The sequence below is a fragment of the Ylistrum balloti genome, unplaced genomic scaffold (assembly GCF_031769215.1).
Source record: "Ylistrum balloti isolate Yb309-2 unplaced genomic scaffold, AGI_CSIRO_Ybal_v1 Utg369604, whole genome shotgun sequence".
NCBI lineage: Eukaryota > Metazoa > Mollusca > Bivalvia > Pectinida > Pectinidae > Ylistrum > Ylistrum balloti.
The window spans coordinates 1-56894 of NW_026781883.1; the positions used below are offsets into that span (position 1 = coordinate 1).

The 56894-nt window shown below is 35.0% G+C and overlaps 2 protein-coding genes across 6 annotated transcripts; both read right to left on the reverse strand.

The window, feature by feature from the left end:
• Nucleotides 1–3884: 3884 nt before the first annotated feature.
• On the reverse strand, nucleotides 3885–5000 carry LOC132546360 (uncharacterized). The gene has a single exon (XM_060210077.1). The coding sequence runs from the start codon at nucleotides 4998–5000 to the stop codon at nucleotides 3885–3887; it is 1116 nt and encodes a 371-aa protein (XP_060066060.1).
• Nucleotides 5001–9938: 4938 nt separating this feature from the next.
• LOC132546277 (uncharacterized) lies at nucleotides 9939–39250 on the reverse strand. 5 transcript variants are annotated; one of them, XM_060210006.1, is made up of 4 exons: nucleotides 39182–39250; nucleotides 32453–33198; nucleotides 15539–15682; nucleotides 9939–13119 (listed from the first exon to the last, which is right to left on the reverse strand). In XM_060210006.1, exons 2-4 carry the CDS (start codon nucleotides 32664–32666, stop codon nucleotides 12920–12922), a joined length of 558 nt encoding a protein of 185 aa, XP_060065989.1. In that variant the 5' UTR covers nucleotides 32667–33198; nucleotides 39182–39250; the 3' UTR covers nucleotides 9939–12919. The 5 variants fall into 5 exon arrangements, with proteins under 5 accessions (XP_060065989.1, XP_060065980.1, XP_060065998.1 ...); XM_060209997.1 differs by lacking the exon at nucleotides 39182–39250 and adding an exon at nucleotides 34971–35061; XM_060210015.1 differs by lacking the exon at nucleotides 39182–39250 and adding an exon at nucleotides 34975–35031.
• Nucleotides 39251–56894: the final 17644 nt, after the last annotated feature.

Genomic DNA, 56894 nt, shown 5'->3' on the forward strand with positions numbered 1-56894 from the left:
AAAGGGATTTTGAGGGGTGGGGGTGTGGTAATAGGGAGGTAAATATTTAAGAACAGGATGGATGGAAGGTTGTATTGGCTGGTAGCTGTGATACTGGAAACTTATGCACGACGATCATGTAAGAGACTGGAAACTGATGTAATGATAAATACCAATTCATGAATTCTGTTGTATTTTATCATTGTGTACTGCAGGCGATACAATTTACATAAATTAGAGACATTATTCTGTTATTTTTATTGACCTTTTTCAATAATTTCCATTCGATCACATATTTAACAGAAAGCATTTTCCCTTTATTACAAGTTTGGGCTTTATGCTGAACAAGGATTGAACATTTAGTTTAAGTAAGTTGTGTACAAATATGTTTTTATATACGGAATGACCTGATTGTCAACTTAATCTCGTGTGCTGAAAGGCCATTGACGAATAAATAAAGTCAACTTTATATATTGAAACGTTGTTATTACTGATCTTATCAAAAATGCAAGTTTGTTTATTTAAAGGAAAATGTATCAATCAGAGCGGAGAATACTTGTCCTTTGAAAGGTATAGATAGTTATCGTCCTTGCCAAGTAACGTGATTTTCATGGAAGATAGGCCAAATTTCGTGACGTTTTCTTATGTTGTTCATGATCTCCTATAAATAAACTTCATTACTGCCAGCTAATGATTACTTAGTTTAATAAATCATATATACAATGACACAAATATAATTAAACCTGCAGCAATATTACGCCGTCAAATCCACTTTCCGACTCGTTAAGTCGTGGTTATTCACCATCAACTTGATAAAAAAGAATATGAATACTTCGACACGGTTTCTTGACTTTGAATAAGATTTTGGAATTGATCACATTAAAAACAACATACAATTGTTTCCTTTCCAGTGTTACAGAGCTTGCAGAGAGGACAATCTTTTCGTTTCGCTTTAATAAAAAAAATTGTACTTAAAGTAATGTGTATCATTCTAAGGGATTTGCAAAGGTTTAACCAGTTCTCATCTTTAAAATCAGAAAGTTCTCCATTCTTTTTTTTTTTTTTTTTTTGCTCTTAAATTTTGGCGGTTCTCTCTCTTCTTAAAAAAATCATAACATGCTATTGAACCTTTAGTATTTTTAATAGCTATTCAGTGACCTCCTGTTGTTATCGATAATAATAGTAAGCCTTAGCGCTGCCCAGGAGCCCAACATAAATATAATTACATATACTATTAGGAAAGGACTTCAAAATTTCTCCTTATCTGAAAGTTAGAAATCATAGAAGGACAGTCTGGGCTGGACATAGAAGACAAGGACCCCCCTCCGGAAGTGCAGACACAGTGCAACACTAGATCAGTCGAGAACTCCCCTCACGTTGCCAGAGAATCGACTTTAGTCGATTGGACAATGCCCGGCAAAAGGCAGAGTCACTGAGACTAAAAGGCATCATCGCCTTACCATTCTTTCGAACTGAGTGGCGCTTGAATGCCTCCTTTTGAGGGAAAGACACCCCCACCATCCTCCCTTTGGTGTACTTCTAATATAGGACTCATAGAGTCGTCTGTATGGGTGTACGCTCATTTGCATACATAGTACACAGTTTCACTTAAAATGCAATGCAACGAATAAAACCAACCTATCGAGAGGTATTCATGCTTAAAACAACAAATTACGTAGCAATAGTTTCGCGAAAAAAGTTAAATATGGTGATATTTTGAAGATATTGGGTACTGGTGTTGCAGATCTGTTTTACATACGTTCAATATACGTTATCTATCCCGTGATACACAATGATATCATGTAAAAACAATTAATCACAATTAGTTAAACGGAGGTAAAGAGCGATATTTAATTTCACAATTTACGTAATGTAATATCCAACATTAGGCCGCTGTCTGATTTCGTTATATATTCTGAAATTGGTGTATTTTGAAATGAACAAATTTGAAACACCGCGAATAAGATTTTTCCTGTTATATATATAGAAAACAAAAGCGAGATCAATACACGTCTTCTAATAGAAGACAAGTGTGATTTTCCTGACACGCATGGGCTGTCACACGAACAAAGCTACCTGAAGTAGTGTTCTGTTAATCCCTTTTTCTTAATCTCTTTTATGTATGTGACTGTGCTGTGTGCGTTACGGAGTTTTTATACACAATTGGAGATCCTTGTGCACGCGGGATGGCCGTGTCCTTATATTTTGGTTTTTGTTAAGGAATTTCCGTAATATTCTACGCTTCAGGTTAAACTATATGAGATGAGCGATTCCAACAGTGCCCGTCTTCAAATACGTTTGTCTAGTTTTTATTAACTGCTGTAAATTGCATTTGTATTGAGAGAGAGAGAGAGAGAGAGAGAGAGAGAGAGAGAGAGAGAGAGAGAGAGAGAGAGAGAGAGAGAGAACGAACATGGTAGAATTATATTTTGTAGATCTTTCCGTACCGTAAATAAAAAATAAAACAACATATCAGAAAAAAATACAAAATGTAGAGATAAAAAGACATAGCCTCAAATCATGATTTTTTTTATCATATCGATGGTTTTAACTCGTATAACAAAGCCAGAGGTTATAGTACAAAAATTAAGGGAGATAAGCGAGAATGGACAGAAAGAGGCGTCCTCTCAAATATTTCATATTAATAACATATTTAAGTTTCATTATTAGCGTCAGCCGAAACACTGATTTCTCTCAAACATACTTTTGGATATTCTCATTCCAAATAAACTTATATTTCCTGAATTAGAGAGTATGTTGATTTATTTAAATTTAGGTCATTATTTTTTTCGGCCTTAGTCTACTTAACTGTTCAAACAACAGTTTTCTCTGCCTTTTGATATTGATACGGTTGAGGAAATTAGAATCAATGGAAAAGGTTAACGATAGGTTTACGACAATACGTAGGCATATGGTGAAAGGCATTACACTTTGTTCATTTATCATCTAACGTGTTCCTAGATACGGTATTAACATAGAAGTATTACTTAGTATTTACTATAGAGACACATTATTGAACCGAGTTTCAGACAGAAATCAAAACATGGAAATGATTAGTTATAGGACAGGAAACTGGTTACTGAGGTACGGTTTCCAGCTGTCGCCCCTCATTTACGGTCGATTTATTCAGAATCGCTCAAATATCTGTGAAACATAGATTAGAAAAATCAACAACACGTAAAGCTATTTTTATGATAATGTATTGTGCATCTGAAACAAATCCATAGGTGCTTAGGTCGTAATAATGTGTGTTTAGGTCGTAATGATGTGTGTTTAGGTCATACTGATGTGTGTTTAGGTCATACTGATGTGTGTTTAGGTCATACTGATGTGTGTTTAGGTTATACTGATGTGTGTTTAGGTCGTACTGATGTGTGTTTAGGTCATACTTATCTGTGTTTAGGTCATACTGATGTGTATTTAAGTGATACTGATGTGTGTTTCATTCATTCGAAACCATGTATAAAGTAGTTTGAGAAGTTATGTGACTGCCATTTCATATTCAATATTGGAAAGCCTTGTCAAAACTCCAACAAGTTAAAGATTATCAGTAAATATTTTGTTAGGAGTGGAAACACAATGGAAATAAAAGACGATTATTAACGAGGGTACCTTCTGAGATATATCTGATGTAGAGCTCTCATTCGGTTTATTATCTTATGGTTAAATGAGCGGTGATATCTTTGATGATGTTGTTGCTGACGATCAGATGACTCGTCGATGATATGTAAAATCTGTCTGTCTGTCTAGCTGTCATTTTTATGATATATGTCTGTCCACTTGTCTGTAGACTTTTAGTCACTTTTAACATATGTTTTCGACTGACAACAGCTCACCTAATTCAAAAGTACAATATCTTGAAAACGTACCAGTAAAAGTATAGGCTGATGCACACAGGCAAACATTTATTTTGGTTTAGACGGGTTGTATTTACCTCCCGGAAAGATTTCAGTTATTGTATATCTGGAACATGGTATCAGATCTAGTCCTCTCCAACAAAACAACCCGGAATCTATGTTCCGGACAAGCGCGGCTAATATACTAAATCCGCTAGATGGTACGATGAGTATGTCACAGTTCACCAACGTATAGAAGTCCGATAACTGTTTCTGAAATCCTTCATCTGGATCGTTCAATACATGGGGCTGATCAATATGTGTTATGTTTCCTGGAGTATCTATCATATTTTCAGGGTAACGTTCCCTTGCCAAAACTTTCACACTGTCCGTGTCAGAAGCTACATACAAGTCGTATTCATCTTTATCTAATAAATCAAAATATTTCCATAAAACATCCAGTGGTTGTTTTGGCCCTACAGCATCCTGGGGCATATTTGGATTACGTCCTCGACGAACATGAGCACACGCTATCTTGTTTCGCTTTCGATTTGTTTTACGTTGGTTGTTTAACGCACGGGTAGACGATGGGGACCATTTGAACAGAAAATGATACAAGTATTTATAGATATCTGCTTGGTGATACTTAGTAATCCATGGAATGTCTGTATTGATATTTGGTCTTTTTCTTATGTTGTATGTAAAGTCCCAGTTCATACGCAAAAAGCTAATATCAGCCTTGAAATATGAATTAATGTCCTTTTCTCCAAGTAATTCTTTTTTCATCTTTTTATAATTATTATTTAGATAGTTGTGATACGAATGGTTTTTATTTGAAAGTAAAGATGAATTGTATCGCCAGTCGAAATTTGCTGGTATTACGTAATCATGCAGGAGACACGGTTTGTCAAAGTTAATGAGAAAATGTTTCTTTGTGAGAATAGAAATGACAAACGTGGTCATAATACCCACAAGTCTATCCGACCAGCCACCACAGTTCCCTGTCCTTTCCATTGAACAGTCGTACACGATATATGTTATTTTAGATTTGTTTTCATTAATGAATGAAATGTATTCTGACATAAAAGTTTCGAATGAGGAATTTTCCAAATTTGGAGGTCGCTGCTTTTGTTGGAACTCTCCCAATGATAAGGTTCTCTTACTGATATCGCGATGATACGTCATGCCCAGTACCACCACAACCACGGCCACCGATACAGGATACCACAGCCAACGACACTATAAAGAATAAATGTTATAATAACTTAGATCATTAACTTATATCATTACACAACTCTCAGCACAGCGAGAAAAAAAGCTGAGTGAATACCGCCATCATCAAGTTCAACATTTGGACCTGATCGAATACCGCCATCATCAAGTTCAACATTTGGACCTGATCGAATACCGCCATCATCAAGTTCAACATTTGGACCTGATCGAATACCGCCATCATCAAGTTCAACATTTGGACCTGATCGAATACCGCCATCATCAAGTTCAACATTTGGACCTGATCGAATACCGCCATCATCAAGTTCAACATTTGGACCTGATCGAATACCGCCATCATCAAGTTCAACATTTGAACCTGATCGAATACCGCCATCATCAAGTTCAACATTTGGACCTGATCGAATACCGCCATCATCAAGTTCAACATTTGGACCTAATCGAATACCGCCATCATCAAGTTCAACATTTGGACCTGATCGAATACCGCCATCATCAAGTTCAACATTTGGACCTGATCGAATACCGCCATCATCAAGTTCAACATTTGGACCTGATCGAATACCGCCATCATCAAGTTCAACATTTGGACCTGATCGAATACCGCCATAATCAAGTTCAACATTTGGACCTGATCGAATACCGCCATCATCAAGTTCAACATTTGAACCTGATCGAATACCGCCATCATCAAGTTCAACATTTGAACCTGATCGAATACCGCCATCATCAAGTTCAACATTTGGACCTGATCGAATACCGCCATCATCAAGTTTAACATTTGAACCTGATTTCCAACGAAGTAAAATACAGTCAACCTTATGGATTAAAGATTTGCTTAATGATTTTGTCAATGACATTCTGGCTTGTTCTGAGAATACACAGTCCAACATATTTTCTTTCATAATCTGGGAAATCACAGAAGCTCCTTCGATAGTTTTGTCCGCCATTTTCTGAATACCTAGTTTCCTCGATGGTTATATTAGAATTCCTAAAGAACCATATTATTCTATATGTGATTAACCATTTTATTAAATACTGAAATCTTTCTCACTCTTAGAGGGAAATGTAATAAATTTGGAGAACACGAGGCATGCCCAGTGTTTGCAAATTAATAATCTTTCTCGAAGGTTGAGATACCCTATCTCACCAGCTAAGGGGTGAATAAATATTTTATCTTACTCCGTGCCCCTCGTCTTATCTCTGTGATGACACATGGAATTTGCACACAAGTAAAGGTAGGGTTCACCTATCATGTGTAAGATTACACAAATCCCGTCTACCTTATTTCTGTATTTCATCTTGAAAATTCTTACTACTCTAGAAATACATATTTCCTGCTAGGATTTTTAACAATAACCTCAAACTTACGTTTTCCTTAGGTTTTGTTTACACCTATATTTATTGATATCTTATATAGACAAGTACTTGACGTTCTTTTAAAATCAAAACATTTAACAACATTATGAAATTTATTGAAAGATGAGGTCCGGGCATCTCCCCATCTAGATACTTGACGTTCTTTTAAAATCAAAACATTTAACAACATTATGAAATTTATGGAAAGATGAGGTCAGGGCATCTCACCATCTAGATTGTGACAATTCTTTCGACCATTTTTTTTCCTCTGAGGAGGACGAGACAGCTACATGGTACAATTCTTTTCACTGTCTGTCTCTAATGTATGTAACCCTGAATTTGTATTTTAAACTTTATTTGTTTTACAACAATTGCGAAACAAGTTATTTCAACTTATATTAATCACTCTTGTTGGTTATGATGTGAGCGCGCGAGGGGTCTTATTATGGGAGGAAAGCAGAGTACCCGGGGAAAACCCACGTGGTCGGGAAGGTGACCCTTACCTTTACACGTCCGTTCAAGAGTTCCCGGATGGCTAGGTGAAACGCCAGTGCGTTACCACTGCGCCATCCGACCAGTGAAAAAGGTAACACCCTTATCTGTATCATTTCCAGGACAAATCGATAGTATTCCTATTTTCATGTTAAGTTTTCATTGTATTTCTTAAAACTGACCATTGTCATAATAATTTAAATCAATCAACATTGAACATTATTCGGATTCATAATTTTAGGCCAGTATCCTCACTAATGAGACATATAAAGGGGGGGTGGTGGGGCTGTGCATGATGCATTTTAATTCAATAATAGGCTCGATCGAATCTAATTTTAAATTTGTATCGGAAGGTATTAATCGTTTTTGTGTTATTTGTAGAATCTACTTATAGGAACCTCCATGATATTCATTGTACAATCATCATATATTATCCCATTTCACTCAAAAAATAACTGTTTCAAAAATGTAACGTTGTCCACAAAATATCAACTAACAACTAAAGGCAAATATACCATTGTGTTTACTTTGAATTAAAAGTGATATCTAAAATAACAGAAAGAAAAGATACTTACAGAACCTACAGACCAAGTCATCTTTGCTGTTCACCTCAAGGTAGTATTGTCGTTCAATCGTGTGACGTTTGTCCGATATAATGTGTTTGTAATTCGATTTTAAGCTATTGCATTTTGTACATATCAGAAATTCAATATGTAGGCGGAGCTACGTGTAAAAGTGAGTTATGTTGCCTATGTCTGGTTCAATGTATGTTCATTGGTTGTATGGGTGTATAATGTAGACTTACAAAACATATATACATCTACCTTTAACAGGTAGTAAGTACCTGTATAGTACCGCACATACAGCTGTTATTGGTTATACGTACCATTGTCGTGCTACATAAAACGACCAGTGATAAAGGTTGGAGATATGTTTAAAACATTATTGTATATTTACGTTTTAAATGTATGACAGGTTATCTTCGCCGAATCCATGATCTACAAGGAACATTTAAAGAGTAACTAAAAACTAGAATCACGGTTTGATGTTTACAATATTTGATATGACAGAGTTATACTGTATTGTATAATCTTTGTTATCTTCACGATGGTATGAAACTTCTTATGTCATATGGCATTTGTTTAAGTAAGATAGACAAGTAAAACATAAATCTTAGTGATGATCCGAGTGTTCTTTCAAACCTTAGTCCTCTGCAGGTACCATAAATTGTTTCATGTAGACTGCAGGTACAATACATCATGAATGTAGCCAGACAATGTTTTTCTGGTAAGTGATAATACAAGTTTATTACGTGCCCCAATCTACGTTCAACAGTTTTGTTTAAGGTTTTGATGCTCGTTAATATGTAGTTTCGATGTTGTGACATTGTTCTCATCTGAGAACGTGACATTACTCGCTGTGTCTGACCGTGCTATACCTGGCGGGTTTCGTCGTGAAGCAGATGCTTTACCCTTCTTATTCTTCTTCTATTTTCAAAACATCGAACAGCATTTTACGACATCCTATGCAGCCATGACAAACAACAAAGAAACCATCCCCCATTTTACATTGGTCTCCATACATATTCGTTTTTTCTTACATGCTTTTCTATTGTGCTTTATTTAATATAAATTGTACATCAGGCGCACATGGGAAACATGACATTTATAAATTAGTATTAGATACAGTGAAGCCAAGACATGAACGAACTACATCATACGACTGTTTTTGTCATTCTAGGATTCGTCTATTATTGTAAAATACCTAATAGCTTAAGATATAATCAAAATGGATTTGCGACATATATATATATATCGATTTTCGATTTTCTGCGTTTAGGTTCATTGCTCAAACACTGCATTGATTGAGTTGAAATAACAAACTTTGCCGATGTTAAAGAAATAATTTCTCAACATTCACCTATTTATGACATCCTCCATAACAATAAAACTAAGCTGTTTCCTTCATAAGAGTTCCGAATACACCAGGCTACACATACATATAAACATTTAACGTACTCCTGAATTCATCAATGAATTAATCGAACTGTGGGGCTAGTGCACATCCCAATCTACATTTTGGCATTATATTATTTGTACTATTATAAACATTATAACATTTGTTTTTCTTCAGTCGCCTCCTAGGTTTCAAACTCTAGGCCATTAGCATCACTGATGAGACCTAGAAGGACGAAACAGCATGATTAATTTTAATTCATTATTTGTAGCTAAATTTTTAAAGAAATCACTGATGAGACAATCTCGAGAAGTTCATCACTGATAGGTCATTTGTAAACAGCTGTATGATGTAGCATCACTGATGAGACAATCTTTAAGATTGTAGGTGTTTATATCACTGATTTCGTACCAACAACTGTATGATTAATTTTAATTCATTATTTGACTCTACTGTATCTTACTCTAAATTTTTAAAGAAAGTTGTTCATCTCTGATAGGTCATTTGTACAATCTTCGAGATTGCAGGTGTTTATCACTGATGTGTCATTTATACAATCTTCGAGATTGCAAGTGTTCATCACTGATGTCATTTGTACAATCTTTAAGATTGCAGGTGTTCATCACTGATGTGTCATCGAGATTGCAGGTGATAGGTCATTTGTACAACGAGATTGCAGGTGTTTATCACTGATGTGATTCGAGATTGCAGTGGATGTTCATCTTTAAGATTGCAGGTGTTTATCACTGATTTCATTTGTACAATCTTCGAGATTGCAGGTGTTCATCACTGATGTGTCATTTGTACAATCTTCGAGATTGCAGGTGTTCATCACTGATGTCATTTGTACAATCTTCGAGATTGCAGGTGTTCATCACTGAAGTGTCATTTGTACAATCATCGAGATTGCAGATGTTCATCACTGATGTGTCATTTGTACAATCTTCGAGATTGCAGGTGCTCATCACTGATGTGTCATTTGTACAATTTTGATGTAACGTTTGCCACAAGATTAAATGACGTGAAGCATTGCCAACCATACCTGATATCAAGTATTGAAAAAGAGAAAGAAAACTACACATATACATATATATCGTTTTAATTATACTGTAATATATACAACTGCATATAAAATGGTAATATTTATAATGAAACAATTTAATACTCATTAACCTAACACCTATCTACATGTTTTACCGTTTATCAGGAATTTTATGCGTCAGATTATTTTTGCTGATATTAGGTTGGTCCTTTTGCAATTTTCGTTTTTTAACGAAGTTTTTTTTTTTTTTTTTTCTTGATAAAGCAAAAAATGAGTTTTACATTTGTTGATTCTTGTTAAACTTTCAAAAATTACAACGACGCTAAAATCCCAATTTACGGTACATCAACAAATAATACTGTCATGGTATAAAGCACATTATTGAATAATAATATTTGATGACCTAGTTTAAGAAAATGTTATATCTAGGTCACTTAAAAATAAATAGAAAAGAAAAAGGAGTATGTATTCAACGACCAATTGCTTTTGGAGGCTCAGCAATGATGAAAATGATGGGATTTGTTTTACGTTTGTATTTTGAAAAAAAAAAACATCAATGATATGGTCATTCTATTTTTATGCTGACCTATGATATCTAATAAACATACATGTTATGCTGGTTAACATGATATATCTGTTATTTCTTATGGCTTTTGTTAAACTGAAATAGTTTCTCATCATTTAAGGTCATCTATACATAAAATATGCATTTCCACACAATTATTCAACTACATCATGAGTTTTGTATTTTGTAGGGTATCATTAATAACAATTAAAATGATATTAATCTAAGTACTAGTGGATTTCGTGAGAATTATCTATACATGAAATAATGTGTTAACGAAACACCATTTCTTATTTCTTACACCAAAAAATGTTACTTAATAAAATGTCATTTTTTAATTCAAAATTAAAATAATTAATTGAAATATAGGATTTTACAGTACATCCCATAATTTAACGATTAGGTTGTCAAAGGATCTCGTTAGCACAGTATATTAATGCATATCTATTTAGGGATTTGTTTTAAAATTTTCTCACATTCATTAGTGTGAAACAGTAAATGGTTTACAGAACCATCCATTGATGTGTAACAGTTAACGGTTTATAGAAATATTTGATGGTGTGTAACAGTTAATGGTTTACAGAAAGATTAATGGTTTGTAACAGTTAATGGTTTACAGGAATATTCGTTGATGTGTAACAGTTAACGGTTTATAGAAATATTTGATGATGTGTAACAGTTAATGGTTTACAGAAAGATTAATGGTGTGTAAAAGTTAATTGTTTACAGAAAGATTTAATGGTGTGTAACAGTTCATAGTTTTCATAAATATCCATTGGTGTGTAACAGTTAATGGTTTAAAAAAGATTTAATGGTGTGTAACAGTTAATGGTTTACAGAAAGATTTAATGGTGTGTAACAGTTAATGGTTTACAGAAAGATTTAATGGTGTGTAACAGTTAACGGTTTACAGACAGATTTAATGGTGTGTAACAGTTAACGGTTTACAGAAAGATTTAATGGTGTGTAACAGTTAATGGTTTACAGAAAGATTTAATGGTGTGTAACAGTTAATGGTTTACAGAAAGATTTAATGGTGTGTAACAGTTAACGGTTTACAGAAAGATTTAATGGTGTGTAACAGTTAATGGTTTACAGAAAGATTTAATGGTGTGTAACAATTAATGGTTTACAGAAAGATTTAATGGTGTATTTATATGCGATATTCTATAGATATTAACCGATTATAACGAATACATTCTTCGGTGTGGGGCAGCCCAAAGATTTATAGACTTCATTCATTCCACAATCACAACGTAATATCATATACAAAATAAAGAAAACGAATCACAAAATAATTTGTATACAGAGGAAACTCGATGAGTTAATAATTTTTTTTAACAGCGAAACAGTTTAAGTTTTTATATGTAATGAAAAAAATTAATAGTTACTTGAAGTAGAAATATACAAATCAATTAATACAAAAAATGCAGTTGAATAACTTTATAAAACATGGACACCGGCCACTACATAGCTCTTCTACACTGCTTAAATGGTCCTTTATCTAGATCGTAAATCGACATTCACAAGCAGAGTTATCGCCCTTCTCACATACTGACGATGAAAAACACAAACTTGTATACTAATTCATGTATATCAAATATTGAGTATTTAGACTTAATGGTTCGTGTACCTACATCTATATTTTACAGTGAGTATTTTAACGTTCTCTACAAAGTTACATAAACAGAAATACAAAGAGCAGATTACGAAAAGATAATATTAACAAAAAAGTGCAACCGTGAGTTTATGTAAAACAGTATTTGTTTAAAGAAATGCAAGAACATTTCTACAAGAGACAGATGATTATGAAATAAATTAATATAAAAATGAAAGAAAGACAAAACTTCGTTTGCTTTCTTTGAAATATTAAATAAACTATACAGCAAGGCCAAGATTCAATGTACAAGGCACATTTCTGAAACTAAAGACCATAAATGCATAATTTTCTCGTGAAATCTTTAAATCAATTTTCCAACAGTGTGCAGTTATAACAGCATCCTAAATATAAACAGCAATAGTTTCGTGATCAGGTTAAAGTTTCATAAAACACATATATAACAATGAAGGTTTGGTCGCTATGGAGATTTTTTGTGTTTTGATATCCGCTTTTATCTCGGCTCAGTGTCTAGTTCATATTTAAGGAATACAAAGCGTGAATGTTTCTGTTTTAATTTTCAGAAAATTACAAATCCTTGTCATAGGCACTGAATAATAACAATAGTTATGTTATGTTTTCGTTCAATTTTAACAAACAAAAAAATTGACACAAATTTTAAAAAGATAGATTTCTAAATTTTTGTTTTGTTTTAACGACAGACCACAGAGCATATTGTTATTTGTATGACCCAATATTAAAGAAAACTGTCAGACATTTCTGTAAGTGGAAACATTCTGCTTGTGACGAATTGGCCGAAGTTTTCCGGGTAAGTACGGCTTTCTCGCAGATTCTGATATTCAGTACTTTGTGTTTAGACCAGCACATCCATACACTATGGAGGTGATGAGTGCCATCCCAGCTGCTCCCACTGCTAACCAGAAAGACCAGGCATACTTGTATTCTTGCCCTAAAGCGAAATTCTCCGAGGTCACTACTGCATTGAAATCTTGGCTCGCTTTGATTCCAAACAACGCCACCGCCACTCCGATACACAGGACTGTCAATAATAAAAAATATATATAATGTAGACATAGAAACCATCCACAAAGTCTCAACACATTAACATGTTTCTCATATCATGTATATAGAGGTTCTACGAAAATCGTAAACTCTTCCCCACGTAGGAGAAAATACGGACGGACACACGGGGGACGGCGGGCACACTACTTATGGACGGACGGACTACGCGTCAAGGCTCTAGGTCGCAGGTGCTTCAGGCCATGCAAGCAAATGAGATATAATATGTATATATTTCACAATAGTATTACATGATCTGTCAAGTAGAACGATACATCTAACAACATTGTATAAGGGTTTAAAGTTACATCTGTCTCTAAAAGTAAACCAAATAGATTTTTAAGAATGATAAGATAAGACATCGATTTGATGTAATTAGAACAAATGTTGTGTGTTTATGAGATGTATAGTAATACAAAAAAAAAATACTGCTGTATTCGAGACCGAGCTGTAAGACCGGGTTTGTCCTCGAAACAACTTAAATATTTACGGTATTCTAACAATACAACCGAAAAAGTAAATTTTCAATATTTTGTTTATTAATCAGAGCAGTATTAAGATTTTAAGATATCAATTTATCTGTGTTTATTGCAGACCATTTCATTTATGAATGACGAAAATCAAGGAGAATTGATTGAAATGGCTCGATTCATTCTTGTGGAAATCCCAGCAATTTTTAAACGTCATTTCTGATGTATCTGAATACAAATTACAAGCTAATCCTAAACATTTCTGTGAAGCACAAGATAAAGTTATCAGGACAACTCGGCTAAATATTGGACAACTTATGATCGTTGTGTTATGTTCGGATTGTAAAGATTTTAAAACCGAACACATTACCACTGTCATTGACCAGATTTAATCTGAGGGGTTCACTATGAGTGAAAGCTGTCACTTATAAGGAAATACATTCTCCAATGGTGAGTAAATGGTGACTAATCAAACTAGATATTACACTTGAGCAATGGCTGGTGTCATGAGTGCATCGTAAGTGATTTAAACAATGGATAACTTCCTGTCATATGTGTTTACATGGAAATATTGACTACGACATCACGTTTTTCGTTTTAATTATTAGAAAAACTAAACTAGCTTTCTACCAAACTATCTTCATCTAGGCTTCTGTCCTTATACAAGTAAATCCTTTATAGAATCAAAAACATTTTCATCGGTCATTTTATATTTTTACTTTTTTTTTAATTGTTTATATCAATTTATTTATTTTTTGTTTGTTTGTTTGCTTTTTGGGGTTTTTTTTATATGTGTTTTCACCTCATATCATAAAAAATTGACGTAATTTTGAATCACCACGCCTGATTGACAAAGATAGTGATGTACGAAATTATCGAAGGCAAGAATTCATTATAAAAGTATAAAATATTGCAATCCATATTTATATCATAAGGACGACCTTCAAGCACACTCCATGTTTGGTCTTATGGTACAATTACATAAAAATGATTTTCTCCTCAAATAACATTTCTGTAGGACAAACATTGAGACCAGGCTGGTCTGTACACTCTGAAAGTTTATTTTAATGTTAATTTTAATCTTGTAACAGGCATGTTTATCTCTTTTATGTGAAACTTATTTTGTTTATTTGTATTGTTTAATAGATGGTGGCATTCCTTGTTTAAAAATAAGTATAAATTATCAGATTTTAGAATATTAGAAATAATGCATCTCGTAGATGTCAAGCATCATAAGCAAGAAACTAATAGCCTTAATTCTAGTTTATGTTGTAATCGTAAACAGTCTTGGTTTGGCATTTAAGCAGGTCTTGACGTTTTTTCCAATTGGCGCAATGATAAATTTACGGATCCCAAATCATAGCTATATAACATAGAACATTGTAATTAAGACAATTATATTTTAAAGCAATACTTTTAACGAGGAAATTTCTAAAATAATATAAACACTGAAATTTGTACTTTTGCATAACGTTTTTGATATGGTTTTCCTTCCGCTCTCATTTCTCTGAGAACCTCAGGAGTCACGGGTCCGTTGTTATCTTTTCCAATGAGAGAAGAAAACACATCGCTCTCAGTTAATCTCACGTGATTTTCACGTGATTGGATGCGTTCACAACATGGAGATATGACTAAACGGCTGGGCCCTTAAGTGTTCGATTCATTTTATCACTAATAACTATATTTAGCGTGGTCTCTACAGAACGATTACTGTATCAGAAAGAACGAAATGACGACGATTAAAAGTTGTTTATGCGGACGACAACGCTACATCTGTTGAATGAAATGGAAATTATACAACCGTCCACATCAGCTAAATTGAAAGAGATGTTAAATTCTCTCATTTGATAAATTTATCTAACTTATTACATTATACAACTTTACATGATAAAACAAGCTTTATAATTCATTCTGTTTGGTTGTACTTACAGCACATAAGTAGCAGTCCTGCCACAGCGCTGGCATAGTTACATCCATGACATTGACAGCACAGCGCAAGTGTGGCCACAATGAGGGCCAAGAGAGCCAGTCCGAGTCCCACAGACATCAGACCCTGAGTGGCCTTGAACCATTCTGTAAAGGAAAAACAGTAACGGCATTTAAAGACAAGATATTTAACCAATTCTGTCCAAAAGTACAACGGTTTCCTCTATATCACATAGGCGATAGCCATACATCTTTGTACAACGAAACATGCTTAGACTCTTGTGGTGGTTATAGAATGGTACCGGAAGTGACGTCACGTCAATCAGCTAGGGACATGACTTTTAGACTATGAATATGTTACTATGCATATGCCTTAGATTTATATAATCAAACACTGTGTTCGTCATTTGCCTATACAGCATCTAATATTTTCCCATTCGTATTGAAAGTTCCTAAAAGTGTATCTGTACAATAAAAAACAAAAAATAAAAAACAAAACAAAACAAAAACCAAAACTGAGATGTAAATAGAATCTTACATCAATTCAATTATTCGATTAAACAAAGGGCAAAATATGAACAAAAGAAAAATTACAAGGAGATTAAGTTTCCTCATAATCTTCATCAAATTCTTACTATCGTATCCCCGTGTATTAATTTGTCTGTCAGTGGCCGACAACTTGCACGAAAATCGTGTGATTGATGTTTGCCATATTGCCGGATGCCAAGTTTTACTTCATTTAAATAGTGACTCGGTCCAAAAAATATATACAAATATATACAATGCACCTGAATGACGAAACAGCTGTATGATGTAGTATCACTGACGAGTTCTAGAAGGACGAAACAGTTGCATGATTTAGCATCACTGATAAGTCCTAGAAGGACGAAATAGTTGAGTTATTTAGCATAACTGATGAGCCCTAGAATGACGAAACAGTTGTATGATTAACATCACTGATAAGTCCTAGAAGGACGAAACAGCTGTATGATGTAGCATCACTGACGAGTTCTAGAAGGACGAAACAGTTGAGTTATTTAGCATCACTGACGAGCCCTAGAAGGACGAAACAGTTGTATGATTAACATCACTGATAAGTCCTAGAAGGACGAAACAGCTGTATGATTTAGCATAACTGATGAGTCCTAGAAGGACGAAACATTTGAGTTATTTAGCATCACTGATAAGTCCTTGAAGGACGAAACAACTGTATGATGTAGCATAACTGACGAGTCCTTGAAGGACGAAACAGTTGAGTTATTTAGCATCACTAATAAGTCCTTGAAGGACGAAACAACTGTATGATGTAGCATCACTGACGAGTTCTATATCCTTAAAGTTATATTCAAAATCGCTATTCACCCGTGTGTCATTTGTATAATCTTTCCAGTGACATGGACGTATTCAGAATCGTCAGAATGTCTAGCCCAGCAGGACACTTCGGTAAGACATGATTCTAAAAATATCCTAAAATTCACATCAGTCCACAAGGGAAACTATTACATCAAAATATCAATAGAGAATAAATTGAATTAAAAATTTTTAAAAAAATAAATAGGAGACAATTTAAAACCAACAAACATACTTGACGAAATGTAACGTGTCTTCATTTCCGGTGCCGCATTTGGCACCTATTTTTGCGACCGAAACTAAAAGACATTAATCATAAATTTAAATCACATTCGATACGAATCTTGAATCTTTCCATAAGTTTTGTTATCTAAATGATTTGATAACGAATCGGATATTGGACATTTAGAAATAGGAACTTGTTTCTATAACTCCTTCACTGTGGATCATAATGTGACAGATATGGTAATAAAATCCGGTCTATAATCCATTCACAGAGTCCTTTATAAATAGAGAGTTTCATTTGATTCGTATCATTTCGTTTTGGCAAAGAGTCAGACATTTTCACTTTGTCCGTAATCCTGTTTTATAAGTCTGTGTATTAGTATGTAGCAGATTCTATCGGGCTAGCCTCATATTACAGTATACAGTATAAAAGACAGGTTGGAGTAGTGCCAAACAGTTTTAAGAGGAAACGATGAAGTAGGGCAAATCTTAACGAATGTATAAAACAACACAGCAGTTAAATTCCGAAATACAGAGAAGTGATTTGAGTCGTTTTCAGTGGGCAGACGTTACAGGAGCCACTGATGGATATAAAAAACGTGCAATCCGTGAAATCAACAAAGAACATTCCTAACTTATTAACGGAACAGTCATTCGAACTCGGATGCCGTGGAACTAGAGCATAATATGAGAAAAGTCAGGTTTAGACTAACTCTTTAAAAAGTTGAGATGATATGACCAGGTATCCCGAAGGGTTAGCGTCTTCTGCTTCATCGACAACACCCGACATGTATATCGGGTTCCCAAATAAAAACACGGTGAAATTACTCAGCCTATAGTCTAGTTTCTCCTACTCGTATAAACCTGTAACATGACAAATTCGGTCAGAAAAGTTCATATATTTAAATAACATTTGTTATACCTTTTTTTTTCTTTTTTTTTTTAACATAGGCCGAATTGATATCATTCTTTACTTTCTCTTTGAAAAATAAGTCAATATTTACATATATTTAGGACAATCTTGTGCAGAGAACATCTCTACCTAGTATAGTAACATTCTATCACATGATCGGCGTTTATCTGGACAGTGAACTCGCCCAGGTAAAATGTTTTTACCTCTATTGAGCGTTTTCATTGACTGTGTCAAAAATCGATCGTGATGTTATATCATCAAGGGTCGAAATTGGTGAAACAAAATGGCTGCCTTGGTTTGATTTTATCCTACATGTTTTGACTTTGAAAAACATCGAAATGTAAATTTCCTGATCTATGTGATAAATGTTGCACAGGTAACAGAGTTGTCCGGGATTTTAATGAGTTTTCCGAAAAATACTTGTGTCAGAATATTTATTTATATTGCACCTGCATTGTAATCAATTCTACGTGTCTGATAATTATTTCATCGTTGTCTTCATTCCTAATTGTTTAGAATATGACTGGATTTACACAAGAATACTGTGTACTTTTTTACTAGCTATACTCGTTAATGTATTGTACAGTAACCTGCCGCTTGTGTATCGGATAATTTGTATTTTTAAAAAAAGTCAAATTACGTACACGAATATGAGTATTTCAACAACGTCATTGTTTTATAGACTTGAATACGGTAATAAATTATGTTTTGTATGCAAGAGTGAGAGTCTCAACCTTTAAGATAAAATCTCAAAAAGGAACAATCGTGTTAGAGGAAAATCGTATCGCGCGTTGATATACCCTAGGTCGTCTGGAGATCACTGTTCTGTGATGATCTTCAGCATACGAATGGTGTTAAGTAGGGCCGCTGAAGTAAATTTGAAAAACGTGATTAGTATCAATTTGTGTGGGGAAATGGCGAAGTCTAACTGAATACCAATGACAAATGGGAAAGCGAAGTTAATCGTGTACCAATAGCTTCTTATATATTGTAACTTCAATTTGTATGTACGTCCGCCTTGGATCATGATGCAGACAGCTGATGAAATGTAAATATTACCAGAGTTATTTCCCTTGCGAAAGAAATCTTTTTTTTTTCCGCTAGCTGCTCGTCCTGATGATACTGATATACTGATGTGTAACATTTCATATGAAAAATCGATATATTATTTTCGCCCGAGAATTGGCTGCGATAAATCACTTGTTGTTAGCCAGTAATACGACACAGTGTTTACTCTATGACGGACTGGATGACGCACGGGATACAGAAGATATACTGGACAAATCAGCTGTTCCTGAAAATTACCCCAAATGTATTCAGAATTTAATCAAGGGAACATTGTATTAAATTGTGTATCAAACCATTTTAACATAAGTATATGGTAAATTCATTCGTCTTTACAATTTGATTAAGTAAAAGACTAGTTTGTGAGCTTAAAGCAGTCACGTACCTCCCCACTCAACACCCTCACCCTCCATCTCTGTGGCCCCCTAGGCACCATGTAATATTTCGATAGCAGCCGTTACATCATCAATCAAGATCGTCGATTTACCGCATAGAGTCCCGGAATACAAGCCCATTGTAAAGGGATAATTATGTAAAAGAGAGCTAAGGTTCATGCACACTGCATTTCTCCGTATGAGATCTATCTACCTAGGAAGTTTCCTGTTAATACCTCTTATAGTTCTTATGATATGCTCCGGACAAAATTGGGACGGACGAACGGACAAAGCGGCGACTATATGTTTTCCATTCGGAGAGCATAACAACCTTCTTTCAAACCTGAATAAGATATTAACCTTTTCGCAGACGTGAAACATTCCATCCAATGTAAACTATCCTTATGTTGTCAATATCCCAAAGTGTCAACATATTTCAAAGTGTCAACAATCCCTTTGTGTCAACATCACTTTTAGTGTCACTTTTCACCTAAATCGAACATAAATGCTATTGTCAATAATCTCCTTGTGTCAATATAATTTCTAATGTCAATAATTTTTCTTGTGTCAAAATAGTTAGTAGTGTCAATATCTCTCTTTGTGTCAACATCATTTGTAGTGTCAATATCTCTCTTTGTGTCAACATTATTTGTTGTGTCAATATCTCCCTTTGTGTCAACATCATTTGTAGTGTCAATATCTCTCTTTGTGTCAACATCATTTGTAGTGTCAATATATCTCTTAGTGTCAACATCATCTGTAGTGTCAATATCTCTCTTTGTGTCAACATCATTTGTAGTGTCAATATCTCTCTTTGTGTCAACATCATTTGTAGTGTCAATATCTCTCTTTGTGTCAACATTATTTGTAGTGTCACTACCTCTCTTTGTGTCAACATCATTTGTAGTGTCAATATCTCTCTTAGTGTCAACATCATCTGTAGTGTCAATATCTCTCTTTGTGTCAACATCATTTTTAGAGTCACTGTCTCTCTTTGTGTCAACATCATTTGTAGTGTCAATATCTCTCTTTGTGTCAACATCATCTGTAGTGTCAATATCTCTCCTTGTGTCAACATAATGTCTAGAATCAAACATATCCAGGAGACACAATCTATAAAACTAAATTCAATTTATGTTTTATTTTCTAGAAACAGGTTCTAGGCTAATCTTCTATTCGCAATATCAACGACTGCTTGTTTGAGGAAGTAAGAGCTTGTCATGGCGATCATTTTTCATCACTATAATTTTCTATTCGTGTTCTCGAATTATCTTGTAATGCTACATCTCACAATGACTTGAAATATTTAGAACTAAGTGTAGTTTGCCGGGCGGAACATTTCGCAGTCCTCGCCCACTGGCATAAACACTTAAAACACGACATGTGTAAACATGTGCAGCGTTGTAATATATTTACAAGTTTCAACAGGATATCAAGACAATGATACGGTGCATTGTAATGTACAAAACAGGATTTTCCTCTAGCCCCAACACCAACCGTTTGACATTTTGATGGACTGAAGTCTTGCATCCCCATCACTATAGGCTGCAAACATTGTAAAGGACAGTTCAAACACCAGACACTAGACATTTTGACGTCCTGAAGTCTGGCATGAAATCTTAATTTTTTCAGGATTCCATCACCACCGACGCCAAACATTGTGACGGACAGTTTATCACTTGTGTGGCCCGAGTTTCCTCTAGCTCTAACACCAGACGATAGACATTTTGACAGACAATTGTCTGGCGTGTTACCCAAGATTCCCCTGGCACCAAAACCAGAGTTTATGCTTTCGTCTGGTGAGGGTCAGTTATCTGTCAGTTTTTATATAATTCAATACCGATTTCACGATCATATGTTGAAAATAACTTGTTAAAGATTTTTGAAATATCTAAAATATTCTGTATCTCAATATTTGATGTTAAACACAATGTAAAATTTTCAGTGTTATTTCATGGAAACTATTTTTAGTATTGAAAGTTGACTACGATTTCACATCAAATTCCTTTTTAATGTTAGGCTTTGTCCTCGTTATTGATGATTTGGTAGAGTTAACAGGAATTAGACTAATAAGCACATGTCATTACGATGTAATGATGCATAATCAGATAGATAAAAATTCTAAAAGGATAATAATGCCCCTAATCCCGGTCTTTACTGTTTTGCCGAAATATCTGTAATAATCTTTGTCTTTGTTTACGATGAAACTGAAATAAACAAACAAAACAAAATGGTGAGTGTGTGCGTGTAGAGGTGTGTGAGGGTGTGTATGTATGTGTGTATGTATGTGTGTGTGTATGTATGTGTGTGTGTGTGTGTGTGTATGTCTGTCTGTCTGTCTGTCTGTCTGTCTGTCTGTCTGTGTGTCTGTCTGTCTGTCTGTATGTATGTATGTATGTATGTATGTATGTATGTATGTGTGTATGTATGTGTGTATGTGTGTGTGTGTGTCTGTCTGTATGTATGTATGTATGTATGTATGTATGTATGTATGTATGTATGTATGTATGTATGTATGTATGTATGTATGTATGTGATGTGAGGGTGTGTATGTATGTGTGTATGTGTGTGTGTGTCTGTTTGTATGTATGTATGTATGTATGTATGTATGTATGTATGTATGTATGTATGTATGTATGTATGTATGTATGTATGTATGTATGTATGGGTGTGGATGTAGTGGTGTGTGTGTATATGTTGTGGTATGTATGTGCACATATGTGCATGTGTGCGTGTATGGAAGAAGGGGTGACCACACACGGTTACACTCTGATAAATGAGCTACATTATCGAAGAAGTTTGTTGATAATGATTATAGTGAGATAGGCAATGTCTAGTTTCAGCTTCTGTTGGGTCGTTGTTGATGTTCAATGATAAACCTCCACATAAAATTCTAACTTGTCAGGGGTGGAGCTCATCAGTTGGACATTCAAACGGACTTTACATCTCACCACTATAGCAGAGCATGAACTGAACCTGATAAGAGACATTTCCCAGAGATAATTACCCCATCCCCCCTCCCCACCACCAACACACACACACATTCTTCTAGTGAGCGCCAAACTTCATCAAAGTTACAACAACTCGGACAATCTTAATAATAGTACATGTTATGCCACTTTAACTACGTCTTAAGAATCAGCGATCCAGATCGTTCTCTGGTACCGAGAATCCAACCTGAATGACCATTATCACAAGTCCTCCAGTCTGTAATTCATATAGTGTACATTTATTAACAACTAGAAGGTTTCATCCCCGTGGTGCTGAGATTAATATAATCTTCACCCCCTTAGAGGTGAGATAGGGAGATCTCAACCCGAGGCTTGCTGAGTATTTGCAACTTAATGGTCTTTTCTGGAGGTTGAGATCCCTATCTCACCATCTCACTAACGAAGGTGGGAATTATTATTTTTCCTTTTACCCTGGACAGGTATATCCACTCTGTTTAGAGTGAGATTTGCTTGTTTCACCCTAAGGTCGAAACGGGAAGATTCCCACCAACAACCCTTTGGTATAACGTCACGTCAACAGTCCAATAACCCTTTCGTCATGTCAACGATGCGAAACACCGGGACAAAACACAATCATTCAAGAGGGGGTTGAGGGATCTTAACCCCCGGGGAAAGATTTTTAGAAGCAAATTAGCAAAGCTCTTTTTCGTTACGTAATCATCCTTACCCTCCGGTTGAAATTTCCATATCTTTCTCCAAGGGGACGAAACATTCTGTTCAATCTCAACCAAAGAGGAAATATTATAAAGTCAACAAACCCAAGCCTTGTCAAATGATTGCCAACTTAACTATCTTTTCCCTCGGGCTGTAGTCACCTTATTTTACCTAAAGTGGGTGAATGATTATTTTTCTCTTTTCTTTTCCAGTTTCTATTTTTATATCGATTGCCTTTCTGTGAATGCTTGGCACTGTTCAGGTAACATTATCAAAGTATTGACGTGACGTCATTGATATGTTGCTGTGACGTCATACCATTATCAGGACAGGGAATACCCGGTCTCCAGTCTTACCAAGACGCATGACCACATTGCTTGTTCAGTACAATGTGACTTACATGTCGTGTCTTTCTGAATAATGTTGTCAAACGGTACATTTCAGGTCGTTGTGTACATCGTTATTGGTGAAGGCGATAAACAGAAGGAAAACTATCATGTAATGTTCATTTTACACTGTCCGGCCCTTGAACTGTTTATCTACCATAGAATGCCCCGTCGGTATTTTTATACCCTGGACTTTCCCCTTACCTCCTCCCCAACCACCTGTATCCTAGAGAGGTGTCCCCAATATAAACACGACCTGTACCCCCAGAGACGAGTTCTCAATATAAACACGACCTGTACCCCCAGAGACGAGTTCTCATTATAAACACTACCTGTATCCCAGAGAGGCGTCCCCAATATAGACACTACCTGTACCCCCAGAGAGGTGTTCCCAAAATAAACACTACCTGTACCCCCAGAGAGGTGTTCCCAATATAAACACTACCTGTATCCCAGAGAGGTGTTCCCAATATAAACACTACCTTTATCTCAGAGAGCTGTTCCCAATATAAACACTACCTGTACCCTGGAGGAGAGGTGTTCCCAATATAAACACTACCTGTACCCCCAGAGAGGTGTTCCCAAAGTTACACTACCTGTACATCAAGAGAGGTGTCCCCCAAACAAAGACTGCCTGTACCCCAGAGAGGTGTCCCCCAAAATAAAGACTCCCTGTACCCTAGAAGAGAGGTGTTCCGAATATAAACACTACCTGCGCTGGACAGAACTCGAGCTCCATCTTCAAACACCCATGAGCACTGATCTCGATCGCAGGTGGCCCAAAGTCCGTGGAATTTCAATTGTCCGGACAGACCAAATACTCCGATGTTAAGTTCCAGCCAGTACGGTGTAGCGAAGCTTATTATGGATGCTAAATCCGTTATAACAAGGAAAGTTAATCCTAGAACTGCCGCACAACTCCTCATAATGACAGGCGTACTATCGAGTAACTCCGGGAAGACTCCAAACGTTTAAGTATTAGACTGTTGTTATTGATCGTGTGTTTAGCTTCAACATTCAACTGGCTGTCTCTCTGTATGTGGGTACACGTGATGGAGCGTGTAAATATAGAATACACTATCCCTCCTGTTAGAAAGTATGTGGGTGGGTGTAGAAAATCCACAATGTAACGTCATAAGTTTGTATGGATGACAAAGTTGCCCTCGCGCTTGAAAACTGTGGTTATATATATGGGTTAATATGATGTACACACATACACTGCTTAAGTGCGTTATAAGCACTGAGATCCAGCCTCACACACAGATTCTGAAGGCCCGCATCAAAACAAGTTAACAGTATAAAACTCTGACCTATACCGTGTAGCGGTATTTCATACTTGGGACCAACCAGTGTGCATAATTCATTTTAGTTTCCAAGGCAACGCGCGATTTTCAGAACGTGATTTGAGCGATTCTCCCGTTTCTTCCTCATTCATCGCCCAGAAGTAGTAACGCAGAGAAACTGTATTCATACTTTCATCATGGTATGATATGTGATGTATGTATTAAAATAACTGGTATTTCTGAACCATATTCATGTTAATCTCTGTATACCGGTTATCTATAGTAACCTGTGTATACCAATCATCTAGTATAACCTGTGTATTCCGGCCATCTTGTAATAACCTGTGTATACTGTGCATCTATCATACCCTGTGTATACCGGTCTTCAATAATAAACTGTGTATACCAGTCATCTAATGATAACCTGTGTATACCGGTCGCCTTTCATAACCTGTGTATACCGGTCATCTAACATAATCTATGTATACCGGTCATCTAATGATAACCTGTGTATACCGGTCGCGCCTATCATAACCTGTGTAAGTCGGTCATCTATCTTCCCGTTTGTATATCGATCAACTACCATAACCTGTGTATATCGGCCATCTTTCATAAATATTTATATATATATGCAATGAAATGTGCATATAATGCACGTGTATGCGAGGTTCATGACGACATCATAATTTTAAAAATTATTACATACAAAAATGGTTTGTGTGTCTAACCCATCTTCTCTTGCATTCCCTTTTAACCTTCGTGCCTCCCATATGTTTTAGTCTTCAAGCCATTCCACTAACTCACTTACTTTGCACCCCCCCCCCCAATCACCCATCTCAAGCTGTAATCGGCCATGTCCACTTATTGCTCTATGTGATTAGTGAGGAGGTGATTTCATGCCCTATTAGAGGAATAACGTTACTTGTAGTAATTATCTCGACACCAGTGAATGTAGGGAGTTAAAATTACACACACACTACATGTATAATGAAGTATGAGGAAATTGGTACAGCCTCAGATTTTTGGTTCAATTTTATCGTAGTGTTAAACATATGACGTCATACATGTTTCGTAAGTGTGATAAAAAATTAAAAAAAATAATACCTCGCCCACATTTATGCAGGAAAAAATATTGTCAAATGATGAAATGATAAATTTCAGAACTGATTATACCAAAACGTGATCATTTTATTCACTTATAACGTAACATGAATGTGAAAAAAATCTCAAAGATGTGTCTGAATTTAACACAAATATATATGTACACATATTTACAGATTTGTAAATACTGAAATACATGTATTTGCAATAATAGTCCTGCGCTTGTTGTCTCCCTTTGTACCGAATTCTTTATTATAGCTTTATCTTGTACATGATAGATTTCTGGGAAAGTTCCTATTTTCCTATTTGTTTTCTTTGTGCACCATTTAACTTGATTTTAGATCTGGACAGAAAATAAGATTCTCCGCAACTGTTTGAATTTCCACCGAGTCCTGATAAACCCGTTCAATGTATGTATTCAAATTATTGTTACGATCAACTCTAACATTTTTTGCACACATGCAGTAAAGTGCAATTAAAAATAGTTTTTGAAAAGCAAAAAAAACAAAAAAAAAAAAACAAAAAAACATAAAATAAAAAAAAAAAACAAACAACAAAAAACATTCAAAACGAAATAACAAAACTATGTATTGCTGGTGCAATCGAGATGACATAGATTTTGAAATGTGTGAATCAGAAGTAGTACAACACATCTATATCATTTGTTTTATACTTGGCCGTTTATACAACATATATTTCTTTCTTTTTTAGGACTTTGTGTAAAATTTATTTTATTCTGTCATTTGATTTTCATTTGAAATATTCCCAAACGTTAATAAGATATCTAGTGAGCATACATTTTCATTCAAAAGTCTGACTAGGCTTTACCCGTAGACCAATGACCAACAAAATCAGGGTTAAAACTTGATAAAGTACAGCTATGATGTGCACATTAATCAAATTTGTCCATGAACTAAGAAGATATTTTTTGCTCAAGCTTTTTTGATTTAAAAAAAAAATAGTTAGATGTGACTTTTCATCTTCAGACTAGACCGATAACCAACCAAATTAAACCCAGAAATAAACTTGATGATGTAAAGCTATGCTATAAATATATGTATGAAATTTGTCAACCTGTTATTAAGATATCACAGTCTTTAATTTGGAGTGGTCAAGTCTGACCGTTGACGTGTAACCTAGATAGATGACAACCAAAATCTACACACACCCATCCAAACAAACTAAATTTTATCTTCACCAAAATAAAATATAAACATATTTTTAAACTCGACACTCAAGGAGCTTAATGGTCACCTGCATTACACTGCTGTCGATGGTCTTGTAAATTGCCATCCCCATGGTTTGTGTGTAAGAGAAATAATGCTCGCAAATATGACTTTCCTATATAAACTATAGGAAACTACCCTTCTCCCGAGGGAGTAATGTGAGACCCTGGAATCGCGAAGTTCACATTTTTTTTGTAAAGGACATTAAGAACTTCCGATCCATAGATAGTGTTTGACTCTACTACGTCTGGGTGTTAAGAAGACTTTTCAATTTCAGTCAATATGACCCCTTTTAGCAACACCCATCAGTGGCATCCAGGATCAGTAAGTGCATCTCATCAAACCTTCATCTTATACTTGTAATTTTCATCAAGTTTGACAGATTTCCATCGGAAATTAAACGTATTATGCTAAAAACGTTATTTTCCTATATAAACTTTTAAATGTTCACCCTCCCCAGGGGGAAACGTGATGCTCTGGGGTGGCGCCGTTGATATTTGTTTGGCCCTTGGAGTTGGAACCATTAAAGTCACAAAAAATGTTCACATTTAGCGATTGAAGTTTTCTGCAAAATCAAAATCGGTTCAGGGATTTTCAAGACGAAGTCAAAAATGTTAAACGTTTACAACCTACGACGCCCGAAGCCGAACAAAAGGTGATTGCATTGGGTCACGATGATAAATTGTGACAAAATGACCCCCAAAAAACAGCGAAACATTAACTCTCAACATCGTCTCGAAAATGAAGGTGTTAATTGTATGATATTCACACGTAAGCAAACACTAATAAGACTAGAAAATGAAAGGGATTCAGGAATTTCAGTTTTTTAAAGTTTTGTCATTTTACAATAAATTACAGAGCCATGCGTTTTTGTATAGACACATTAACTACAGGAATGTGTGTAGAGTTGGAGCTAGTCAGTGCCAAGAGGTTTGAAAAGCTTTGTCATCTTAACAGGAACTCTCCAGTAATATTGATTGTAATTTTAGAGTGCATGCTATAAAAAATACAACACGAAACCGTGTAGATGACACGTTAGTATCATGTATGAGGTAAATAGCTATATTATCGACTGAAGAATCGTGATATTGGTGTCAGCGACCTGATTTTGGGATTATAAAACCAGCATGGTTGTGATGATGATGAGGTTTTTGTGTTTGTGGAATGCCATTGTTTTTTGTCTCTATGTAGATATGTAGGCAGTAGTTTTGTAATCACAAGACACGTTCTTTGATATATATTACATGTAGGTATGGAAACATGTTCACGCTAAAATCGATTTGACGGGTTTTGTTGGGGCGTGAGGATGGAATGTCTACGGATCCATAGAACGGATCACATACAAATGAAAACAATGCGGAGATCCTCAAAGAGACACCACCAAACATTTGTCATGGTAGACCTATATTTATTTTCATGAAAATTGATTTAAGCATTGAACTGATTCCAGTTGGCATTCATGAGCATTGAATGCCTGCTGGACAAAGCATATACCATGTGGTGCCATGAAGTGAATTTGCATTTGTCTATATGGAAATCATAAACCTATGAATGCCAACTGAAAGCACTTCAATGCTGTTATTTACCTCTATCTTGTATTATCCAACTTATATTTTTTTCAATTTTTATTCGAATTCAAATATCCCGTGATCCCATTAACAGAACTGAGATGATTAATTTCCTTTACACCGGCTATATAGTGTCTCTTTACACCGGCTGTATAGTGTCTCTTAAAACCGGCTGTATAATGTCTACACCGGCTGTATAGTGTCTCTTTACACCAGCTGTATAGTGTCTCTTAACACCGGCTGTATATTGTCTCTTTACACCAGCTGTATAGTGTCTTAACACCGGCTGTATAGTGTCTCTTTACGCCGGCTGTATAAAGTCTCTTTACAGCAGCTATATAGAGTGTCTACACCGGCTGTATAGTGTCTCTTTACACCGGCTGTATAGAGTCTCTTTGCACCGGCTATATAGTGTCTCTTTACACCAGCTGCATAGTGTCTACAGCAGCTATATAGTGCCTACACCGGCTATTTAGTCTCTCTTTACACCGGCTGCATAGTGTTTATTTACACCGACTGTATAGTGTCTCTTTACACCAGCTGTATAGTGTCTCTTTACACCGGCTGTATAGTGTCTACACCGACTGTATAGTGTATCTTTACACCGGCTGTATAGTGTCTCTTTACACCGACTGTATAGTGTCTCTTTACACCGGCTGTATAGTGTCTCTTTACACCGGCTGTATAGTGTCAGTGTCAGTATAATTGGTGTAAAGATATTTATAAGCAGATATACAAAGCACATGAGCTAAATCTGTCACATGGATAACTCAGTATTTTGATTGTAAAGTGTCATTATTCAATAAATCGAATGATCAGACAGTTCTACGGTGATAGTACAAATATCTAATCTGTCGCTGGATTTTTTTTAACAAATCCTGCTATGAGTTTTACAGACGATCACATCAAGTGCTTACTGTTTCTGTTACCACAAAAAGGGACGGAATACTTGTATCGGAATCCAGTTTGATAAAATATCTCACCGTCGTTATCTGTTCTTCACGTTCACTTTGCAGTTTGAGAAGGTATTACATACAAGAGAATTATATAGAGAATATTAAATAACTATCTACATGTATATCAGAATATTAACATGGATACAATCTATATTTAATTCTATTTAGCAGGCTTTATTTCGTTATTGCCTTCCAACATAGAAGAACAGATAGGAAAGTGATAAGAACGGATAAATTAATGAGTAAGAGATTGTACAAAGACACTCAAGTTTAAATAGAAATACAATACAGAAAAGCCAAATCTTATAAACATGGGCTTATCGATAAGTTGTAAGTCTCATATTTAAGGGTTTGACTTTTGGTGGACAGATTGCATTATTTTTCAACATAATGCCCTTCAGTATCTATACACTTTTGCCAGCGATGTTTAAGGACGTCATTGTGTTGTCCGTTTTGCAAAAGACACGTGCCTTGTTTACTTTAGAGTGTTTGTACCTCTTTGATATATACTGACCAAATGACACCAGTCTTCACGTAAACAACCTTAAATAGTCGGAAAATAGTATACAGGTAAAATGAAATAACTTATCGATCAGTCTTCGGAACTGCATCATACAGATGCAAGAAGATAGTGGAAGAAAGATAGAGTTGAACTCGACTGATCTGGTGTTGTGGATAATTAAAGGTTGGGATAGGGTAGAGAAAATGGAGACCGTTTTAGTGTGGTAGATTGTGGGAGAGGAGAATGAGATAGATATGGAGTCGACTTGTTCTGGTGTGGTAGATTGTTGGAGAAGAGAATGAGATAGATATGGAGTCGACTTGTTCTGGTGTGGTAGATTGTTGGAGAAGAGAATGAGATAGATATGGAGTCGACTTGTTCTGGTGTGGTAGATTGTTGGAGAAGAGAATGAGATAGATATGGAGTCGACTTGTTCTGGTGTTGTAGATAGTGGGAGAAGAGAATGAGATAGATATGGAGTTGACTAGTTCTGGTGTGGTAGATAGTGGGAGAAGAGAATGAGATAGATATGGAGTCGACTTGTTCTGGTGTTGTAGATAGTGGGAGAAGAGAATGAGATAGATATGGAGTTGACTAGTTCTGGTTTGGTAGATTGTGGGAGAAGAGAATGAGATAGATATGGAGTTGACTAGTTCTGGTTTGGTAGATTGTTGGAGAAGAGAATGAGATAGATATGGAGTCGACTTGTTCTGGTGTGGTAGATTGTTGGAGAAGAGAATGAGATAGATATGGAGTTGACTAGTTCTGGTGTGGTAGATTGTTGGAGAAGAGAATGAGATAGATATGGAGTTGGCTAGTTCTGGTGTTGTAGATAGTGGGAGAAGAGAATGAGATAGATATGGAGTTGACTAGTTCTGGTTTGGTAGATTGTTGGAGAAGAGAATGAGATAGATATGGAGTCGACTTGTTCTGGTGTTGTAGATAGTGGGAGAAGAGAATGAGATAGATATGGAGTTGACTAGTTCTGGTGTGGTAGATTGTGGGAGAAGAGAATGAGATAGATATGGAGTTGACTTGTTCTGGTGTGGTAGATAGACATTGTACCAGATTTTAGAAGTCGACTCCTGCAGGCTAATATTGTTCTACACTTATCTAATCACAATGAACAGGCCACGATCATATACATGTAAATAAATGTTCACACAAAACATATCATATGATATATAACATGTCGTTATATAAGACATAATATATTAAGACATATTTCCATAGATCGCAAATATTAAATCTACATGAAATATGTTACATATTTGTAGACGTGAGATTTATCCTGTATTTTGATAACTGTTTTAGGATTTGTTTTTTTAATAAGTGTGCTAACTAATTCACGAAACAAAGGATAGCGTGATGTTACCGCCCATGGGAGTAAGTATGATAACCTCGACATTTTAGGGTCAGTAAGCAATAGGCGACTAGAAATATACTAAGCAGTAGCGTGATAAAGTGGGTATTCTGAATCAGGCTGAATCATACAGTGTATGGAGAGTCTGTCTCTAGACCGGCATTATCAAACTAATAAAAACTATACACAGTATGGCAGGTGGTCTTCTTATCTAAACCCGGTTCTCATTCAGGAACGTGCCATTATTTGGAATGACCTAAATTTGAACAATGAATGACATCGATGAAGCTGCAGACACTTTCCCTTCCGGAACGTCTGGTCATATTTTCCCTATAGTTACAAAAATATATTTCCTTTGTGTTTGCTTTGGTATTTCCTTGTTGCATTTTGAAATACTGTATTTTTCATGACGTACTTTACTTGCATCTGTCTTGATTCCTAATTTAAGTCGAATCCTACCAGGACGAAATTACTGTTTGATGCTGCTTAATGTATTATTCGTCTCTATTTCACCTAATTTACACTTGTATTGAAAGTTGCTGTTCATTTTTGTGTTATTTTGTACAAATACTGACATATCTAAAGAATCTTAAAGTAAACAGAAGTTCGATGAAATTAGCACAAGCTGTGCTTCAAAAGAATGTTTAACACCTTTAGCAAAAGGTACAATGATTATATGACCGTGTTCCCGAAGAGGAAGCGTTTTCTGCTTCTTCGACGAAACACGTGAAGTTCATCTTTACGTATCCAAGTTCGAAGTGAACAATGTCAAGTTCCCAAATGGCAATATACTGTGACGTGTTAATCATCTAACTAATAACGTTATAACAAAAGACGGTAAATTTGAACAGGAAGTTAAAGAAATAGAGCCCATAGAACGAAAGCAAAGTACAACAACATTATGATTCAAAACTGTTCAAAGTGATAATATATTACTTACGTGGTAGAGAGTCCTGGTATCCAAACCGACTGTCCATTGACCAGATACATTCTCCTTGATTAAAAACGTCGTTACAACTGGCCCAAAGTCCAAGCCTAGTCATTCGACCATATGCACTGATGAGCCAATATGGCGGCGCGAATGCTAACATTGTCAACAACACGTTCAGTGACGTGCATGATATTCCAATGACGTTGAACGTGCTTCTCCTCATGATGATATTTTGATGACGTGACAACACAAAAAATGAGCAACACAGCGACTTATCTCTTAATTATGTCTGATAATAAGTTGAGAAAAGTTTAGATATTTGTGGAAATCAAAGATCAGGAATGATTTTCGGCAGTTTTATGGTGTTTTTTTTTGATAAATACGATATAGCATTCACTGTAGAACAAGGAATTCTCCTTCACCACACTTATGCCAGACAAACTTGCATGGGTCGGAGGGAGGTAGCAATCCACGTCAATGGGAATCTTTAAAGACCTTCCATGTTCAGAACTACATCAAACACTATAAAGATGCATGTGTTTGTTTACAGTGTAAACATTCCTCGAAGTTGTTTACTGAAGTAAACCAAACAAGAAACATTAGGAGCATCCAATTAACAACAATCAATCAATCGATCTAAAAAAATTCCCTAAGTAGTCACTGACGATATCAGGGAACCCCAACGTAACCCACCTTCTGTACCACGTGACCGTCGATACCCTAATTTCGTTAGAGCAGTAGTCTCAAACACAGATCTGAAAACAAACAAGAGAGAATAGTTGTATAGTGTATACATTCTTCACAATGGGATAGAAATGATTTTCACTCAGATAGCTTTCCTTTCCCGGAAATTCAATTATATACATGCAACAAAACCTCCACTTACATTTTTTTTCTTCGCCTTTTTTTCCTACGTGCAGAAGCTTAATACTCTATATCGAGTTTGATAATACAAATATGTGACACTGAAAAAGGATATAAAACAAAAATAGCCCCAATTCATGAACCCCGTTACAAATTGCGTCCAAATCTGAAGTTAAAATATGAAAGATTTTTTTGTTTCAGCAGTCCAGCATTGAAGTTATCGGAATGTTAAGTGTTATGCCGGTGTCTGGGAAAGTGAGTTTGGATGTTGTTATCAACAACAGACGTTCCTAGTCGTATCGTCTTTATGTTAACTCTACTTAACTAACTACATAAGACTTAAATAGTTAAATGGTTCTTAATTGTAGACCCAGACTACATAACACGTCAATATTTCAGTTTTAACTAAAACAACAATGTCAAAGTTTTTTATATAATTACGGAAACAAGAAAAAATCCTACATATGAACAGAATCATTATGCAAAATCAAATTCCACACGGACACCTCTATAAAAAAGAACAAGGAAAATAAGACCAGAGGTTCAGGAAGGTTTAGTGTCTTTTGTTTCCTCGACAGCACCAACCTCATCTCATCACCTCATCACAAAATCTTATAATACCTACACTAAAGGTCAACTTATCATGAACTCCAGCTATTAATATCATATCAATGCTTAAAATGTCGAATTCATTATTATGGCAGTTCTTCTTAACAGATGCATTCATTATTTCGACTCAAACCAAGTGGTGCCAAGAATGTGCGACAATGAACCTGCAATTACCTATCAGCATTATCACCACAAAGGCACTTTTTTGTGTAAGTGTTGTGCTGTTAAACAGTATAAACTCAATGTGTAGAAGGACTCACTGTAATTATTTTCCGTGATGTTTAGCCATTTCACACAAAATGGAATGTTAACTTTTTATGCCAAGAGATGCTCCAATTTTTTGTGTTTTGGATCAAGTACATAACATGAATAGTTAAAGATAATCCATATGATTTAATCATAGATTAAGATATTTTTGACATTTATCACTGATATTTTCTTTCAGTGCCGCATTGGCCACTATAAGGTAACATCACAAAATGGCATTAACTTTATTTGTTATTGGGTGATAACACACAAAACAAAACACGACAAAAAGTAAAATGCTTGTTTCGTTAAGGATTAATTACATAAAAATTCCGTATAGACATAACACGTTTAAACCAACACCATCAGATAATCTGTGTAACACCATCAGATAATCTGTTAGTAATACTACACATGGTGTGAACATGGACAGCAAGTCACACACTGTGGGTGTGGGCTTTTTGTTATGATCAATATAGTGAAATTCAAATTCAAATTTAAAACTGAAATTGATGACGTACAACAATAAAACATTCATGTATAAATAATGTCCTTTGTTTTATTGACCAAATGCCCTCAGTTATTAGTAGCGTAAGTGGATATTGAAAAATAATCATTTTATGAAACGTAAAAATGAAAAAAAAAATAAACCCATAAATCATTGTAGTTTAAAGACAATAACTAAAAGACTTATTGTGTATGAGACGTCTCTAACTCCAAAGCCTCGTCTGATAAAAGTGGCGTCATCGAAATGACACATATAAGTTTTTTAGTGGTTCTGATATAATATCCTCTCTACATTACTTACCAACCTGAAGGAAATGTTTCTCAATATTTCAAAAATATCTTCAATACCATACGTAGATAAAAAGAGGACTAGTCTTTAGAGAGATGGATCCGGTAAAGAATGAACCCGAAGACGCCTAGTGTGTATAAAGTTTGGGCCAATTATTAGCATACTCCAGCTGACGATTGTTCGTCAAGTAGGAATATCATATTTTTCTAGGCGTCCTGTGTACCACTCAAACCATCATACGATCAAAGTATGTACATGTAGTGGGATTGTAAAGCGCTGTGGACACAGTAACGAAACACCTACACTTACATATCAATCACTGTCGAGAGAATGTATATGATACTCTTTATAAATTAATGTTTATCCCGAAGGCTCTTTTTCTATCCATTTCTCATTTTTGTTATAAAAACATTTTGATTCTCTAAAGGTGAATGGCAAAAAACAAAAACAAGAAAATACCATCATGTCAACATCATCATGACCCAAATCAAAGTCAATAAAACCAGGTCAAAATATACACAAAAGAAATATTTACACAGAAGCTCCTGAAAATGCACAAGGAGAATAAGACCAGGTGTTTGGAAACATAAGCGTCTTCTGCTTCGTCGACGACACATACCATGTAAACCTTGGTCTATTTAAGTAAGTAATGCCATGTTCTCAAATGAGAACAAAGTATATAAAATATATAATCAATGATATTGATATAGGTCTTTTTGCGATATGAAGAAAATACCAAAATGTCAACAGCGCCTTGATTCCAATTCAAATTTAATGGAACCAGAGCAAAATATGAACAAAAGAAAGATTTACACTGAGACTCCTGAAAAAGGGAAAGTGTCTTCTGCTTCATCGACGAGGCCACTTTGGTCAGTCCAAGTAAGTAATGTCCTGTTCTCAAATGAGAACAAGGTTAATGAAAAAGGGACCACCAGGCATGTTAACGAACACCAAACACGTTTAACTTCATTTGACACAAGGACATTATTTCTAAATAAAATCATTATGACGACACTAAAACTTTCCCATCATCTTCTGTTTCGGCAAAAGTGTTATAAAAATCCATTATAGACATGAACAATGCAATCAATGTGCTAAACCCCGATCTTATACCTGGACTTATCTTTAAGATTGTTAATCATACCTAAAGATGTATCTAAAACATGAATGAATAAGATGGATTTTCATACGTTATAATTTTCTTGATTTGTATACATGGTTCATTTTTGTAAATGTACCATTCATCTGCTACCAGAACATTCAATAAAACATACTTAAACAAAAGGATATTCGCAAACTAAGTGTCTAACGAAACTCCATACCCAACAATCCCGCTTATATTGAAACAAAGTTTTCTTCGGGAAGTAAAATATTCCAAACGTCCTAAACTTATTATAATGATAAATATATATTTCAATGTAATGTTATCTTTATCCGGTCCATTTTAGGGTTTTTCGCCATGTTAAAAGCTAACAAGTCGTTCTACTTATAACCGAAGGTACCTAGTCAGTTGAAACATCAGTGAATGGCAGCTTTGTGCACCACCGGCTAGCATCGTTGGAGCCATTACACTGCTATAGCGACATGGCATTACATGTAATGAGCATGCCTTTCATCATAGTAAGCGTCGTTATGACTATGATAATGACTATCATTTATACACAATGAACCCTTATTCAATTGCCTTAAGTGGGACCAAGGATGTCCTGTGATTTGGTTTTTATCCGCCCTAAACTCAAGCGCTGTTTAAATGACTTCTGCACGACAACTGACGTACTATTATAGAAACATTACAACGATGTTTTCATTCGGTTGAATGACAGACTCATATTATCAAATCACCAATTTGATTATTTCGAGTATGATTTATATACTGAAATAATGTACACAAATGTAATCAATATTTTCCCTATTCATAACAATTTGTTCCTGAATTACCGCGTTTATCTTATACAGAGCCGCTGTTCGCGGCAGAAATCGGACTGCCATGTTGGTTTACATCTAACACACATCTACATTGACACATGCTTTCTGTGATCAATAAAATAATCTCCATTGACACATGCTGTGATCAATAAAATCATCTCCATTGACACATGCTGTGATCAATAAAATCATCTCCATTGACACATGCTGTGATCAATAAAATCATCTCCATTGACACATGCTGTGATCAATAAAATCATCTCCATTGACACATAAAATCATTTTGTGACACATGCTGTGATCAATAAAATCATCTCCATTGACACATGCTGTGATCAATAAAATCATCTCCATTGACACATGCTTTGTGTGATCAATAAAATCATCTCCATTGACACATGCTGTGATCAATAAAATCATCTCCATTGACACATGCTTTGTGTGATCAATAAAATCATCTCCATTGACACATGCTTTGTGTGATCAATAAAATCATCTCCATTGACACATGCTGTGATCAATAAAATCATCTCCATTGACACATGCTGTGATCAATAAAATCATCTCCATTGACACATAAAATCATTTTCATTGACACATGCTGTGATCAATAAAATCATCTCCATTGACACATGCTGTGATCAATAAAATCATCTACAATGACACATGCTTTGTGTGATCATTAAAATCATCTTCATTGACACATGCTGTGATCAATAAAATCATCTCCATTGACACATGCTTTGTGTGATCAATAAAATCATCTACATTGACACATGCTTTGTGTGATCATTAAAATCATCTCCATTGACATATGTTTTGTGTGTTCAATAAAATCATCTTCATTGACACATGCTGTGATCAATAAAATCATCTCCATTGACACATAAAATCATCTTACACATGCTGTGATCAATAAAATCATCTCCATTGACACATAAAATCATCTTCATTGACACATGCTGTGATCAATAAAATCATCTCCATTGACACATGCTGTGATCAATAAAATCATCTACAATGACACATGCTTTGTGTGATCATTAAAATCATCTTCATTGACACATGCTGTGATCAATAAAATCATCTCCATTGACACATGCTTTGTGTGATCAATAAAATCATCTCCATTGACAAATGCTGTGATCAATAAAATCATCTCCATTGACATATGTTTTGTGTGTTCAATAAAATCATCTTCATTGACACATGCTGTGATCAATAAAATCATCTCCATTGACACATGCTGTGATCAATAAAATCATCTCCATTGACACATGCTTTGTGTGATCAATAAAATCATCTCCATTGACAAATGCTGTGATCAATAAAATCATCTCCATTGACATATGTTTTGTGTGATCAATAACATCATCTCCAATGATACGTGCTTTGTGTGATCAATAACATCATCTACAATGACACGTGCTTTGTGTGATCAATAAAATCATCTCCATTGACACATGCTTTGTGTGTTCAATAAAATCATCTCCATTGACACATGTTTTGTGTGATCATTAAAACACATCTACATTGACACATGTTTTGTGTGATCAATAACATCATCTCCATTGACACATGCTTTGTTTGATCATTAAAATCATCTCCATTGACACATGCTGTGATCAATAAAATCATCACCATTGACACATGTTTTGTGTGATCAATAACATCATCTCCATTGACACATACTTTCTGTGATCAATGAAATCATCTTTATTGACGCATTCTTTGTGTGATTAATAAAATCATCTTCATTGACACATGCTTTGTGTGATCAATAAAATCATCTCCATTGACACATGCTTTGTGTGATCAATAACATCATCTCCATTGACACGTGCTTTGTGTGATCAATAAAATCACACAAATCCCAAAGCAATTTTAGCACATTAAATCAATCACTGCATTGATAAGGATCAATGTTTTAAATGTTTATCACTTATTTGGTATTTGTTCTTACGAAGACATCTACAAATATTTGGTCATTAAAACAATTAAGGTATTAAGTCGAAATTAAAATTTTCATCATTGAAAAATCTTAATGATAAAAAGTCGTATTATGATACCTGGTAATAATCAAGTAGAGTACGGGTCATTTGTGCTACACACATTGCTTCCAGTCAAAAAATTAGCTGACCTATACCGGAATGGCTTTACATACTTGTCTTTGATTGTTGACATTTTGGAAATAGTAAATAAGAAAATTCCATATAAATTCGATACATTACTACATACACACATTCTGTTACAGAAAAATATATATATTGTATATATATGTTGGATGGTACACTCACCTGGTGACTGTATAAGTGTTAGTCACATGCACTTAACGTCTGACATAACTCCACACACGCCCCGGCACGGAACACAGGTTCTAAACGTAACGAATCTGAACCACTATAAACACAAACATCACAAACACACACCTCATGTTTCCTTTGACCTTTGAACCCGAACAACCACATGCATGCATACATATATATTAGGGAAACAGAAGCAGCAGAGGAAGTTGTAACACGGGGGTTCAGGCTAAAGAGTAGTTCACCAGCTGTGTTTGACTTCTGACTCTCAGCAGATGAAGATTTGAAAGATAGTTAAGACTAAATGCCCTAATTGTTTTACCGTACCCTGTGAATAAACCACCATCGCCCACTCTATACTACACCGATAGTGTTACCATTATCAAGTTAGATGCTGATAGATATAAGGCGATAGCTTTAACATTACAGTTAATGACCATGTAAGCATTTGGAAACAATTTATCTTACACAGCAGGTAGCTGTTCAGAACGTCTCACTTAAGCAGTTTCAATTTCAATGTAAGTCTACGTTCTTATTTTTAAGTTTGTATGAGCGTTCTCGTGCTCTCTTTGGTATTTATAAAATTGTACTTTCTCTAAAACCTGTTTTTACCTGTTATTTATTTGTTTGTATTTTTATAATTTATATCACAAAATATTAAAAAAAAAAGGCAAGCATCATCATAATCCAAACTTAGATTCGAAATATAAAGAAACTCCTGAAAAAGTACGATGAGAATAAGACCAGGTGTTCTGGAAGAGTAAGCGGTTTCTACTTCATGGACGACACATGAACAATGAATTACATAACGGAATTAAAAGATGTATAAATGTCACATAATTATTGTCCACAATTGAGGTGTATTTGTGTGTGATGCTAGTGAATAACAAATCGAAAATTGGTTGTACAAAACACGAGAGTAAATATTAACGATACTGAAGACGATGCGTGTTATTCAATTAATATTATAAGTATTTACAAAATTGAATTCAATGTCCTCGGCACAATATAACACAGTGAGACACATAAATAACACAGTTAGGCAAATATATAACAGTCTGTCACGTATATAGCCAAGGCACATATATAACACAGAACAATATTGATATAACAGTTGATATTGTCTAAACCCCTGATGACCTATCATTTCAAAGATAATTCAATTATAATGTACATCTATACAAGTAGATGTCATTCTTCAATACCTTATGGTGCTCACTCTCTCATCGTGTACGTATCAAAAGTGTACAAAAGATATACAAATAAATACTATCAATACAGTTTAGAATTAGATACAATAAACCCTAATTCTGTTAAAGCTGTTTCTTCCTTCAAGATGTCGTCTGTGATGTTAACGGTTTTGAAACCTAGAGGGCGACTGAGGTAAACCGTAACATAAGTCTTCAGTTTGTACATTGATAATTCAAACTTCAACGTCGTGATATCGACATTCTTTACAGTAAACCGCTACTTTTAAAAATTAAAATGTTTCAGATATCTAATACTCGGTATCTGATATACCAGTATTAACTTTTATTCGCATAATGTAGCCCTTGTTACTTGCTTGAATAGCAGGAATTTAATTTGAGTTTGTCGTATAACTCTGCACTGTTTATTTACGCCTTGTGTTCCCAATGATTTTTTATTATTATTATTTTGTGATTTTGTGAAGTTTTTTTTTAAAGAATTTAGTGAAAGGTTTTATATCAATGTTGTAAACTTTTTAATCGCAAATGCAATAGCTATATACACATGTTGTCACAAAATACATGGTGATAGTGATAGAATACAACGCTCTCTCTCTCTATACAAAGCAAAATACAAACTCTATATAACACACAACAGAAATTCTATTTAAAAAAAAACACAAACTCCATATAACTCACAACAGAAATTCTATTAAAAAAACCACAAACTCCATATAACTCACAACAGAAATTCTATTAAAAAAACCACAAACTCCATATAACTCACAACAGAAATTCTATAAAAAACAAAACACAAACGACATATAACACACAACAGAAACTGTAAACAAACCAAACACGACCTCTACACAAAAACGCAACACAAAATCAACAGGAACACACAATACAATCTCAAAACAAAAGCACAACAATGATATTGGAAGCCATCACACTTCCATAATGACGTCGCAGAATTCTCATTACATCTTAATAAATCTTGAATAATGATATTCAACATCGGCTATATATTACAACACTTATTCAATACGTATTGCTAACCGAAACAGTCTTTACGGTAATAAAAACCACTGAATATTTCACGCAGACAGCTCTTAGATAGAGGAACAGGCGTTTCATTACCAACACGTGTTGTACTGCTCAGAGCACACAGCATATTATACTGATAACCAAAACATCTTCTTTTAACATCCCACTCAACATTTTGGCAGCTAGTTGTGCGTTGCTGATTTGCATAAATAACCATCCGCCTGTGTTTGCCGGTTAATTACCTGCGTTGTGTGATCGGCTGCACTACCTGGGAAAGTATACTGTACAAGTGTGGACTTGGCGAATATTGTGAGATCCTTCCAACTTCCTGGGAACATTTATAGTACTAAGTTTAGTTTGGCAAGTAAATCAATCACATTCCTCCTAATTATTATGTACTCATTCAAAATGTGAAAATAGAAGTAAACGCTTTATCGGACTTTTGTGAATAAAAGCTGAATAAAAGGTTTATGTTGAAGTTTGCTAGTTCCTCCCATTCCATTGCCCACTATTTGAGTCCAATTGTGGGAACAGAATTCGCCAGCGGAGTGAACGCCACTATGCCCTTATTACATATAATTCTATACACATCATGAATAGTTCTACTTTGAGAAGAAAAGAAATATAGATTTTATTCATATGGTTGTGAACTAAACAGAAGAGTATTTCTTGAAAAATTACGCCCAAATTGAAAAAAAGAGGTATAGGTATAAGGGAATAATAAAAATGAGGGATTTTCTGGTTGACAACATCATTATGCAGTTTTGTGGTAGGATCTTCCAACAGACTACAGGCACGCCTATTGGTACTGTGTCCCTCTGTTGGCTGACTTGTTTTGGTTTTCATATGAGGCTCATCAAAACAGGTCACAAATCCTTGTAAAGTCTTTCAATTTCACTTTCAGATATATTGATGGCGTCTTGTCTTTAAATAACAAGAAACGTATTGACCACGTCCATCGTATATGCCCATCAGAATTGGAAATCAAGAACACAACAGACTTGTCTGCATCAGCCGCTAATCGCGATCGTTTTCTACAACGAATTCATCATGGACAGCTCTCCAGCAAGCCGTATTGTAAGCGTGGTGATTTCAATTTCCTTACCGTGTATTTTCCATTTCTGGATAGCAACGAACTTACATCACAACCTTTGACTTTTTCACGTCGCAGCTGATGCAATATTCCGTGGCCTATTCCCATTTTTATTAAAAGCAGTCATTAACTCGTAACACAAAATTTCAAATAATGTAGATTATTGAAAATTCTGGGGAAGTTTTTCGGTTGTCATAGGGATTTCATTAATAAATGTTTTATTTCTTTGTGCGATACGAAGCTGGATATGTTTGGTGCTCGTTATTTTGCATGTTGGGTCCGTTGTTGTATACTTTGAACCATTTGAGAACTTGGCATTACTTACTTGGAATGACGAATTTTCACATGGAAGATGTCGTCGAGGAAGAAAAAGACGCTTTCTCTTCCGGAACACCTGGTATTGCTCTCATTATATTTTTTCAGGAGTCTCCGTGTAAATCCTTATTTTGTTTATTTATATTATGCCCCAGCTTTATTGAATTTGAGTTATGATTGTGTTGACATGTTGGTATTTGCTTGTTGTATTTCATTCATATTTAAAAAAATATGAAAAAATTTCCATACAAATTTCGAAGAAAAGTTATAATATCAAAGCACGGTTATCCGACAACAGAAAACACGAATATCATAATTCTCATAGATACAGTTTAACATAACATGTAGCCTCTTCTGCTGTGTTTACCTAACCATGTTAAGAAAAATTGTCCAACAGACACACAAGTGAATGGCACCTTACAAAAATTCAAAATATATTAATTAAACTACATCAAACAGCTGTTTCGTCCCTGCAGGATTTATCAGTAGTGATAAAGGGTACATGCATTAAAACATAGAAGGAGCTGTGGAAAAGGAATAATGAAAATAGTTGGAATTATCAAATAAAAATTTTTAAAAATTAGTTTAAGATACGAGTTTCGTTATGACCATGTGATGTATTTGAATAAAACTTAAATATCAAACGATGAGCCACTAAAGTGACTCTGTGTTTGGTTTGTAGCAGACATTATGACATGATACTAGGTCAAAGTTCGAAAACTCTAACGTTTTTGACCTTTATAAACTCGACTTCCGTTTATGAAATAATAAAATCAATCAAAGCATTAAAAACAACGCCATGTGGATTGCATCAAGAGCCTTGCAATAAAATAGATGTCAGTTTTTTCTACCTAATATTACACAACGGTTAGTAAAGCATTTATATAAAACGTTTAGGCTGGTGTTCTTGTCGGAACGATTCTTTATCAGATCGAATAAACAATTCCGATGGTGTTTACACAGAAATAGGAAACCACATCGAAGATTGGTTCACTCGTATTTAGGAAAAACAGTAAACAGATTCGATTCATTTTGCACTTGCGGACCACAATATTACGGATATATGCCTTGCAGTTTCTCATGTTTTAATTTGTTTATTCACCAAGGATTATGATTGTCAATCCAGGTGTCATCTATAAAATGACTTAGGTGAGTACAGAGAGAGTTATTGTATTTTTTGTGAACAATTTTCCTTGAACATTCATAAAACAGATTTTTTATAACGTGGTTTATATAAAACGTTTTCCGTAATTCATGTTATGAATTATGATTTTTGTCCCATTCTTCGTAATTTTCAATTTAGCAGATGGGGACGAAACACTTCTTCCTGCTCTCAGCCTTTTTATATTTTACAACGGAAGCACCGTCTCCGAAATCAGGTAAATATTCGATGTGTTGTTGCTCAATAGATTGCTTATGAAGTCCCAGACATACCGTTAGGCATGCAAACAATATTTGTCATCGTAACACTTCAAACCAATCGGAATTAACATGACGGCATATACTATAAGATATATTTAGACTGAAAGGAAAGTCAACTAAAATTGTCACAATGACTTGTGTACCACAAAAGAAAACAATTAAAATACTGACTTATTAACAGATTATTCTTTCAAGCTCAAATTCGAAGACACTAGGGTAAAATATTAGCAAAGGAAAGATTTAAACCGCGAAACCGAACAAAAGTACGATGAGAATAAGACCAGGTGTTCCGAAAGGGTAAACATTTTCAGATTGATAACGATCAGCGTCATGTAAATCTTGGTCGATCCAAGTAAAGTAGACACGTTCCCAAATGAGAACCATGTAAACCAGGCTTACTAACGAGAGTCAACTTCCAACTTCAAATCGAATTTATCTGTTTATTATGGACATTTTGCATTAAGTCATTATTATAGGAACTTGTCCATGAATATGGAATTAGCTGTAACAGGACAGGTAAACATCATAGATTTAGGGATTCAATGTTGATGCTATCCAGAAATGGAAAATTCACAAAAAGAAAGTTATCATGCTTATCCTACAGATTGGTATAGAAATATTGGTTTCTTTGTAAGATCGAGGAAAGAAAATATCACGGATGCTTTAAACCTAGAATAATTATTAAAATGGAATATTTCTTATGTACCCAATCCATTAATTTATAAAATTCAGTGTTCGTAAAGGTACAAATCCCTCAACCAGACAACACTTTGAAATTTTGAAATCGTAGTAGATAAACTACGGACTGGAAAATATATGGGAAATTTGAAATATTACATCGAAATTCCTTAAAGGTGCCTAATGATTGATAGACTTTTCATTTAAAATATTAATTGTGAAGTTAAAGTAGAAATTTAATGCATTAGGAAACATCAACTAAATAACATCTTAACCTGTGCATGATCTAAACAAATATTGCTATATAATAAAACTTGATTGCATATTTACTTTGATTTTTCATGCATGTGCCCGAGTACATGTACGTAATTCCGTTTTTGTTAAGCTAGCTCCAAGTTGGGAGTGTGACATTACTTTCGTGAATTGACTAGGGTTTACATGGCGGGTGTAGTGGATGAATCAGAAGACGCTGACTCTTCAAGAACACCTGATTCTTGAAGTTTCTAAGCGTCTCCTTGTAAATGTTTCCTTTGTTCATATTTCGCCACATATCTTGCCACATGTTTATCGAATTCGAGTTTATAGTTTCTGTCAACACTTCAGTATAAATGGCTGATTTAGAAAAGTTTTTTGTTAGTTTTTGGACATGCTGTCTTTTCTGTAGCAATGTAAGGGATTTTTGTACTCGATAATCTATATTGGAAATATACATAAAAGAACTGTAAACATAATTCAAGGAACTAATTAAATCACCAAACTACTTAGTTCTGTTTGATTATCCGAATCATCTTAATTAATTAATTGTAATACGTTTGACAATAATATATCCTAAACGGTGTGAATCATAACTTTTCCTTTTAACTGTAAACCCCAATGTATAGTTTAGTGAAGTTTCCGGTTACTATTTTCATCACCGGCAGAAGCCGACTTCCGTATATTGTCTACGCTACAGCAATATATCCTTCGTGTAATTATACACCACCATTTGATTTAATCGTGCACACCTACATGGGGTGCAATGTAACACATATTAAGCCAGCGCTAAATAATCATCTTTAAAAGTTTAAACCTTACCAGTATCTTTAAACTTATAGTAAGACCAGTTCTAACACAAGTTGATCTTAACCTTCTACCTACCAGTACGCCGAGCGTGAAACCCAAACAGAACACTCGAAGAACTGCAGCTTATTGTACAAACTATGTGAATTTTCAGTTTTTATTTCGTTAGAAATGAACACGAGAAGAATCTGTCTAATACCTCAGGGAATTCAAAACTATTCATCTACAGCTCTTGTTCAAGACACGTAGATGATAACACCTATTCACAAAATTCTCTCGCGTTATCTGTTTTTTGTTCAATAAATTGTTTATCAAGTGTGTTCAAAAATTTGTTTTATCATTCATTTATTTTGAATAAATTATCTTATAAGTTGTGTTAAATAATTACGTTATCAATTGTGTTCAACGAATTTTATATCACTCGTGTTCAATTAATTTTTTACCAGTTGTGTTTAATTGTTTTATCTGTTTTGTTCAATTAATTGTTTTATCAGCTGCGTTCAATAATTTGATTTGTCGATTCTGTTCAATGAATTTGTTTTATCAGTTGCGCTCAATAAAGTGTTGAATTAACTGTTGTGTCCATATATTCCAGATTTAGTGCTATTTAGAAACAAGAGGAACGTAAAGAGTCGTGCTGAGCTTCGATCATGTAAACGACATAACTGCAGGTATGGCCATAGCTTCTGTCAATGTATGACTTACAAAAACAACAAGAAAACACCAACATAATCGTAATTGAAACTAAATTCAATTAAAAAAAACAACTTAATATATACAATAGAGACCACACCCCAGCCTCTAACTTCTGTCAAAAGGATTAAGTTTGAAGTCACGCTCACCATTTAGTAGAGGTACTCATATTTAATTGTAACATGAATGTATACCTGACATTATACCTTCAAATACGACATGCCTAGGAATTGTTGATTTAACTTCGACATGTAAACTCCATCAACAAGATTCCGAAGAAGACTTATCCAGATATAAGTAAATTAACACAGACACGTAAACTCCATCAGCAGTTGAGGTGCTGTGGTCTAGTGGCAAAGCATTGGGCTGGCGATCAGAGGCCTCTAGTTCGACTCACGGTAAGAAAACCGTGTTATTTCCTTGAACAAGATACTTTACTTCTGCTTGTTCCAGTAGTATCAGCTGTAAATAATTACTTGGGTTGGTAGTAATGACTGGGGTGTTATGTACAGTTTCAGACAGTTCTGTGGTAAAAAGGCATATCAGAACCCTGAATTATTGTTTATCAATATAACTAGACATCAAACACGACATTCTCAGGAATTAGTACATTATGTCAAATAGGTATACTCTATCCATTGGGACACGAATGTGATATGTACATGATGTGTTGATATTAACAGTGAAACAGTAACATCCTTGTACCTTGTATTGTATTTATGTTACAAAATTAAGTAACTATATTAGAACGTTGTCGACTGTTCAACAATAAGATATAGATTTTCTACAAAACTCTAGAGCAAATACAAGGATTAAATTCAAAAGCATTCGACAACAATATTTGCAATGTCTATGATTCTTTTTTTTTAAATACAATAAACAGCTCACAATAAGTTCCGGGGAGAATTGATGCTTGTTTGAAGATTTCAACATCCTTCATGATTCTGTACTGTCGATGAGTGTCCGTATTTTGAAAGAAATTTACCACCCTACAAGCGCCCCACACTTAGCAGACCGTGCCGTAGACCTTGTGAAGAACTGCTGTGCCATATAGTTGCAACACTCATGCGAATTTCTTCCTGGATTCCGTATCACTAAAGTTGTGGTTTTCTTCTCTACTCAAACTAGACGTAATCGTAACCACAGAGAGAGGAATATAACGTCATGTTTGAAAATCTAATGGATACTGCACAGAAACCGTTAGGTATCCTTTATATTCGCTTCCTATCACTGTGCCACGAAAACGTGTGAAAAAAAAAGTGGATTCAGCTAATAATGCTTCTAGTGACCTGTGGAAACTCGCTTTGAGATCGCATAGAATTGATGATGTGGCACAAATCATGCTTTTTAAACCTGCCCGTACGGATAGCTGCGATTCTCCATCGACTCTATGAAAGTTGTGATTGCAAATAAGGGAGTGGATGCTGTCAACATCAGCAATATCTTACACCAGATATCTGTTCAAGCTAACATCCCACCATACTTTAAAAGTAGAAATGTCCCTGTAATTTAGTTACTCCCAGTTACAAACAAACGCTGCAGCAACTGAATGTAGATGACCTTAGAACTAGTCCTCTGTCATCTTGTTCTTGTTCTACCTCTACCTATAGCTATAGTCCAACTGGGCACATAGTAACTGGTGATTTAAGTATTATTCAAAATGCAATGCTATGAGAGCGTATCATGAAGGGTCCTAAATATCGTAAAACCCCGTCCACTTACTGGATCATGAATTAAAAGACACGTATGGATACAGTTGAAAAGTTATACAAGAGAATGGGTGAAACGAGACCTTACTGCGTTGAATTCACTTTCAGAGTGGGTTGAATCCTTTTGATCCGTCACTCTTAACAGAATTAGCAGCTGAAATCTAAAACTAAAATAAAATACAAGTCAGCTTTCCTTGATTCTGAAGTTAAATTGACACGTCATGACTTACTTGACAGATATTTTATTGTGCCTGCGTCAATAACTTGATCCTTGTCTGCAGACATAACTGTATTTCCCTGTATACAAAAAGAACTGGGCTTGGTTGATAACGAAGGCAACCTCGTCTATACGTTATTGCTTATTAGTGAGAATGATACGGCTCTTTCACCTTTATATTGGATTCTTAAACTCCACAATGATCACTATAAACAGTGTTGCTGGCTTACTACCATCCTCAGTACTGTCAGATCTAGTTACAAGTTATGGAATAGTAAATAATGTTTAAAAAATCTACAAGGAGCCTCTGACCCTTTCCTATAAAAACATTTGATTTTTTCACTTTACAAACAACCATACCCATTTCATCATATATACCCATCAGAATCGTAAATCAAGGACATACCAGACTCTTCTGCATCAGTCGCTTATCTAGAACCCTTCCTTCAACGAAACCAACATTGACATCTCTCCACCAATCTGTATGATAAGCGTGATGGTTTCTATTTCTCTATTGTGAATTTTCCATTTCTCGATAACAACAATCCTACATCTCCAAACTATGTCGTATTTGATTCGATATTCAAGGGACTGTTCTTACTATCGCCATTTTTGTGCAAGATATTATCAACTGACGTGCCAAACGCTTAACACATGGTTTTGAAAAATGCAAATTGATTAAACTTATGGGAAGTTTTATCGTCATTGTGATCTCATTGAGAAATACTTCATTTCTTTGTGTGATATAAAGCTGGACGTGTTTGATATTCGATATTTTGCCTATTAGTTCCGTTGTTGTATACCTTGTTGTCATTTAAGGACGTCATACTATTTACTAGGATTGATCAAGGTTTATAGGGCGAATGCCATCGACGAAGAGTGTCACTCTTTCGGAACATTTGGTCTTCTTCTCCTTGTACTTTGGCAAAACCTTGTTTTAAAAAATTTAAGTATGGATTATGTCTATGTTCACATTGGATATCATCTATAATAATACAACTCAGGAACATAGTTCTTAGGATAAAACCCACGATACTCTGTCAGTTTAGTTAAATGACAGAGCAGAGTCTCGTGGATTTCCGACGATGCGGTTTCCTAAATAGTGATTTAACTTAATAGATTACTTCTAATATCAATAAATGTTTCGTTCAATCTTTGCGTGGATGTATTAAATCCACCTAAAAACGAAAACAGAAAAGAATCACGAGGTCATAGGGGGATCTTGGCGCCCACCATTGTTTGAACTTTATTTGCTCCCTGAAAGTTTTCCATTCTTTTCTCTTTTCTGCTGTTTTTACTCTTAATAATAAGAAATTGGAACATTCCTTTGCAAAAATGGCAATGATACCTTCAAAATCCAAGATGGATTCCAAGCCATTTTTTGTTTTTTGTTTTTGTTTTGTTTTTCCTTGTTAGTGCTAAAATCAAACGGTAGTGACCAAAGCGCACATACATATGAAATTTGACAGAGATCCAGTCAGTACTTCTTAATAGGGTAACAATCTTTACTAAGCGAAATTGAAGATGACTGCCTCTCGGCCAATTCATTTTTTATCAGTCCCAAAATCGAACAGGCACAACCAGGGACCAAGGGGATATTATACATGAAATGTAAAAAATATTCATCCAGTATTTCTCAGGAAATATCGATAACAATCTTGCAAAGTCAAAATCCAAGATGGTGTCTTGTCGGCCATTTTGTTTTTCTGATCAGACCGAAAATCAAACGGGCATATAAAAATTTAAGAAATGTTTGTGCTTTGTCGTTTCAGCAATACCGCATGCTCGAATAAAGACGGATGGCAGTTGTATGGATCAGACTGGGGCTGTTGTGGTAATTACGACGGATGCTGCACCTGGGCATCCGTTATCTGTTACGCACATGACGTCATATGTCAGTGCTGTGACTACGGTTGGTGGTGTGGGCCGGATTGCAGACGAGAACCAGAATGCTTTCTTCCAGGCCGGAAAATCCCGGATCGATATGGTGTCTGGGATCATAGTATGGTTAATCAAATTCCAGATTCCATGACGAAAAATGTATTTACAGCAAATACGAAAGGAGCAGGACAGAGAATAAATCAAGAAAAACAAAATAAGACTGGACAAAGAAACACGATTCCAAAAGAAACTTTTACCAATGTAGTTAAAACAGATCAGAATTCAAGACTTTCACAAGACATTGCCACTGAAGCTAAAGGAGAAAATGTTTCCAAAAGTAGTGAAAAACTTGCCAAAAACGAGACTGGAACTGGGTCATACGTCTATAACATGACACAGAAATTAAACAGTTCAACCATCACAAATAATGGATCGTATCATTCCTCTTTTATCGGGTCGGAAGCAAATGTTGATAATGACAACGCAGCAATCGAACAAAATGGCGTTAGCGTAAAAACTAATAACCAAAGTCAGTACAACAAAGACAAATCCGGAAAAACTACAATACTTCCGAGTGAGAGATTACCGAATGGCTCGTTAGAAACAAACGAAAACACGGAGGAAGTTAATGATACCAGAAATGGCAGACAATCGTCAAATTTCTCAAGACAAGATGGAGATTTCAATTCAACAGTCACGAGTAGTAAAGAGGATAACAATATCCATGGAAACAACCAATCCGCTGTTGAAGATAATGATGAGGTGGCAAAAGTGAACACTGAGGATGCATTCCAAAATGTTATACATGTGGCTAGGACGTCGTCGTCATCTGATACTGGTGATTCACTGTTAGACAATGTTACGGAGGAGGATGGAAGTGGGATGGTATGAATATAAGACAGTTGTGATTTGCACGGACAGTATTTATAAAGTGATGAATTCATGGTATCACAATCAGACCGAAACATCAACAACAGTAACAGCGGACACCATGTGATGTCTGTTGGATAGCTAAAACGACCTCTTTCTACAATACATTGGACACAAGAGGTGTCCTTGTGCCGCGGCAAAAAGAACGGTCTTGGTTCTTCTCGAATATTCAATGACAAATTTTGGTTTGTAACCACTGAAAACGAAAATAGTGACGAGAGGTTTAAGTCTGCTTGGCAAAAGATAGTAGTTTATATAGTAGGTTAAATAAAATGACTAAATCTTGGGAACTATTCTAAGATAAAAATGGTTAAAAAATAATTAATAAAGTTACGCATTCCATGTAGAAAACAAACTCGTGTTAAATCGTTGTTGTCGGCACAGAACAGTGTAATCAATGTTCTAAACGACTTTGAAACGGCGACAAATGGCTGAAATAATATAAAATTTATGAAAACAATTGTACTTCCCAATATCATTTTTCAAAATAAAATCATGTAAACATCAAACAGTCATAAGAAAATAAACATTTGCATTGAGATATTCCCCTTTTTCACATTTTCTTGTCTTACGCAAAATCGATTTGCATCCATGAGAGTATTTCACATCTTAATTTGCTCATTGAAGTCAGCGGGATATGACGCAAGGGACACCAGCCACGTTCACGTCAAATGGTCAAACGTTTAGACGCAAGATTGTTCGGTCTTATAACCTAACTTTCAGTACCTGAAGTTGATGTCTTGATATAACGAAAGAAATATGTCTCGCACAGCAAAAGAACTAAAAACAATCACCAAAGGAAGAAAAGGAGCATGTTGTGCAAAGTGCCACATTGTTTGTGCCTGATATTTTACTTATCTACATCAAAAACATCATTCAGGGTTGCAGTCGCCGATATCAGATAGTTCTGATTTTGACTGATTATAGGTGACTGTTCTGACCAATCACTGATGACATGTCCAGTGATTTTGTGTCGCTGTTTAAAACGATATCGAAGAATTGTAATAACAAAATTATCATTCAACGTTGTACGACTTAGAATGTATACTGCTGTGACTACAATCCAGATTATCTGGATCCGAGTTATTATAGACGATGATGCAAAATGTTTATATACAACTGTGACTTTTGCCTTCAATATACAAACCTAGAATAATCGAGGATCACATAGAGGTATTTCATTATATTATACATACTTCCAAATAAGGTAATGTCTCAATAATATTTATATTATAAACATCTGGAACTTTTTTTGTATTTTGTATGAGTTTTCGTTTAGGTTTGATGGAGCTTGAATTAAAAACTAGCTACAAAGAATACATTTATGTCCCCTGAGCTGTGTTAATATAATTATATTTACATTTGCCAGGAGTCATTCTATTACAATAGTACCAAATAAAACACAACTGGTAAATATAGAGAAAATAACATTGTTTGGATCTTTAATGTTTTTATTCTGACTGATCATGTTTGCTGACCTGTAACATATATATATCACAGAAAGAATAGATTGGTACATAAATATGGACATTAAAATCACATCAAAACAATCACATATACCACATCTCTTCAGGCCTTTCTCATTGGAAATTAAATTCAAATGTTTATATTCAGTTCTAGATATTTCAAATATCCACAAGTGTGACACTTATATATATATACATATATATATATATACAGTATGTCAGTAAGGACACAATACTATGAGGAAGCTGACATCATTATACAATCATTCCTCTTTTTCTCCATATAAATTCGTTAAACAAATTTACTTAGACCATCAAATCATTCCAAACTTTTAGAGCAATAGGCGGATCAAAACTTGCCTGTTTTATGTTTTAGAAAGGGCAACATAGATTTTAAAAAAAGGAAGTCTAAACCATGAATTAATTTAAACAATATTAATTGACGCTAAAAATGAAGCCCGCTTGTAACACAAATTGTACTCCTAACAGGATTTTCATCAGAAAAACATACTTATAGAAAGAAATATTCTGCAAATATTATCTTGTCTTATTTCTATAGTCATAATGAAACAAGTGGAAATGTACACTAGTTACCTTGGCTAAATCTATACAAAAGTAGTGTGGTTAAGCTAAATCTCTACAATAGGTCTCTTACTCTCTAACCATTCATATCCATTAGTTTTCAGATTTTGTAGTAATCACAGAAATCAATTTTACGGCATGTATAAATATTTGAAACAAACATATGAACACAAGACTTCCATTTCAGAGCTTCTCCTAATTAAGAGGACTAAGCATTATTGTCAAGCTGTCAAGCTTACACATCTAGATACACATATATTGCACTAAAACATCTTTACCCATCTATCAAAACCTACAGCCAGCTTTTCTACTTATACACTATTCTATCAGGAATAAACGTTTCTGATGATAAGTTTATCTCACCTGTACACGATGAAAAATACACATACGTAGGAATATGGCAAGAATATGTTACAGGTATCATGCTAGTTTTCTATGAGTGTATAAAAAATTTTAAATGACTCGAGTGTATCTGGAACCAGATCATCACTTTATCTGCTTTCCATATATTGACCCTACAAATGATGTTAAAATACTAGAAAACCTATGTATGTACCACATCTGTTCAGCCAGCTGATCATACTGTGTACAACCAAAAGGCTTTTGTAATCAAAGGATTTATTGACAACTATACATAGATGTATGATCACAGAGTTATAATGAATCCAGCACGGTTATGATTTTAATTCTATATAAAGGAATAGTGGTTATGCTAGAATACTGACATTTAAACAAAATAATCAGGATTCATTTCATTGATGGTAAGCTTGTTATTTAGTTATTAGGTTATCAATCTGACAACTTTCTGTGGGTTTATATTGTTCCCTCCCTGTTAAGGAATATACTAAAAAGTATTTGTTTTTTGGTCAAGAAAAGTAATTGAGTTTATTTTATTTATCTTAAATAATTAGTTGAAAAATTGTAAATTCCTAACTTCATAACTGTCAAGGTTGTAAGGACAGTGCAAAAAAATACCATGAAATCGAACTTGTTGAGAAAATCATGGTCCATTTCATAGCTTCTGAAGAAAATTCTATGTAAATTTCTTTCTTTCAACTTAAAAAAAAAAAAAAAAAAGCAAACAAAAATTGAACCACAGAAAACAGGCGTCACAGTACATTAATATTAACTATTAATAACTAATTCATAAAAGGTATTGATATAGGCAGTTCAATGAACACATTCAGTCACGACTGTCTACCAATGTAACAAGGTCATTAGACAGGAGGACACGTTTAACATCATCAAAGAAGTTTAATATAGAATGATACAGGCAGTCTTGTGAATGTTGGATACCAGCAGCATGTATTTATAAAAAACGTGACTAATCTTCAGGACAAATGGTAGCATCCAGGTGAATCCTCATGATGAAAATGTTGTTGATTTTGCATGTACAAGACATTGGCAAAAAAACATATCTTGCTACATTAATGTGACTATTTATGAACAGCTACAGTAAATTCTTTTAAGCACCCAGAAGCAGTCATAACTGTGATATTGATGAGGGAAGTCTCGTGGGCGTTTAGGAGAGCAGGATTTCTCGTGTCCTTATAAGTGCTTTGATGGATAAGAACCTGCTGTTCCCCCTCTCTGTCTTGTTGGAGAGTCTGTAATTATGGTCACCTGTGAAAAATGTATAATGATAAGAGTATATCACTTAATCTGGTATTGTAGTGAATTAGAACTTTGCCTCCATGCTCCAAGGAATCTCTTGAAATAAACACATTTGTATGTTGTAGATTCTCCTAATAAAATGATAATATTGGGAAGGTTGTCAATTTTTAACAACTATAAATGTTGCAATCATATAAAAAGACTGTAGACAAAAGAAATACACAATATTATTTCATTTCTATTTCACAAGCATACCTCTCAAAGTTAAAACAATTTGGACCTCAGCCGAAAATTACTTTCTTTCATTTTTTCAAGTTAGGAATAAAATTTTCTTGCGGACATGAAAATTTTTGTGTTAAGAGTACAGAACCTATGAAATAAACAAAAATAAAACCACAATAACTTGTAATACTTCTACAGTGGATAGGTATGGTATCTGATCGTCACAACAGATACACATGGCAACAGATTTCACAATTACAATTAACCAAAGCAACAGAACTACTTTTCATCTTCGTACAAATTTTATTACAAACAAAACCTTAAAACCTTGACAATAAGACATGGTATATTTACCTTTATAGTAAGCATATGCAAGTTTGTTTCAGTAAAAAACGATCTTATTTTCAGGACAGGTGTATTTTTGAGGTTGGCCTTTTTTGGAGATTTTAGGAGATATATTTACCTTGTTGAAAACGCCGCGTCCAAAGTAATCGGCCACTACAGAAAATCCATCCTGGGATCTCTCCAGCTTAGTGTGATTAAGAATACAAATCAACAATTACCAAACAGATTTCAAAAAACAGTAAAAATAAACTCAGCAGGAGAAATTAATTTTATTAAGTTTTGTAATACTTAATCTCTAAAGAGCATTTCTAACTGAAGTAACATATTCTACCTCATCAGCATACTCATTCCTATACTCACTGGCCCCCAAACTTATTTTTCATGGAAATGGGACGATTGCCCTTAAACCATAGCCTATCAAAAGTTCATTCACATCACTGATCTACTAATACTGTAACTCTTTGCCCTCTATCCCGTCCACTACCCCCTATACTATACACCCCTACCCCCGATACTATACACCCCTACCCCCGATGCTATACACAACTACCCCCGATACTATACACCCCTACCCCCTATACTATACACCCCTACCCCGTATACTATACACCCCTATCCCCTCCACTACCCCCTATACTATACACCCCTACCCCCTATCCCCTCCACTACCCCCTCTACTATACACCCCTACCCCCTCCACCACCCTCTATACTATACACCCCTACCCCCGATACTATACACCTCTACCCCCTATACTATACACAACTACCCCCTATACAATACAACACTACCCCCTATACTATACACAACTACCCCCTATACTATACACCCTACCCCCTATCCCCTCCACTACCCCCTATACTATACATCCCTACCCCCTATACTATACACCCCTACCCCCTATCCCCTCCACTACCCCCTACACTATGCACCCCTCAATCATCTGTGAACTTTGTAATATTTTATTTCATGATACTTAACTGAAGTGAAGCAGCTTGAAACATGAAACATTTCACTTCCTGATGCTTAACTTAAGTGAAGCGTCTTGAAATATGACAAAGTAATATGATCTATGTACAAATGCCTAAAACAATTTTATCACAAAATAGCAACAACAATTATGTAACTGTTGTTTTCATTTCTTCCAAACATGCTGAATAACTTTGATATCAGACTTGCATAAAAGTTCAAAACAGCTGAAAAAAAAAGTCTAATACAGGACACCTGGTTAAAAGTTTTACTACAGT

Coding starts and splice junctions, on each gene's coding strand:
- LOC132546360 (XM_060210077.1), bottom strand. CDS start 5,000: ATGACGTATCATCGCGATATCAGTAAGAGAACCTTATCATTGGGAGAG.
- LOC132546277 (XM_060210006.1), bottom strand. CDS start 32,666: ATGAGGAGAAGCACGTTCAACGTCATTGGAATATCATGCACGTCACTG. Junction 15,683..32,452: donor ATACCAGGACTCTCTACCAC/GTAAGTAATATA, acceptor TTTCCTTTACAG/AATGGTTCAAGGCCACTCAG. Junction 13,120..15,538: donor AGGACTGCTACTTATGTGCT/GTAAGTACAACC, acceptor TATTATTGACAG/TCCTGTGTATCGGAGTGGCG.